We start from the raw sequence: 72,089 nt of genomic DNA, 5'->3' as shown, positions 1-72,089 counted from the left end.
ATCATTGCATGTATCTAGGGATGCTTTTGAAAACTGTGTGTTAGACAAACTGGGCTTGGTTTGACCAGACCTTGGAGAACTGTCAAAGGTTACCAAGGTGCAGGCTGACCGGCCAATTCCTGAGCATGCCTATCACACCAGGCCAAGGTCAGAGCCTGACCCAGTCATTGAAGTGGACTTACAGTCTGCCAAATATGGCAGCAGATTCTTCTTCTGGAACTGGTGAAGGATGAAGCAATGCCACTGTTGCCTTTTTTTACCTGCTATAAATATGGCAATCAATAAAATTGCCCTTCTTTCCTTGGATATCAATATTGCTCCGAATCACCAGGTATCAAATGATACCACCACAAGGTTCAACCGGATATCGATCAAAGAGCCAAACACCAGTTAGTTAGTTCAAGATCAAGGGTACTTTATTTACACACACAATTAATCATGCAACATAGACACTACTAGTTAAACTACACCTATCAACTGTGACAACCTGTACTTAACTTCAGGCACACGGCTTAGGTCAGAGGAGAAGTAGCCGTTGTTCGAATCTGGATCTACTGGGTCTGGAGAAGTAACTGCTGCTCAGCTGGGCTCATCCGTCTGGTAGCGGGTGTTGAACTTGAACTTGCTTCTGGTGGTGCTGCAATTGGAGGTAGACATTGCCGGAGCGCCGGGTCCAAGAGAGATTGAACGCATGGCGGTTTCTCTCTTTATCCTTGGGGGGTTTCGCGCTCTTTTGAGCGGTCCTTCGGTTTGGACCCCATTAATTGGGTAATTCTTGATCACTGTATTTGATTTGAGCCAATAAAGGGGCGGGTGCCTTGATAGCCGGGCGTGTCCAAAGCTGTCATTGACCCAGTTAGTGATGCTTCCTGAGTACAGGGAGTGGCGCCGAAATGTCTGGGATTGTATCGGTTGCTCAAGTATCAGTCCTTTGCCTTACGGAGATGGGCCATCAAATGCTAATCGGTTGGTCTGGATTCTTTGCTCACAAATATACATTCAGGCTCTGAGCCTGCCTGAACCATTTTCCCGTTATGCTTTGCGACCATCCATGTTTCTTATTGTAAGTGGCTATCCCAGATGGCTACAGTCCGTCCTCTTGATCCTCAATGCGAAGCGTGAAGGATCACACTACTGAATCTTCTCCTGTTCTCTGATATGCCGGGTACCCTCAAACAAGGACAGGTTCTAACCTACTCTGTCCTTTGGGTCAAAATATTTACCTAAGTTTTCCCTAATACAACACATATCTCTAAAATTGCTAAGGGGGCACTATAACATTCGAACATACATTTCAGTTTCTTTACACAAAAGGGGAACCTCTAACTGTCCTTAACTAAACTAAACTCATGCTGCTCTCTAATAACCAAATAACTTATTTTACAGTACAAAATAAACAATAGCAGCATCACATTCCTACTTAACACTAATGTCAATTTACAGAGAAAGTAACTTTATTAAAAAACCACCGCGGAATCTATTGGGGAGAAAAGTTCAGAAAGAGTGTGGGGTTTGCTGAAGTCTGAGAAAGGGGGCTCTGAGTGTGTATACTGGAGGGCGGGAAGCTTTCCTTCGCCATTTCTGAAGTCTGATCATCTGGATGACACTGCAAAGTATAGCTATAATCAATAGTGCTTCTACTGTGTACGAAAGGGAATACCACTTTATGATATTGTCACACCATGTGGGGGTATCAGTGGCTGTGTCTGTGTGGTATAGTGTCCGGGCTAGGGGTATCATGTTGGGTGGTCATGCTTAGGGCCTGTGTGGTGAGGGGTGTAGGGGCGGGTAATGCACGCAACTGTATTGATCCAACGGCGATCATGATGCAGATCATCAGGTCCATCTTCATCTTGCCTGTGTCTTCCTCTGTCTTCTGGTATATCCGTATCTTCCCGGGGGTACAAGCATAATATCTGTTAATATCTTGTTGTTTAATATCTCGTTTGTCTGTCTGTTTCTCCTTAACGTCAATTTCCCATTTAGAATCGCCACCATATGTGACTACCTCATTTTTCTTTTTAAACCAACCATTTGGGAGACAAGACATCCGGGAAAAAAAAGTTCTGTCAGAGTGCGAGCACTCTCGCAACCTGTATTTGATGGGCTGAGTGGGCAGACAATTTCTCCGTCCAGTGCAAAATCGTTTCAACCAAGTGTTTCAACATGCAAATAACAGGTGGGGGATGGCAACCGAAGGGTCACCGGAAAGGAAACAAAAGTTGTGACAAAGTGCAATCGTTAAACCACATTTTAAAAGAACAGCAAAAGAGTTTCAAAAATAATTTTCCGAATGGGATGCGTATGAGCCTCGGCAGGGCAAGAATGGGTAGAATCCCCGGGTAGGGCGGTGATCAGTGCCGTTGCTCCATTACCCGAGCTTGGCTGACCAAATACATAGGGGGTCCTCAGGCAGGGCGGGAATAAGTGCCGTTACTCCACTGCCTAAGTGACCTTACAAGAATGGTAAGAATTTGAATATTTATGGACTTTCAGCAAACTTGTGCCTTTAACCGCCATGTGGCGTCAGAGGAGTAGTCATAACTGTGTCAAGAAATTTTCGTGAGATCGACAAACAAAGTCGTACAGAGAGAGAACATTCAACATTACAACTAAAGAAAAAAGCGATCAGGTTCCATCAGGGAATAGGACACAGTAAATCTCAATCGGTTCCTTTCTCTCATCATCATCCTAACCTCAGGGTTCCATTCCAAAAAGGGTCTCAAAGGGGTTAGCATGGTGGGAGTCGGACTCTGAGTCATCACCATCTCCCGGTTGCCAAACTCGTGCCTGGAGTTTCAGAACCAGATTATTTGCCACGCGGTGTCGAGTGTGACAGGATACACCCCCCATACCCTCATGGCCGGACGACCCATGAAGGGTACCGAGTATTTATTTGGACTTGATTTGGCCAGCCCCGCAGTCACCGCCCTTACCCATGAAAAAGTGATCTAAAACATAATGGAGAATATTAAAGCAGCACAGCTCGCTGCAGCTGTTCGACTAGGCACTAGGAAAAAGCAGAGTAAGGCCTGCTTTGATAAACAGTACGTCCGATAGAATATACAGTCAGAGAGCAAGTCATGATCCCCCTGTACAATCCTAGTTCATTCCCCTCCCCCAAATTTGCAGGACCCTACTCAATTTCCGACACCGTAAGCCCCTCAGTTTATAAGATTACATATCCTAATGGAAAATCAGGATGGTTCCATATAAACCAGCTTAAGGTGTATGGAACGCAGTGCAGCCACTCACACCACATTTCACTGGCAATGACAGACAACAAAGACCCGCCCACTGACCACCCAATCCAGCCCTCCCCAGCCAGGACAGCACGTCCACAGACACAACCTTAACTCCGCCCTCAGAGACGAATTTCGCACCAACACTGGATTCGGCCGCAAGCGATAGCGACAGCGAAAGTGCAACGGACGCCCTTGATACTCCTGACCAATGAAAAACAGACCAGGCCCCAGTCACTACAGCCCTAGTGACACCGACCACGATATGTTCGGCCCCTCAGACACCATTTATTTGCCGTTACCAGAACCTGACCCACCACCCGACGATAGCGACACCCCCCTTGCCCCTACTGCCCTACAGGATAAGAAACAATGGCACCGCGACAATTCTTATCGACTGATAAGAAACGATGAGATGGATCCCACATCGGCCCATGCTGCATTGGCACTGAAACCCATGTCGTATTATGCTGCTGTATCATCTTCCTAAGTGTTGCCTTTAGGGTTCGATTTATCCATTCAACAATGCCGCTGGACTGTGGGTGATAGGCGATGTGAAACTTCTGTTTTATTCCGAAAATCGTCAGGATGTTTTTTATTACTGTGCCTATGAAGTGCAAACCTTGGTCGGACACAATACTACGGGGAAGTCCCCATCTAGTAAAAATGTGCACGGTTAAAATTTTTGCTGTGGCTTTGGCCGTGTTTGTTCTTGAGGGCAATGCTTCTACCCATTTTGTGACAGTGTCGATGACAACCAACACATATTTAAATCCATTTCTGCAGGGGGGGAGGGGACCAATATAGTCTAACTGCAAATTCGTCCATGGGCTATGAACAGGGCGGGTGTGTCTTAGCTGACCTTTCTTTGCATATCTGTCCGGGTTGTTCTGGGTGCAAATCAAACAATTCTCAATGTAATGGGTTACGTCGGTTTTTAAATCGGGCCATCAGCAGAGAGGTCTGAGGTGGGCAAGGGTGAATCCTATCCCTTGGTGTCCGTGTCCGTCATTGAATTGGCAAATAATCTGGTTCCTGTCCTGGATGGGGACCGCATAAATACCAGCCTTTAAAACGATTCCCGCATGAATCGTTAACGTGTCTTTAAACTTATCATAGGGAGCTGGGAAGTCTCCTTTTAAAATTTCCTTAGCGTATCATCTTCTTTTTGTGCCTGGGCCAAATCTTGAATATTGGTCTGTGAGACCTGGACCGCATGTATTGGGGCACTCTCGGGGGGGTTGCCAGAAGTGGCCATGTTGTGAGCCTGCTTTTGCTAGGGCGTCTGCTTTCACGTTACCGGGTGGGGAGGAACGACGGTGGCTTCTAACTTTTATGATTCCGTATTTTCTACTTTTCGTTGTCTGGAGTGATGTGTTGGGTGTTCTGGATCACAAACAGGTCACCAACACTGGAAGTGGTGCAACTCTATTTTATTATAAGGTTAACTATATTAACATACGTGAACTGTGGGTAAATGCAATACCAGCTTTAACTGTTGACCTTTGCCTAGTCCTAACCAGGTGGTACACTCAGCACATGGTGAATGTTTGTGTTGCAGGCTGTGAGCTCTGTGTTCCGAGCTGGCTGCTACTAGAATGAGCGGGAACTCTCCTGTCCCCTGTCTTTATAGTGCGTGTGCTCTCACTGGTGATTGGCTGCGGTGTTGTGTATGCTGATTGGTCCCACTGCATGTCCATCAGTGTGTGTGTGTGTGTCTGCACCATAATACAATGGTGTATATTATGACATGGAGAATGTGTTTGAATAATGGCGCTGAGGGTAGGGGTTTTCCGTCGGCGGATATAAATCCTCTAGATTCCCACAGGGGCAGGAATTCTGTCAAGCTGTTTCAGACATACAAACTGTCCGAATATATGTTTGCTGGGGCCGGGAACGAATCTGGGTGCTGCACAATTAAAGCAATGGCTACTAACTCGGCTGCCTAGGTACCAAAATGTCCAGGCAACTTTAAGGAGATTTCCTCTATCGCACGTCCCTGTGCGTCCTCTACATAAATTCCACATCCTGTGATCCTTTTTCCATCTAGAACTGTGGCGGAGCCATCTACATAAATTTTTAGAGCTTTGTCCGTGGGCTGGGTCGTCTGTGGTCGGATGCCTGTCTTTTTCGGCACCGATTTGGGAACAAAGGGGCCTGTGCTGGGCTTGGTTGCAATGATCTCGCCCTCATGTGGGGTTCCTGCATAGTAAATTGTTGGCCAGAAACGTGTGCGTCTTTGTCCTCTTAACGGAATGTCGCGTCCTTGTAGGAGTAGGGTCCAGCGCGCTGCTCGAATTTGGTTTACTGTGCCGTCTTTTAGCCTACCGTCTAATCGTCGCTGTGTCGGGGTGTGCTCGGTCAAATTGGTTACGGGGTTGAGTCCTGTTATGTATGAGAAGTATTGTACAGCCCAAAAAACTGCGAGCAAGTGCCTTTTGCAGGCTGAAAATCCCTGCTCTACGGGATCTAAAACTCGTGAGGCATAGGCTACGGGTCCTGAACGATCGTGCCTTTCCTGTAGGAGTACGGCCGAAAGGGTTCGGTCCGTGGTCGCTACCTCTATCGCGTATGGGGAGTGTGGGTCTGGCTGCAAAGTGGGAGCTGTGCTTAGGGCGCGTTTCAATGTATCTACGGCACCCGTGTGCTGTGGAAGCCATTTCTATGGGGCCTGTTTCTTAAGGAGCTCCGAAAGTGGGGCTGCATTTGTGGCGAAACCGTCTATGTGGTTCCTGCAGTAACCGACCAGTCCTAAAAATGACCGGAGTGCTGTAACATTTTGGGGCAAGGGCAATTTTACAATCAAATCTATCCGTTTCTGTTCTATCTCATGCTTACCATGCGTGATGACCGTACCTAAATAAGTGACCTTTTCCTGGAGAATTTGGGCCTTTTTGGGGTTAATTTTACATCCAATTTCTTTCCGGAGCCCTAATAGTTCCGAAAGAAGTGAAATGTGCTCTTCCTTGGTGTCAGTCTGTAGGAGCAAGTCGTCCACATACTGAACGAGGCATTCAGGTCGGGAAAATGTTGCTAATCCGTTCGCCAATTGTGTGTGTAAAATGGAGGGGGAGTTGTGGAAGCCTTGTGGAAGGCACGTCCACGTGTAATGCTGTCCCTGGAAAGTGAACGCAAATTTGTACTGGCACGTTTTGTCAAATGGAATGGACCAAAAGCCATTGCTAATGTCCAAAACCGTGAAAAACTTAGACTGAAGTCCCTGTTTTAACATGATCTCGGGACTCGTGGCAACGGTGGGGGCTGCTAATGGAGTTTCATTGTTTAATTCCCTATAATCGATGGTCAGTCGCCATGAACCATTTGGTTTTCTTACGGGCCAAATTGGGGTATTGTTCGTTGAGGCTATGGGCCGAATTACTCCTTGGTCCAATAAACTCTGGATTACTTTGGCTATCTCTCCCTTGGCGTGCTGTGGAAAACCGTATTGTTTCTGGGGCTTAGGATCGGGACCTGTAATGTTGACCATTCCTGGAATTTTACCGCAATCGTGCTTGTGCAGGGCAAATAATGCTTTATGTCTCTTCAGGACTTTTCTAACTGTTTTTTAAGTGGTAATGGTTTGTGGATCAAACAGTACTCTCCCACTGAGCTAATCCTGTGTGCGTAGTCCCCTACAGTGAGCGTGGCGGGAGCTCGTGCTGCTCTAGTCATTTTCCACACACATTTATTTCCGGGGTCGAAAGAAAGGTTGTGTGAGCTCATAAAATCTATCCCAAAGATGTGCTCTGCTGTCTGGGGTAAATCTACCAAAGCAACTGAGTGCTTAGTTTTAATGTTACCGATCTGGATATCCACAGGGGCTGTAATGTGTCCTTGCTCGAGGTGCCCTGTAAAGCCACTAAGAGTGATGGTGTCTGTAGTGGGCCATATATCTCGCTGGTACATCGTAGAGGAGTTTAACGTGGTTCGGGACCCTCCTGTGTCCCAAAGGAACTATACTGGGTGACCCCGGACTGTGCCTGCAACTACCGGCCTTCCGGACTTATCTCAAAGTGTGTCGCAGACCCAAGTTGGGGAGTCCGAGCAGCGTCAATCGGTGCCATTTATGGCCAAATTATCTGATCGGGCGCTAACGCTGTGGATAGGTCTGGCCTTGTTCCTAGGGGGGGCATTTGTGGGCTAATTCCGTTGTTGTTTCGGGGGGCATTGCATTCTCAGGCGTAATTGTCCCTCGTGTCCGCAATTGTAGCACTGCCTTCATTTACCCATGCGGGGTCTTGGTGTGCCCTTACTGGATTCATGTTGGCGTGTACTCTTTCCTGCTCTGTCTTTTTCTGTAGTGACTATTCCCAAGCTCTAGATAGTCGCTTCAGTACCCACACTTCATTGTGTGCCGGGTCTGAGGGGTCGTAATTCGCACATGCCTTTTTTCCTGTCTCCGTGGCGTGGGAGACTAGAAAACGGGTCCATTTGGCCGTACTGTCTACAGATAAATGGGCGCGTGTTAAATCACCGAATACTGCGGTGAAGTGGATCCAGAGGCATCCAGCAAATGCTGTTGGATGCTCTCCTTTATTCTGTCTACACCGGTTGAGTCCTTCTACTGGATCTCTATTGTAGCCAATGGCATCTAAGATGGCTGTTTTCATATCTTGGAGGCTACCTCCTCCTACATTTTGTGGGTCGGGAAGGGCTGAACTAACAGATGGGTCAAGGCTCATTACAATGAGTTTTACTTCTTCCTGCTCGTCCAGACCGTACATGACGGTCTGTTGCCTAACTCGTTCAAAAAAGTGGTGTGGGTCTGACGTGGGGTTAAAAGTTTCAATTTTATCGCAGGCATCTCTTAACTGGGTGATGGTTAGTGGGGTGGTGCGCACAAAATCGGGTTGGTCTTCAGTTGTTACTCTACACTGCGTGGTGATGGGATTCATTGGGTTGGGTGCTGCCTGTGCAGTCGGTGGTGGGGGTGCTTTCCTTTTCGGGGCCTGGGGGGCTCTATTCTGACTTTCTGTCTCGTTCACATATCGATGGGCCGTTACATTAAGTTCCTGCCAATTGGAGCCATCTTCCTGATCTAACTGTGGGCCAAAGGTATCTCTGAACCCATTCTGGACGGATAGCAGGGATTGCAATCTTGCAATTTGTTGCCTGCACTTGGCATGGTCCACCGACCTCTGCCTCTGTTCCGTGGTGGAACTGTGGAGTGCTCGTAGGGCTGCTTTTAAGTCCTCACATTGTTTTCTCTACTGTTCTGCTTGGTGTTCAGTTTCCTCTCTTACCAAAACCGCACGTTGCGTGTCCTGGTAGGCCTTATCAAATTGAATCTGAAAGCTACTTAGGTAAGCGAGACAAGATTGGTGTGCCCGTTTGACATCAGCCATCTCCTTGTCCTTTGCCGCTAGTTGCTCTTGGAGTTGCTCATTTACTCTTTCACACTCGCTAACATTTCCCTCTCTACTCTTCTCTTTCTCCTCAAGCTGTCTACGGAGCGTCCTCACGACCTCCTCTGTGCCTCGCAATTGTGCCAAGCAGGACACGATTGCCATCGGCTTACAAACTCTACTCAAATTCTTCTTGTGGATCTCGGTCATGTTGTCCCACCAAGTTTGTCCTTTGCTACCAGGACCTGTTTCCTCATTCGCACAAAACTCAGACCATAGGGGCCATCCTTTCCCCTTTAGGTACTTTCTAATCTCTTCTTCCCATATGGGACACTGTTCTGCTCTGTTGGTCGCTGCGACCTCTGGTTCTTGTGGATGCATAAGGCGTTCCATTGCCTTCATTGCCATCTCTACGATTATCTCTGTTTCTACCGGGAATTTGGGACAAGGGGGAATAAAGCGGTGGTGCAAACACGGGTACGGCTCAAGCTATTTTCCGGTTTACGCAACTCCCGAAAGTTTCACGCAACAAAATCTATCGAGGTTACCTTATGTCCCTTGTTAGTACGCATGCAAATTACACACTTCCGAATATGGAGGTTTGATCGATACTGGTCTTACGCTTGTGTTTTCTTTTACTTTGCCAATTTGGATTCTAATTCAAACGTTTTGTGGGTTCTCTCGGAGTGACACAGTCACTTCTGGGTCGAATCCCGTCAGATGTCGCCAATAACTGTTGCCTTTTTTTACCTGCTATAAATATGGCAATCAATAAGGTTGCCCTTCTTTCCTTGGATATCAATATTATATTGCTCAGAGTCGCCAGGTATCAAATGATACCACCACAAGGTTCAACCGGATATCAATCAAAGAGCAAAACACCAGTTAGTTATTTCAAATCAAGGGTACTTTATTTACACACACAATTAATCATGCAACATAGACACTACTAGTTAAACTACACCTATCAACTGTGACAACCTGTACTTAACTTCAGGCACCCGGCTTAGGTCAGAGGAGAAGTAGCCGTTGTTCGAATCTGGATCTATCGGGTCTGTAGAGTAACTGCTGATCAGCTGGGCTCATCCGTCTGATAGCGGGTGTTGAACTTGAACTTGCTTCTGGGGGTGCTGCAATTGGAGGTCGACGTTGCCGGAGCGCCAGGTCCAAGAGAGATCGAACGCATGGCGGTTTCTCTCTTTATCCTTGGGGAGTTTTGGGCTCTTTTGGGCAGTCCTTCGGTTTGGACCCCATTAATTGGGTCATTCTTGATCACTGTGTTCGATTTCAGCCAATAAAGGGGCGGGTGTCTTGATGGCCGGGCATGTCCTAAGTGGTCATTGACCCAGTTAGTGATGTTTCCTGAGTACAGGGAGTGGTGCCGAAATGTCTGGGGGTTTCGATACTGTCTGGATTCTTCGCTCACAAATATACATTCAGGCTCTGAGCCTGCCTGAACCTTACATTGTCCATTTTTCCCGTTATGCTTTGTGACCGTCCATGTTTCTTATTGTAAGTGGCCATCCCAGATGGCTACACCATGCACTCAGAGACTGAAGAATATAAATAATTTGTTTGCGATTGCACCATGCCAAGTGGGTGTTTAAAAATACCTGGAGCCAGTTGTACCACAGATGTCATTATTATAGATGCATACAAATACTGTTTTGGAGCACAATGGTTAACCCTTTGGGAGCTGAGCCACCAAGCAACGAACAACAAAGCTTACACCCGCCTCACTATGTTGGTGCCCCTAACGCAAGATGAGAGGGTAGAGGCGCTCAGACGTGGGAGGGGGTGGCAAGGGATGACCCAGAAAATCCCGGGCAAGGCTGAATTGCATTGCAAGGAGGAGGGGGGCCAGCCGCTGGTGCCACTATCGGGCTGCCAGCTCAAACTAGTCTTCCGATAGTAGGATTTCTTAGCGAATCTCTCAGAATCCTTGCCTTGCATAAATTTGGCTATGGGTTGCGAATCGCTTCCTGATTTGTGCTCCCAGCGTGAGCGCAAATCAGGTACAATTTAGCTCCTGTGGGAAAAATAGCCTATTTTGCTGCTATGTCTGGAAGAAGCATCTGGTCTTACCACCAAAACGTCGGCGCTGCCGCCGCACAGATGCTCCGCCCAGTGGGGGGCTAGCAGCCGCACCAAGTACCTGTAGATACGGACGGAGAATAGCCGGGTCCGTGGCCGCTCACGCGCACGGCGGCGACCTGCAGCGGTTGCACCATACAACATAGCGCCAGTTGCGCCGTACAACATAGCGCCGACCGTGCGTGGACCCGGCCTGCCAGACAGTGCCCCCCTGTAAGCCCCCTTGCAACCTGTTGCTCTTTTTAGCCTTAGTTTATTAGCTCTGATTATGTCACCTTTGCTCACGAGTCGCCAGGTATCTTTCTGATACCGCCACGTGGTTCAAGCTCGAGTTATGATTAATAAGTCAGCACACCGCTTAGTAAAATTGAAATCAACGGTCATTTATTATATACAACAATTAATGCTTACACAATAATCCTACTATCTATATCGAAACCTACCACTACTGGCCAATACTTAACTTTAGGAAGGGCCCACCAGGTCAGGGAAACGAATGGCTTATCGAATCGGATCTGGCCCGCAGGATTCAAAAGGCTGATACGGGTCGATGGCTAGGAGTTTTTATTGGGTAACGATCGTTGGAGTCAAACTTACAGTTTCTGGTCGATGTTCTTGCAAAGGCCTCGAGCAGGAGAAGAAGGGAGAGAGAGAGAGATCTGAACTTGGCCCCTCACTTTATAGGGCCCAGGGGCTTCCCGCCTCTCGGGGCGGCCATTGACCCTGAGTCCCAAGTGATTGGACTTGTTCACAATCACTGGGTTCAATACGTCCAATAACGGGGCGATTACTCGATCGGGGGGTGGTCGTTCACCTGTCTTTGTTTCTTTTTATTTTTGTTTGTTTGTTTTTTTTTACTTCCCCAGAGCCGAATACGCTATTCTGTCTGCAGCTGTCCGTTTGTGTCCTGTTGGCTGCTTTTCCCATCAGCCTTTTCAGTTAGCCATTTTAAATCGGGTTTTGGCCAAATTAATAGGGAATCAGCCATTTTAGGTGGCTACAAACCCCCAGTCAACCCTCCACCAGTCCCCCCAGCCCCCGCCGAAGCCCCCCTGGCCAGCAGAACGGCTCCCTCCATAACTGTGGCGGCGCTGGACACAGTCTGCAGCCGCCACGCAAGGTCCCCGAAAACTGAGAGGATATGCGACCGATGCCATCAGGAAGTCGGCCCATCAGGGGCAGAAGCAACGGGGAAGGGCCTCAGGTGACGTCCTGAGGCCGTCCCGACGGCGTGCGGTATACTCAGCGATCATGTCGTTTTTGAGGGGGCGGAGCATCTGAAAAATGGCACCGCCCCAATTTTGGCGTAAACACGGATTCACCAACCAATCGACGAACGTGATTTCGGCATCGGCAATCGGAGAATTGTCTCCCAAATGCAGAATTCCGGCCTTGATCTGTGATGAGTCTGAACTTTCCATCAGCCTGCCCATGTCCTCTTGAGGTCAATCACACTCCTCACAGTTCACGATTTTGTATCATTTGCAAAAATCTTGGTTATTCATATATATCAGGAAAAGCAGTAATCCTATTACAGACCCGGCCAGATTAAAAAATAATTGCTCACCACTGATCTCTATTTTCTGTCAATTAGTCAACTTCGTGTTCATGCTGCCATTGTCCCTTTTATTTCATTGGGCTTTGACTTTGCTGACTAGCCTATTATGTGCCGCATTATCAAGTGAATTTTGGAAGTCCATGTACAGCACATCAAACACATTCCCTTCATCAGTCTCTTAGTTCCTTCATCAAAAAACTCAATCAAGTTTGTTTCGCAGTTGGGGGGCCCAGTAAAAATGAGGAGGGCGGGATTCCCCGTGAGCCGACGGCGAAAGTGGGAAAAACGATTGGCCGGAGAATAGCTTCCGATCCCAAAATTGCAGCAGGCGCCGATTTGACGGCAAATCGTGATTCTCCGTCACTTTGTAAATGGCGTAAATGCGTTTCACTCCGCACTAACAGTTTGCATATCATTAGCGGGCACGGCCTGGTACTCTCCAGGGCCTCTGCCATTCTCCGTCTCTGATGGGCCAAGTTACTGACGGCGTGGTTCACTTGTGCTTTGAAAATCATGAAATTGGCGTGGCGGCTGGTGAGAGAGAGAGGGGGTACGGAAGGTGTGCAACATCGCTGACAGTTGTGCCGCTGGCCGGGGGGGTTCTGCCAGGGTTGGGTGGAGTGGAGTAGTGGAGGGTGGCCAGTAGTTGGGTTGTGGGGTCGGGGTGGATGGACACGGAGCACCATTGCTGCAGCCTTCTAGGCAGCCATGCAGCTGCGCACACTGCTAACAGCCACTTTAAACCTGGTTCCACGGGCCATATATATGTCCCCCCAGGGCACCCCCCTGGGTGCCCACTGGCCCCCCCAGACAACCAATCAGCTGTATGGGTGCACTTCAGTACAACCAGTGCCATCTTTTTGGCTGGGATAAGTGTGTGTGGGGAGTGTAATATGTATGTGCGGCTGCAGCTTGTCAGCCTCCTGAGTGTCAATCACGGACGCAGTGAATCCTGCACCATTTTTCATTAGAATCGATTGTGTTCCATGCGGCACTGTGCTCGCCCCTTAATAGTAGCAGAATCGGTGCAGGCAGTCGCCGATATTTCTGTTGTGAATGTCCATGGATTCTCCGTTGGCATCAACACTTGGTCTCAGAAATGGTGAATCCCGTTCTGAGATTGTTCACTCAGTTAAAGAATCTGAGAGTTGATGTAGTGTTTTTGCAAGAGACTCATTTGCGGGTGAGGGGTCAGACCAGACTGCAAAAGGGGTGGCTGAGCCAGATCTTTCTCTCAGGCTTCAACAGCAGGGCTAGGGGGAGCTGCAATTTTAATCAATGAACGGGTTCTTTTTTCAGCGGACATGGTTGTGTCAGACCCATTCGGTAGGTACATGATGGTCACTGGATCATTGGCAGGTAGGTTGGTGGTATTGGCTAATGTATATGCCCTGAACTGGGATGGCACAGCATTTAGTAGCAGGCTGTTGGCTTCCATTTTGGATTTGGATACACACATCTGGTTTTTGGAGATTATTTTAATTGCTGGATCCAAAGTTGGATCGTTCTAGGCCGAAATTGTTGTTGCACTCAGGGGTGACGAAGATGCTGTTAGTGTTTATGGAACGGGTGAGGGGGGGGGGGGGTGGGGGGGGTTAGTTCCGTGGCAGTTTATGCACTTGGGGGTAAAGAATTCTCATTCTTCTCACCGGTACATAACGTGTACTCCAGGATCGACGTTTTTCTGGTGGGTAAGTCTCTTCTCCCTTGGGTGAGGAAGGCAGAATACTCAGCCATTGTCATCTCGGATCAGGCCCACACCTGATGGATTTGGTTTTGGAGTCGGGCCCTGCCCAGTGCCCACCAAGGAGTTTAGATGTTGAGTTATTGGCGGATATGGGGTTCTGCAAGTCTAAAACCATTGATGAGTATGCAGAATTTAATAGGAATGAGTCTGTCTCGCCCTTCACGCTTTGGGAAGCCTTGAAAGCGGTGATTAAGGGAGAGATTATATTGCATAAGGTGCATATGGATAGGGAGGTAAGGGTGGAATGAGAGAGATTGGTGGGTGATATCCTGGAGGTGGATTGCAGGTACTCGTGCGATCCTACCGCAGTGCTCCCGGCGAGCAGGAAGACGCTGCAAGCACAGTTTGGTCTGTTGTCCACAGGCAGGGTGGTGAGCCAGTTGTGATGGTTGAGGGGGGTCTTTAATGAGTACGGGGAGATGGCCTGCCATCTGTTCGCTCATCGGCTGAGGCAGCAGGCAGCCTCCTGGGAGATTATTCAGGTTAAGGACTCCAGTGGCAGCTTGGTTTCCAACCCAGATAAAGTTAATGCTGCGTTTGAGGCCTTCTAAAAGAGTCTTTATAGGTCAGAGCCCTCGGTGTGGCGGGGGGGTGGGGCATTTCAACATTTTTAAATGGGTTGGAGTTTACAGTGGTGGGGGTGAGAGACGGGAAGAGTTGGAGGTCCCGTTAGACCCTGAGGAGATGTTGACTGGTATTGGGCGGATGCAAACAGGTAAAGCTCCCTTGCCTGATGGGTTTCCTGTGGAATTCTGCAAGAAGTTTGCGGTTCAGTTGGTCCGATTGCTGGTTGACATGTTCAATGATTCTTTATCATGTGGATCTCAACCCACTGCACGCTCACAGGCTTCTATTTCCCTTTTGTTGAAGGAGGATAAGTACTGGTCGGCATGGTGGCGCAGTAGTTAGCACTGCTGCCTCACGTCACAGAGGGCCCGGTTTCGATCTGGCCCCGGGTCACTTCTGTGTGGAATTTGTACATTCTCCATGGGTCTGCCTAGGTCTCACACCCACAATCCAAAGATGCGCAGGGTAGGTGGATTGGACACGCTAAATGGCCCTTAATTGGCAAAAGTTTTAAAAGGATAAGGATCCCACAGAGTGTGGTTCATACTGGCATCTTTCACTGTTGAATGTGGATGCCAAGATATTGGCTGAAGTTTTGGCATTCGGACAAGAGCCCTATTTCCCTGAGGTGATTGTACAGGATCAGACAGGCTTTATTTGGTGGCTGTTGAATGTTGTTCTATTCCCGACTGGTGGGCCCTGATTTGTTATGTTTTTGGTGTAACATAAGCGGCTTCCTTGTGGTGCACTTGACAAAGGAAGGTTCAGACGTGGAGATAACTTCAACATGTTTATTAAACTATTTACACTTCTATTACTCGGGTTCGACACTACTGCTGATCCTACTATAGCTACCCAGACTGACTAACCAGTTGCTGCAATCCACGTGTGGGAGTGATATTGAATCAACCCTGTGTCTGTACTCACTGACTGTCTCCTCTGGAAAGAGGCAGATCATGTGTATGGTGTCCTTTATATATGGGTTGGTGTAATGCCCTCCTGTGATGGTGTCATCTCTGTGTGTATCGTGAATGTCCATTAGTCATGTCCTATCTATCTGATCTATTGGTTGAGTGTGTGTGTGTGATGTTTCTGGTGCTCCCTCTAGTGTCTAGCTAGCCTACATGCATTTACATTGATGCACATCACCACAGGCCCGAGCCGAGGTAATTGTATCTTTGGATGCTGAGAAGGCATTTGACAGGGTAGAGTGGAAGTACCTTTTCGAAGTTCTGGAGAGGTTTGGTATAGAGCCAAAATTAATTTTGTGGGCACGAGTACTGTATAGGGCACCCGTAGCTAGTATTCGCACCAACGCTTTGAGCTTGGGGTACTTCCAGTTAAATAGGGGGACAAGTCGTAAATCAGCCAGTGTAAAATCACGTTGCAGTTCACCCAATTGCGGGTCTACCGCTGGTTGATGGCGTGAATTTCATTTGCATTCATTTGCACCTCATGCATGCTTATTAAAGCAGCTGCTCGCCAGCATCCTATCAGGCCTTCCAATACTGATAAAATAACGTTGGTGTTAAATTTGGTTGATAAAGAGTGTTGTACCAAGCCATCCTCAGTTCTCCAGAGACTTTGAGGTGAGTGAACCAAACGTTCCCTGCCGCTGTGCTGCTCCTGATGTGCTGAACACCACTCTGCCAGGGCAGACCAATTCCTGCTTTCCACCTCCATGTCGAGCTGGTTTGAGGTGGAGTGGGTGGGGGAGGGTGGCAGTGTGGCATGACAAAGACAAGCAAAGACGAGGAGGGCAATGTGGAAGAAGGACTGTGCAAAGAGGGGGGTTGGGTAATGGTGAGGGTTCACATTGGCAGGTCGAGAGGCAAGGGGTGGATGAGGTGGTCGAACAATGGAAGGCAGAGGGAAAACTGAGGGGAGGGAAGCCAGACCCTCAGAATTCTGCATGAAATGCAGACAAACAAGGGGGTCAAATGGATCGTACATGTATTATTGGAAGTGGATGCACGGAGTCTGCTCTTTATGAGGTGTGGGTCTGTTCGTAGAGCACATTCGGGAAGGTTTGCACAAGCATTGAACAGGTTGGGCTGCAGTGGTTTGTGAAGGTTACTTTCATCCACAGTCCTCTTTGGAAATGGAAACAATGTTCAGGCTCCCATTGACAGAAGTCACAGAATACAGACACTCCTGTTGCAAAATGGAAAAGGGTCACAGATGATAGGCTGTCCAGGAGATATGTGGATCTCACAGTCAGAAGTCAGACGTGTGGGAGGACTGCTAAACTGCGCACTTGGGGACACATACTTGCTCCTTTGTGCTGCTCCAGTAGAGAGGGTCCAGGTCAATTACACAGCACGTACACCCCATTGCCCTGGAAGCAAAACTAAGCCAGATTTCTAAATTGGTGTTTTTAAAGGGAAACACTCAACTAAATAGACTCACATCAAAATTTGAAAAGCTACATAGTGGAAGACAATAATGTAACCTTGGAGATTGAGGGCTATGGTGAAGGGGCACAGCTGCTTCAGTTCTGCCCTGCTATCAGTGAAGGAGAGTCACAGGTTAACAATTAATACCTTTCATCAGTGACCAAATGGATTCCATTCTTTCATCACGAGCAAACACAGTGCTCACAGTTATGCCAAGTCAATGAGTGGATGTCAGAGACACATTGGTTCAATGAGGTAATTCATAAGTTCTCACATGTGAAATGGAATGCTGCTCACCTCTATGTGTGTGCTAGAGTCCCAGGGTAAGGTCGCATGAGGAACAACACAATCTAAGCTGCCAAAGCTTAGCAGCCCAACCTTTCCCATACGTCTGTTGTTCACATCTTTGTACTCAGCACCCTTTACCCATTCTGATCTTCAATATTTATTTTCAGAGACAAGGCAAATGTGCGAATGAATCCAGTGGTCCAGGATGCTTCTATACAATACCTCATTCAAGGCAGGAGGTGAATGAAAGAAAGGTGTCTGCATACACAGCTCCAGCAGGAGGCACTGCATGTGGGACAATGCCAAGGGGAGCATGAGCATGAAAGGTAGGCTGAGGAGCAGAGACCCAGACTGCGGAGATGAATGGCAACACCAAGGGTCCATCATCCATGAGTCTCATTTTTACAAATGAGTGAGAGGCAGTGCAGCACGAGGCTGCAATTGCCCAGAGGTCTAGCCTGCCACACATTCCACATGCCAGTTGCCATAAAGCTGGTGGAAGCACTCAATTTCTTTCCCTCTGGATCTTTCCAGAGAGGAACTGGGGACCTGTGCAGCATTTCACAGTCAGCAGCACACTCCGGGCATTCAAGAGGAGACCAATTCCCTTTCTAGAAGAGCCCATCATTATGTGAACTTCGCTCTGCATGAGGACAATTAGGTTCAGAGATTCAGAGGTTTCCCAACTATCTCTGGGTTCCCTATAGTGCAGAGAGCAATATACTGCACCCATGTGGCAAAACAAACTCCCTGGCAGCAGCCCCGGAGGTTCATCAACTGCAGAGGCTTCCATTCTCTCAACATGCAGTTTGTGTATGACCATCAAAAGCCCATCCTGCACATTTGTGCATGGTTCCCTGGGAGTTTCCATGACTCCTACATCCTCAGTCGCTCTCATGTGCCTGGGATATTTGAGGCCCCACTACGTCAGCATTAAACATTGGTGACCACAGTGCATCACCGTCATACTCCAGCCAGGAAAGGTACAACACCACTCATGCCACCACACGTTCCCTCATAGAGCAGACCATAGGATGGCGGAAGATGTGATTCAGATGGCTGGAGAGCTATAGGGCTGGGTAGCTGGCTATAGTCTGATTGTACCTACAAATGGTTTGATAGCGGAGGGAGCTGAGAGAGGCTGAGATCATTTCATCTGCTTCCTGCACTTGATGTCTCTTCATGGGCGGGTGACAGCAGCATTACCCCATGGGCAATGGCCTCCGAAGGTGGAGAGGTGAGGTTGGTGGGCTTCTTTGAGGGGGAGAGGACATGCCAGTGGCCCAGACTCACTGAATGAGGGCCTCAGGGGCCGTGCTGCCTTCATCTTGAGGTTTTTCACATTTTCCCTTTGGGTTCCTGATATCTTGAATGGCCTGCTGAAGTCAGGTGGGCTGGAGAGAGTGATATGAGTGTGCTGGACTGGTATCAAAATATGGCGCTGGGACCTTTGAACCCTTCAGCTGAGGGTGTGGGGATGAATCAGTTGGCCCATGAGGAGAATCAGAGGGGAACTTACCTGTGCATAATTAATGAGGTTAAAGTGCTGAATCTGATGTGGGACTTCGTATTCTGGTCAAATGGACAGGCGCCACCGGAGTCGCCCACCACTATACTTAGGGCGGAATTCTGCCGTTTTGAGACGATGTATGAGAACACTGGCTGACAGCAATGAGACCATTCAAGTTTTTAAAAATTCATTTATGGGATGTGGGTGTCCCTGACTCGACAAGCACCTTGAGAAGGTGGTGGTGATCTGCCTTCTAGAACCGTCGCAGTCCCTGAGGTGTAGCTACACCCATAGTGCTGTTAGGGAGGGAGTTCCTGGATTTTGACCCAGCGACATTGAAGAAAAGGTAATATATTTCCAAGAGAGAAAGATAAGTGACTCGGAGGGGATCTTCCAGGTGGTGGTGTTCCCATATATCTGCTGCCCTTGACCTTCTAGATGGTAGTGATCGTGTGTGTGTAAGATGCTGCCGAAGGAGCCTTGGTGAGTTCCTGGCGTGCAGATGGTACACACTGCTGTCACTGTTTGTCGGTGCTGGAGGGATTGAATCTTTATGGAAAGGGTAGCAATCAAGCAGGTTGTTTTGTCCAGGATGGTACTGAACTGCTTGAGTGTCGTTGTAGCTGCAACAGGGTTCCAGCTCAATCCTTAAAGATTAAAGGTTACACAGGCACCACATCTCTTGGTGAATACATTTCACCACACTGGACCCGCACAGATGTCCACAAACATTCTAGGCTGCTGGAATGCTCTCAAATCCCTCCATGGAATGTTGATTGTGAAATATCAAACTTTCTTTTCATGCAAACATGGAGAAATTTGAAATCTTGGATTCCGGATCTGAGGACTCCTTGAGGTGGTTTGCTATCTGTCATCTGTAGATTCTGCCTGTACCATCTTCACTTTCTCCTTGTCACTTGTGCTCTGTGATGCATCAGGTGTTTCCTCCCGCAATCACTAACTGAACACTCTTCCAACCACCCCCTTCACCTCCTCCTTCACTTTCCAAAAGAGTGGATATGCCTGTGAAGCCGTTTTCTGGGGTTAGAGTGAGAGAGGTTGGCTGGAATGAGATGGTATCAAATGGGTGAACAGCGGCTACACTGGGGAATTTATTTTCCTTTTGGGGACAGAAAACAGAAGCTAAAATTATTTTCAGGTGCCAACCGTTAAATGGTGGAAACAGTCACTCATTGTGATTACTTTGGGGATAGCCCCTAAATTGGCATGGAGGCAAGTTTGCCACCCAATTAAGGATAGTGGATGGGCTCTTAATACTGGAGGGCCAATCAGAGGCCATCCAGCTGGAAAGGAACAGCATACTTGAAGGTAAGTAATGATACACCATCAATAATACATGACGAGTTGATAAAGTTAACTGGGACTTTGATACACTAAACAGCAAGCCTCCAGCCTCTGAACCTGAACTGGGACCGGAGGCGGAGACTTGCCACTTTTATACAGAAGCCCCGAGGGGAGGAGCCACAGGCGGAGACAACCTGGACAAGCCCAGGGATATATGATACAGTACAAACCAGACAATACAGTCACATGGTTTACCACATTCACCCCCTGTTTAAAAAAAGTACGGCGGGGATGGAGTGGGCTTAAAGGTCCAGTCTGTCGGGGGCCTTGACCTTCCGCCGTGATCGCCTCAGTCCTGGCTGTGATGTTGGCGCCGGCATCGAGGCCTGCGCGTCCAGGAGCATGTTGTCATCAGCTTCTTCACCCAGATGTTGAGTCGGCGAAGGAGGGGGCAGTGTAGGGGCGGAGGTGGTGGTATTTGTCGCCAGTGGGCCTGCGGGTGTCAGTTCACGAGGTCAGGTGGGCAGGGGTGGTGGAAGACGGTGTAGAGTGAGGGGTGGTGGTGATGGTCTCCGGGGAGCCTGCAGGAGCCAAATCCCGAAGGGAGACTGTGTCCTGCCACCTGTCCTGGTGTGTCACGTAGGCGTATTGGGGGTTTGCTGGAGCAGCTGGACCTTGTCGATGAGAGGGTCGGTTTTATGGCTCCTCGCATGCTGCCGGAGAAGGAGGGCCCCTGGGACTGTAAGCCAGGACGGGAGCGAGACCCCGGCGGTGGACTTCCTGGGGAAGGCAAACAGACGTTCATGAGGGGTCATGTTAGTAGCTATACATAGGAGCGACCGGATGGAGTGGTGCGCATTGAGGAGGACCTCCTGCCAGCGGGAGACTGGGAGACTCTTCGACCGTAGGGCCAGAAGGACAGCCTTCCAGACAGTTGCGTTCTCCCTCTCCACCTGTCCGTTTCCCTGGGGGTTGTAGCTGGTCGTCCTGCTGGAGACGATGCCTTTGCTGAGCAGGAACTGACGCAACTCGTCGTTCATAAAGGAGGAACCCCGATCGCTGTGGATATAGGCGGGGTACCCGAACAGGGTGAAAAGGCTGTGCAGGGCCTTGATGACGGTGGCAGAGGTCATGTCGGAGCAAGGGATGGCGAAGGGGAATCTGGAGTACTCATCAACGATGTTGAGGAAGTACACGTTACGATCAGTGGAGGGGAGGAGACCTTTGACTACCATGCTGATGTGCTCTAAGGGGCAGGGGGCCTTTACCAGGTGTGCTCAATCTGGCCGATAAAAGTGTGGTTTGCACTCCGCGCAGACCTGGCAGTCCCTGGTCACGGACCTGACCTCCTCAATGGAGTAAGGCCGGTTGCGAGCCTTGATGAAATGGAAAAAGCGGGTGACCCCCGGGTGACAGAGTTCGTTGTGGAGGGCCCGGAGTCGGTCTACTTGTGCGCTGGCACATGTACCGCGGGAGAGGGCATCTGGGGGCTCATTGAGCTTCCCAGGACGATACAAGGTATCGTAATTGTAGGTGGAGAGCTCGATCCTCCACCTCAGAATCATGTTGTTCTTGATCTTACCCCGCTGTGTGTTGTTAAACATGAAGGCAACCGACCGTTGGTCAGTGAGGAGAGTGAATCGCCTGCCGGTCTGGTAATGCCTCCAGTGTCTCACAGCTTTGATGATGGCTTGGGCCTCCTTTTCGACAGAGGAGTGTCGATTTTCGGAGGCATGGAGGGTATGGGAGAAGAAAGCCACGGGCCTGCCCGCCTGGTTGAGAGTGGCGGCCAGAGCAAAGTCCGACGCATCGCTTTCCATCTGGAACTGAATGGACTCGTCCACAGCGTGCATCGCGGCTTTGGCAATGTCTGCTTTAATGCAGTTGAAGGCCAGTCGGGCCTCAGCTGTCAGGGGAAAAGTGGTAGATTTGATCAGTGGGCGGGCCTTGTTCGCATAGTAGGAGAAGAACCCCAAGCATCTCTTCAGGGTCTTGGGGCAGTGGGGGAGGGGGAGTTCCAGGAGGGGGCGCATGCGGTCGGGGTCGGGCCCTAGGACTCCATGTCCCACGACGTAACCAAGGATGGCCGGGCGCATCGTGTGAAAAACGCTTTTCTATTATAAGTGAGATTCAGGAGTTTTGCGATGTGGAGGAAGCGCCGGAGGTTCTCGTCATGGTCCTGCTGGTCACGGCTGCAGATGGTGACGTTATCCAGGTACTGGAACGTGGCCCGCAGCTCGTACTGGTGAACCATTCGGTCCATTTCCCTTAGGAAGACCGAGACCCCATTGGTGACGCCGAAGGGAACCCTGAGGAAGTGGTAGAGGTGGCCATCTGCCTCGAAGGCAGTGTATTGGCGGTCCTCCGGGCGGATAGGGAGCTGGTACGCGGACTTCAAGTCGACTGTAGAGAAGACTCGATACTGCGCAATCAGATTGACCATGTCAGATATGTGGGGGAGGGGGTACGCATCGAGCTGCATGTACCAGTTGATGGTCTGGCTGTAATCGATGACCATCCGGTGCTTCTTCCCAGTCTTGACGACCATTACTTGGGCTCTCCAGGGGCTGTTACTAGCGTCAATAATCCCCTCTCGCAGGAGTCGCTGGACTTCCGACCTGATGAAGGCACTGGCCTGGGCACTTTAGCGTCTGCTTCTGGTAGCAACGTGCTTACAGTCCGGGGTGAGGTTTGCGAAGAGGGAGGGAGGGCCGACCTGGCCACAGACGGTGCAGGGGGGGCAGGGTCCATTGAACTTCAAGGTGAGACTCTGGAGGTGGCATTGGAAGTTGAGCCCCAGTAATAGGGCAGTGCAGAGGTGGGGGAGGACGTAGAGCCTAAAGTTGGTGTACTCTACGCCCTGCACAGTGAGGGTCTCGACACAGTACCCCCGGATTTCCACAGCATGGGATCCGGAAGCAAGGGAGATTTTCTGGGTCGCGGGGAGGATGGGGAGGGAGCAACACCTTACCATATCCGGGTGTACGAAGTTGTGTGTGCTGCCGGAGTCGAAGAGGCAGGCCGTCTCGTACCCGTTGATGCGGACTTCGCGAGGTGGTGCGGCCAGGACTGGTCCAGTGTGACCGAGGCGAGTGTCGGAAGACGGTTGGCGGGCCGGTCGGCGGTAGCAGCGGCCAGCGTACGGTCGGGAGAGCTGGGTTCTAGGGATGCAGCTGTAGCCACCTGGGTTGGCCAATTCCCGACGTAAAATGGAGAACAGCAAAGGCTGAAGGGAAATTCAGCCAACACAGGCAGAAACTAGCAGGTGCAAGTTTACATAACATAAGAACATAAGAACTAGGAGCAGGAGTAGGCCATCTGGCCCCTCGAGCCTGCTCCACCATTCAATGAGATCATGGCTGATCTTTTGTGAACTCAGCTCCACTTTCCGGCCTGAACACCACAACCCTTCATCCCTTTATTCTTCAACAAACTATCTATCTTTATCTTAAAAACATTTAATGAAGAAGCCTCTACTGCTTCACTGGGCAAGGAATTCCATAGATTCACAACCCTTTGGGTGAAGAAGTTCCTCCTAAACTCAGTCCTAAATCTACTTCCCCTTATTTTGAGGCTATGCCCCCTAGTTCTGCTATCACCCGCCAGTGGAAACAGCCTGCCCGCATCTATCCTATCTATTCCCTTCATAATCTTATATGTTTCTATAAGATCCCCCCCTCATCCTTCTAAATTCCAACGAGTACAGTCCCAGTGTACTCAACCTCTCCTCGTAATCCAACCCCTTGAGGTCTGGGATTAACCTAGTGAAGCAATTTCCCTATTTTGACAGGCCAACAATAGCCGTATTTTCTGTAGTTTTTCTCTATCTTCTTTATGCTGTTGCTCTATTAATGCACTGTGTTCCTTTTCTTCAGCTTCCTCAGTTCCTGCTACACCCTTAAGACTTTTGATAACCTGTTGCAATCGAGCCATTTCTTCCCTGCAATGATTCCCAAATTTCAGCTCCTGGTCCTTTAGGCCTTCATTCATGGTGACCAATGACCTCAACTTCTCCAGTATGCTGGAATCAGCTTGGGATTCTGCAGCTTCAACAGTAGACAGCTCTTTATCCAATTTCTGCCCATAATTCACAACCTCCACCAGCTTCTTCTTTGCTTCCTCACATGTAGCTTGAATCCCACCATATTTAACTTGAAGCTCTTCCAACTGCTTTGACTTTTGCAAGATTTGCTTGTTCAGAGATGCAACCTGTCTTCGATATTGCTGAGCGGCTCCAAGTCGTTCAGGGCGCTCCTTGGCTGAAAACTCAGATTGCTTTTCGGCATATTCTGATGCAAACTGCTTAATTTCTTCTGACTGTAATCCTACAATGTGACCCACTGTACTAGCAGTCAGTTTTCCCTCCTCAGTTGCCATCACAGCCATTCCAGTCATCAGTTTTTTAATGCAAAGCTCTTTAACAGCCTGCAGATCATCTTCCTCAGATATGTCAGTCGCAACAGTTGTCAGTCCTGTTCCCAGGGCCCCTTTTTTGTCTTCGCTCTTTTCAGTGTTTGACTGTTTGCTGTAACCGTACTTAATGAAGGAATCAGGAAAGCGGCCAAATTCCAACAGGGTAGAGTGGACTCTGGATTCTTCATCCACCAATTCTCCTGCTGCAACCAATCGTTTGTACTTGCGCTGCGGTTTATAAACATCAGAAACTTCTACAATTGCATTCATAGCTTTGTCTTTCCGTTGCTTGAAATCATCATCATTTTTTGACCAATTGTAGAATTTTCTTGAAAAAGTAAATCAACATCAATATCAAAGTTGCATGTTGTAATACACCAGGTCATGCCACCCACTACCTTGTCAAATGGTGATAATCCCTTAATTCTTGCTCTGAAGTATCCAGCAGCAACTAGAAATTCCAAAATTTCTGTCAATTTAATACTTTGTTCCTCATCTTCACGAGTTTCAACCTATATCGTGAACAAAAGCCCAACGCAGAGTACCATCAGATTGCCTTAATGTGACATTAACCCAGCAGGAACCCGGCTTCATTCAACTAGCTAGCTGAGTGGCAGGCAGGGAAGCACCAGGCTCAAAATAACCACCAACACCGCCTCATGTGGGGCTAAAAACTGTGAACGGGTATCAGGTCACATTCAAAAAGCAGCAGCCTCAGCCCTTCCTGTTCGGGCAAACTGTGTATTAGACTCTGCAAAAGCCCAGACAGCATCAATACCAGCAACCATTGGCATAATAATGTAGCAGCCATCTACATACTAATGAGCGATCCCCGAGAACAATCGAAACATTTAAGGTAAACAAGGCCAAGCCAGATTCCTCGGCGCCAGCAGGAGCCAACACAAAAGAGGTTAACGGACACTTAAAGACCGCCCAACGATCAGGGAACAGCTCCCGTATTGGAGAAACCGAACCAAGCGATTGGGACGAAGTCCAATCACTTGAAACCAGGTACGGGGTCCGCCCCGAAAGGCGGGAAGCCCCTGGGGCCTATAAAGTAAAGCCCCCAAGTTCAAATCGTCCTTCTTGACAGGGTCACTCAGCAACGCGAACCAACGCTTGACAATGACCTGTCCAGCTGCCTCCAAAGAACGTAAGTCTCAAGTCAACGCTCGCTACGAGATAGGCGCTCCTAGCTCCCAGTCCATACCAGCTTTTGAATCCCACAGACTCAGAACCCGAATGAAAGGCCATTTGTTCCCCTGACCTGGTGGGCCAGTCCGAAGCTAAGTATAGGCCTGTTAGTTATAGAAAAAGCTTAGAAGGTAGAGTTTATGCATGAGTAGTGATTTACTGTGTATAATAAATGTGCTTTGATTTGAATCTTACTAATTGGTGTATTGAGTTATTGATCATTACTTGAACTTGAACCTCGTGGCGGTATCATAAAGATACCTGGCGACTCTAGAGCAAAGGTTATAAAACAGAGCCAATTGAACCAACCAAAAGTTAACAACACAGCGGCGAGGTGCAAGATGGCATCCAAGATGGCGGCCCCCATGGATCGCACATGGCGGGTGAGGTGCAGGATGGCGTCCAAGATGGCGGCCCCCATGGGTCGCACGTGTCGACTGAGATTAAAGATGGCGGCACCCACGGGTCGCACATGGCGGGTGGTGCGGCAGCTGGGGGTGACCCCGACAGGCAGTAGGCAGCGCTGCTGGACCTAGAAGGTTTGTGGGGGGGTTCGTACCTGGCAGGCTGTTGCGAAGTGGCCCTACTTCCCACAGCCATTACAAGTCGCGTTCCATGCCAGAAAGCGTTGTCGGGGGTGATTATTATGGCCGCAGAAGTAGCACCTTCGGCCTCCGGCGTTGGCGGGCCGCTGCGTGGTGCAGGCTTGCGTTGCGCCCAGATCGGCTGATGGCTGCGCCCACAAGGCCCACGAGGGAGCCGCGCGGTCGGTGGTGTAGGCCCCCGTGTTCTGGGAGGCCACCTCCAGTGAGTTGGAGAGCTGGACTGTCTCTGGGAGGCCAAGTGTCCCCCCTTCTAATAAACGCTGGCAGATGTAGTCCGAGTGCATGCCTGCGACATAGGCGTCCCTGATCAGCAGCTTCGCCTGCTGGGTAGCCGATATCGCCCGGCAGTCACAGTTTCGACAGAGGCGCGTGGGAATTCCGCGAGTGATTCCCCAGGGCGTTGGCGTCTCATGGCGAGGAGGTGCCAAGCATGTACCTGGTTGACGGATTTCACATAGTGTCCTTTAAGCAACGTTGTCGCCTCTGCGTACGATGGGGTGTCCCTGATGAGGTTAAAGACTCTTGGGCTCAGCCGTGCGTGGAGGACCTACTTCTTCTGGAGGTCCGTGAAGTCCTCGTTGAAGGACGCGAGGTAGGCCTCTAACAAGCTTAGCCAGTGTTCAAAAGTCTCTGTAGCATCAGCTGCTTGTGGGTCCAGTTCCAGGCGATCGGGCTTGAGTGAGGAATTCATCTTGAGTGAAGCGTCCATCTTAGAAGTTTAGTGTATTAAATTGATACACCATCAATAATACACGACGAGTTGAGAAAGTTAACTGTGGCTTCAATACACTAAACAGCAAGCCTCCAGCCTCTGGACCCGAACTGGGGCCGGAGGCGGAGATTGCCACTCTAATACAGAAGCCCCGAGGGGAGGAGCCACAGGCGGAGCCAACCTGGACAAGCCCAGGCATGTATGATACAGTACAGACCAGACAATACAGTCACGTGGTTTACCACCAGTAAAAGACTGGTTGCTTCAAACTGGAGGTGCCCCCTCTCTAATTAAAAATAGCTTTTGGAATCAGGTCACCATTGTGTAGAATGGGCAGCCTGTGGTTGCTGCAGCATCCAAGCAGGCCTGGAAGGCTTCACGGCCTGCGTGCAGCGCTGGTCCTTGGTCTGCCACTGAGAGGCCACCTCAGACCACCTAAACTAGGTCCCTGTGCCTATGTGAACCTGAAGGCCTCCCAGGTCTGGAAAATTCCCATTTAGGTTCTAAATGAGCCTGATAGGCAAACCTGCTGACCCTTGATCCCACCTGTAATGTCCCACAGGGCCTACGGGGTGGGAATGCTTGTCTCCCCCCTGGTTCTTGTGGAGTACAAGCTCTCTGGCCAAGGGCGTGGTATCTCCATTACCTGGAGTATATAAGATCAGTCAGTAAGGCACCAGCCAGAGAAATATCCAGTAGGGGTCTACCGGGGAGTGTAAATATTCTGTTTGTAAATAAAACTTTGTTCTTATTTTAACTTGGTTTGGACTCCCGCATCCTTATCAAATCACCTCTGCAAAATGGCCCGGAAGCAGAATGGGTCCAGGAAACTGGCACACTGGCCAGTAGAGAATGTTTTTCAGAACCCACCCACCTATTATCCAGGCCCCAGCAATCCAGCAGTAGCTTTTCCACATTGGCATAAGGAGATGAAACGAAAAATGCATTTTCCAACGCCAGGAAGCTCTGACTATATAATAGAGCTAATTTGGAATCCCTGTGATCTTACCAGGGAATGGCACTCTCAAGGAACACATGGTGGTAAATCACGGGTACACAGCCTGTGATCTTACATCTATTAATGTTAATGAATAGAAATAAACAAGCTGTGCACTCATGATTTACTACAATGTATTTAGGGTGAGTGCTGCTCCCTGCTGGAAGTGCAGGAGTCAGCCATATTATATGTTCTTTTGCTGTGGTGCTGTCCGCCATTAAATGAGGAATAGAGTAATTGAGCCTGGTGGAGAGAAGCTTGAAGAGGAAATAGTGGTATTATCATGAACTTGGGTTAGCCTCCGATATTTCTCTCTTTTGTTTATTCTATTGTTTTAGTCTTAAGGTTTGCTGGGCCTATTCCTCTGAATAGCTTTCTCATTGGCTTAAGCATGTTTTTTATCTGATTGTCACTCCTTGAGGTACCATGGGACATTTGCCAAGGTTAGCGGCACTATATAATTGAAAATTGTTGTTAGAAATATCAAAAATACTGTTGAGTTAAATTCATTACATTTAACAGCACATAAAAATTTGAAAAGATTTGATAAACGATTTTAATAATAAAAGACTAATTGTAATAAAAATGAGAAGATGGATTACTTAAAAGGTGGCAGCATTCAAAGTTGAAATGTTGCCTAGTCCAAATGAGGGTTGTCCTATGGTGTTATGGAATATGAGCTTCCATGTTTAGGGGGTGGGGCTTCCCCTTAACAAGGGAAGCCCGGTGGATATAAAAACCCCAACCTGGATGTGGGTCGGAATGGGAGAGCCCTTTGGAGAGTGGAGTTTGTATTGTGTGATTAAACCTTTTTATTTTGCCCCCACCGTCGCTTCCTTGTGGTCGCTCTGCCTGGATTCAACGCTGGGTTAATAAAAATGAGGCAGTCGAGGCTTGATCCACAATCTTCCAATCCTCCTTAGAAATAGGAGTGGTGCCTGAGGACTGGTGGTTTGCATATGTTACCCTCCTGTTCAAAAGTGGGGAGTGTGACAGCTGCTGCAACGACAGGCCAGTCAGCTTCATGTATGTGAAAGGGAAAGTTTCAGAGACAATTATCCCCCCAAAAAACTAAATGTCACTTGGAAAAATGTGGATTAATAAATGACAGCCAGTATGGGAAAATTATGTTTGATTATCTTGATTAAATTCTTTGATGGAGAGGTTTGATGAATGCACTTGCATAACCCTCTGGAGAAAGTGCAGACGAGATTTGCAAGAATGTTGCTAGTGCAAGAAAATTGCAGATATGGGGAAAGATCGGTTAGGCTTGGATTGTTTTCTTTAGAGCAGAGGAGACTCAGTGGTGACCTATTTGAAGTGTACAATGTTATGAAGGACCTAGTTAAGCTGAGGAGTCAATTACCAGGTGGCATAGATTTCAGGTGATCGTTAGAAGAATTAGAGGAGACATAAGGAAAAATGTTTCACTCAGAGGGCAGTGAGCATCTGGAATTGGCTCGAAACGCTCAACTCAATTAAAACAGGGATTTTCAAATCCTGGGTCATGATCCGCGGGTGAGTCACGGGCAGGGTTCGGGAGGGTCGCGGGAGGAACGCCCGATGGCTGCGGCCGACTTTTAAGAATGCCAGCCTCAACGGACTTTTGAGGTTGCCGATCTTCCCACACCTGCGTGCCGGATCAAGCAGTGCGCAGGCCCGAAGCCACTGCGCCACCGTGCCACCCCTGAAGTGCTGTAACCTGCGATGTGACGGACAAGTGCTGGAAAGTGGATTGTGGCGACTAGGGGATTTTCACAGTAATTTCATTGCAATGTTAATGTGAGCCTACTTGTGACAATAATAAAAGATTGTAGATTATAAATTATAGGAATGAGCGACTAGTTTATTTTTTCTCTTTTTTGGTCGGCACCTACACGATGGGCTGAATGGCCTCTTTCTGTACTGTAACCTCTCTATGGGTCTATGGTACTGCAGCTGGGGTTGTGTATATGGACTTTCAAAAGGTGTTTGATTAAACATCTCACACTTGTTAGCAGAATTAAAGCTCATGGACATAAAGTGGCAGCATGGATACAATATTGGCCAAGAGACAGAAAATAAAGAGTAGTTTTTAAAGTTATTTTATGGGATGTGGGGGTCATTGACTAGGTCAGTATTTATTGTCCATCCCTAATTGCCCATGGGAAGGTGAGCCACCTTCTTGAACCTCTGCAGTCCACATGGTGTCGGCACACCCACAGTTCTGCTCCGGAGAGAGTTCCTGAGAAAATGGTTGTTTTTCAGATTGGAGGGAAGTATACAATGGTACCTATGAGCAATTAGTATTAGAAACCACATTTTGATATTTATTAATGATCTACCCTTGATCATAGAGGACATCATTTCAATATTTATAGATGATACAAGATGCAAACAGTGAGGAGGATAATAGACTCAGGAGGACACAAACAGATTGGTGAAATGGGAAGAAACTTGCAAGATGCAATTTATCGCAAAGAACTGTGATACATTTTGACATGAAGAATGAGACGAAGCAATATAAACCAAATGGAAAGGGAGTGCAAGGAATAGAGTCACCGAGGGGTGTATGTATGCAACTGTTTGAAAGTGGCAGGACAAGTTGAGAGGACTCATAAAAAACATACAAAGTCCAGGATTCACTGTTTGAGAGACTAACGACTCAATTCAACAGAATGAAATGCCTGGTTTTGGGCATGTTTAGCGGGGTGATTCTTGAAACTGCTGCGCCAAGAAACACGCAGCTAGTCAATGGCACTTCGCCATTTTATTTTGGCCACAGGAAGTTTCTCTGCGTCAAGGCCGCACCTGAGCAATTTCCTGCTGGTGAGCTCAGCAGGAAAGTCTTCTTGAAGATCGGGGCGCCATTTTATCTGGCTTCCGCTATCATTTCCCCCCCCTCCCCTTTCAGTCTCCCACCCCATCTTCAACCCTCTCCTTCCCTCCCCAACCTCGGGGAGGTCCCCAGGAACACCCCCTCATCCCCCTCTACCTGGTAAGACCCCCCGGGCCGGATCCCTGGCAGTGCCACATTTATGGAAACCATAATAAATGGGCACTGGTAGAATCCCGCAAATGCATATTTGAATGAGCCCAATGGTTCATGTAAACATGCAGATTTGGATCAGGTCTAGTGAGGGCGAGATCCAGATCGAGACTTGTCACGAGGGTTCGTTAAATCCTGGGAGGCATATCGAGCGTTGCAAATCTTGCGAGAGTACTCTTATGAGATTCAACAGCCTCGTCCCGACACCAAGTCAGGTGCGACGAGGCTGCTCAATCGCGCCCAAAGTGTTGCCATCGGGACTAAATTGTATGAGGCTTGCGTTCCCGTTGGGGGTGCTATTCGGGAAGTGAGTCAGGACATGCAACTGGTCCAGCACTCTACCCATGTGAATCTAGAACAATTCCCATTCCCAGTGGTGTCTGATTCACTGGGTTGCGGGCATTTGGAGGGCTGCCTAATCCCAGGAAACAGCTGTAGTCCAGACAGGTGTTGTGTTTCTGGAAAGTATGATCCCATCACTGATACAGACGCAGACACAGAGGCAGGATTTTAAATTTTTAAAAAAATAATCTTTATTGTCACAAGTAGGCTTACATTAACACTACAATGAAGTTACCGTGATAAGCCCCTGATCGCCACATTATGGCGCCTGTTCGGGTACACAGAAGGAGAATTCAGAATGCCCAAACTACCTAACAGCGTGTCTTTCGAGGCTTGTGGGAGGACACCGGAGCACCCGGAGGAAACCCACGCAGACACAGGGAGAACGTGCAAACTCCACACAGACAGTGACCCAAGCTGGGAATCGAGCCTGGGACCCTGGAGCTGTGAAACAACAGTGCTAACTACTGTGCTACCGTGCTGCCCATAATTTACAGGAGGGCTGTCAGAAACATTCCAGTGTCTACAGGTGCAGCTGGAGGAGTCCAACCACCTTCAGACGCAGGAGATGGTGCTGGCAATCTGTGCTTCCGAGGCTAACACCAAGGCTTGGGGTGCATTCTATGGTTGATGGGTGAGATGCAGGACAGAGGAGTCACAGGTAGACATGCCCTGGGTCCAAATGAACATTGCTGTGGCACTGCAGAGCTTGGCCCAGCACAAAGCACCATGGCAGAGGTCTTCGTGAGCATTGGGTGGGCACTGACTGCCCTTGGCCAGTCATAGAGGGACATGTCACAGGCACAGAGGGACATGGCATGGTGCCAAAGGGACATGCCCAAGGCAGTGAGGGACATCTCTCACTTGCTGTGGGATGTGTCCCAGTCTCAATGGTTCATGGTCGAGGACATCAAGACCATGGCTCAGACGAGAGTGGGCCTCCAGGACTGGCACCGTCAGATAACGGTGGAGCCCCTGGAGCTCACTCCATCCTACCTCCATCGCATGGAGTAGCCCAGGGGTCATCGATCATACCGAGAGGGGAGGAGATGAAGGGGCCCATGCCGGTGCCTCCCGCAGAGGAGGTGCTGGAACACCTCAGTGGAATTGAATCCCTCCCCACCTGACACTGGCACATCTGATGGGCAACAGACAGAACACAGCGGCATATCATCACCTGTGACATCCGTGGGTCAGCTGGGCCCAACCAGGCCCAGGTCCTGGGGCTGCCTCCGGAGATCAGGATGGTGGCTGCCCGCAACACTGAGCCCTGGAACACCACAGTAGTGGGATGGGGGAGCATCTGCAGGTGAAACTTCCTGCAGGGTGTCCCCTTTCGGCCTCAGAATATTCCTGGAGATCCACCTTCTTTCGTCAATAGGGGGTCGGTGATGTTCCACGCCTTTTCAATATGGCGTCTGGCTAGGAAAGCATACTACATGCCACAGAATATGGCATGAAACATCCTGATGCATAATCAATGAGGTCAAGGTTGGAAGATTTGATGTATTCTCTCCCCCCTCTGGCCTCCACAGCGGGAAATACTACACGTTCTTGCCCCCGCCATGGGTGTTAGTCCTCAGATAGAAGAATTCTGCTGATGAAGCTGTTTGGTCTTGCTATTAGCTTTAACAATTGTACAGCTTCAGGTAAATCATAGAATGCCTACAGTGCAGAAGGAGGCCATTCAGCCCATAGAGTCTGCACCGGCCCTTTGAAAGATTGCCCTACCGATGCCCAATACCCCACCCTATTCCTGCAACTCCTCCTTACGGGGCAATTTAGCATGGCCAATCAACCTAACCTGCACATCTTTGGGACTGTGGGAGGAAACAGGGGCACCCGGAGGAATTCCTTGCAGACATGGGGAGACTGCAAACTCTGCACAGTCACCCAAGGCCGGAATTGAACCCAGGTCCCTGGTGCTGTGAGACAGCAGTGCTAACCACTGTGTCACTGTCATGCTCCTAAAGACCCAAGATTCTGTTTACTCTCTGGAGGGAAGCACTGGCAATGTGGGCGAGTTGGTTATTAGTATTTCCAGGGGGGGTAGGTGAGAGAGATAATATGCAGGTGAGGTGGTTTGCACCCTCATTGTCAACTTATTTTATTATTTGCAGCGAGCTGTTGGAGCCTACACCTCTTTGTTAATTTATTAAGTTTGCCATTCTGCTTACTAATTCCGCTTTAGATCCCTCACCAGACCCTGATTTTAACTCCCGTATCCTCTCCCCCCACCCCAGCCGCCACCCCATACCTGGCAGAAACCAGGTAGGGAAGCAGTTAAAATAAAGGGCTGGTTTCTCCGGTCCCCCCCTAGACGTGTGTTTCTCTGCCACACACCGTTCGCTGGCGGCAGTATTCTACCTTCCCGCCACTTATCAATGGGATTTTCCCATTGTAACCACCTCACACTGCCGGAAAAACCACGGGCGGGGATACGCTGTCGGCAGGAAAAGTGAATCGCAATGACCAGTGAATTCCGCCCAAAGGTGGGGACTTAACCAATGTGGTTCTGGTGCATTCCCACTGTGATCCAATTCAAACCTGCTCCTTTGAGCCGCAAGTACCATCGGGACTCAACTGTAATCCCAGTCGGAGACCTGAGTGGGGGAGCAATGACAGCTTCTCTGTAAAGGAAAAATCAGCCAGGAAGGGAATTAGTGAACTCGATAGGCCAGCAACCACACCCCTGGATTCACTGGGTATACGTCAGCTTAAGGCTCATGCCCACCGAACCACCTCCCTTTAAAATAAAGTCTCTGTGCCTTGTATGAGTCTTTTATTTTTCTCATGATGCCTCCTAAGCATATCACTAAGCATGCCCTAATCTAATATACTGTTTTATATGTTAAATATATTTTCCTGCCTATATGGTCCCTATAATATGTATGTCCCCTCCCCCCCCCCCCCCACCACTTTGTTTTCTCTTGTTCTTTTCTTTCTTAAATATTATTCATCCATATAACATCATTCAGTTTTGACAAAGTGTCTCAGACCTGAAATATTAAACTGTTTCTTATTTTCTCAATGGATGCAGTCTGCTCTGCTAAATATCCCCAGCAATTTCTGATTTTCTGCCTTCTGTAGAAATATAGAAAATAAAATTGCTCAAACCATAAAACAGAACTGTTGAGGGAGAATTTCCAACTCCAATATGGTTACATCAGTCACATTCTTCAGTAAATTAGCAGAGACTCTTTCAGAATAGCTTTCTCGAAGGTCACCACAATGGAAATGTCGGCAGAATGGGGACGGCTGAAATAAAATAATTTACAGTCTATATGTATCGCTTATATTTTGGGGACATCTTCATTTCCCTTTTTGTCTTTTATACTCATTGTGTATTGGAGAACAGCTCCAAAAAAAGGCTTGCAGTCCAGCCTGAACATGTCAGTGCTGTAGTATCTGTCCCTTTTATTTTGCAGACCTTTTGTTTCTGAGTACAGAAGCAAGAGGAAAATAACTGCAATTATTTGTAATTTCACTTTCACAATTGTAACTGTTTTTTATATTGCTATGCTATTGCTGCCAGCTCCTAACCTGTGTGTCCCATGCACCCAGAGACAGCTCTATTTGCTATGGCTGAATAGTTTAAAAAATGGTTGTTCCCGACTATCAGCCTCATTGAATGCGTTTTAATTCTGCCAATATGAGGATAAATCACTGTTGATGGCTGTCTTGCCTCTGAATTAAAAGTTTGGGTTCAAACCCTATTTTACAACAAGAACATATTATCGACCAGCATTTATATTGGAATTTGTTTAAGTTTGGTTCTGGAGAATAGGCGAACATGAGCTAGCTGCCTCAATTTGTGCCATTAAATCAGTCTCTTGGACTCTACTCTCAGAATACCTTCTGTAGTTTATGATCATGTTTTCAAGGGAGCATATCACTTAAGGAAAACAAAGGTAGTTTTAAGGTATTTACATTTGCATTCGTAAACATTAGAAATAAGGTAGAGTTTAAAGTGTGTTTAATTTATGTTTCTGCGACTGGAAGGGTAAAAACCTGGGGCGGGATTCTCCGACTCCCCACCGGGGCCAGTTGGCGCGGCGCCAACCCCTCTGGTGCCGGCCTAGCCCCCGGAACTGCGGAGGATTCCGCACATTCCAGTCTGCCCGACGCCGGAGTGGTTCGCGCCGCTCTTGGCGCCGGCGTCGGGCCATCTGGCCATTTGCGGGAGAATCCTGCCCCTGTAGTTCGATTCATGCTGGACAAAGATATTTCCATGTGTGGGGGTTGGTTTTAATTCCCACTGTGATTCTAATAATAATATTAGTGTCACAAGTAGGCTTAAATTACATTGTAGTGAAGTTACTGTGAAAATTCCCTAGTCGCCACACTACTGCACCACTTCGTGTACACTGAGGGAGAATTCAAAATTCGCCGGCCACGACGCAACATGGCGCAGGGCTATAGGGGCCAGCGCGAAAGAAAGGAGGCGCCCAGCCAGAGAGGCCGGCCCGCCGATTGATGGGCCCTGATCACGGGCCAGGCCACATCGGAGGCCCCACCCCCCGGGGTCAGATCCCCCCCCTTCCCCACAGGCCGCCCCCCGGCCCTTCCACGCCGAGTTCCCGCCGGCTGATAGTAGGAGTGGATGGCGCCGGCGGGACTCGGCTTTTTTACGACGGCCACTCGGGCCATCCTGGGCCGAGAATCGGTTGGCCAGCCGCGTAGAGCGGCCCCCAACCGGCGCCGCGCCAACCACGCCGGCGCCAATTCTCCGCTCTGCAGAGAATCGCGTGCCAACGTCGGGGTGGCGTGGCGCAATTCACGCCGGTCGCAGGGATTCTCCGGCTCAGCCCCGGGCTGAGAGAATCCTGCCCAATGTGTGGAATGATGATCACTCTGCAAAGTGCTTGATGTTGGGGAGTTGTTGCGTCTTGTGGTTATATGTAAAATATCCTCATAACTAATCTTTTTGCGAATTCTTTCTGTATTTTGTTGATTATTTTAGGGTTGAAAATCGTTCACTGGATCCTGCTAAAGTACAGGCAGGTCTTATATCTCAGAAAAATATGCCATAATGTGATATTGATGCCTCTGATATGTTTGGTGTTGGGGAATATACATTTTGGTGCACACCCGAAAATCTTATCCTATATTTTTGTTGGCTATAGGAGCATTCGCTACATATCAAGGTGTGCGCCATTTTACCATGTTTCCATGGCCTTATCCTCTTCTCCCTCATTCTTTAGCTTACCCATTGGCGCGTATGGAGACACCAAGTTTAATGATTAAGCTGAACCAACTGTATTATTTTTCTCCTTTTCTTTTGTATTCAATTGTAAGGCAATTGTGGTGTGCTGTACCAATCCTGATAATTTTTTGCAATATTTATAAAAAGTGGAAAAATTCTAATGACAATATATATTTTTAAAAGTGTCATTTGGAAACCTGGTCTGAATTTCGGAATGCAAGCTGCTAAGGGAAGGCATAATTATGAGAGAAGACTTTAAGCATATTTTTTGGGCGCGGAGTTTGGAAACTCTCACGTGGCAATCATCTGGGGGATTCTGAGGAGACATCCACAAACATTCACTTGTGGTTCAGAAGGGAGAGTGCATTTTCCAACTGTCAGATTATGTGCTTAAAAGTGGCTTTGTGTTAATCAGACCATTGTAGATTAAGATGGACTTTGTAATGATGTTAATCCTAAAATTTGTGTGTAATTGTTAAGGTGGGGAGGGGGTGGGTGGGTAAAGGCATATTGTACCATAATAAAAAATTTCAATTTTTAATAAATGTTTTTTTTGTTGTTAAAAATAAATAGCGGTCCTGTGGCTTTGTTCTTCCACGTTTCATTAAAAAGAAGGGTCCTTTGAGCCAGGGTTTCATTCTGGGATCTTCCCATCCAGTTATAACATCAACTGGGTTCGTAACATCATTGAATTTCATTATGTTAGTGAAGGCGATCAAAGAGTACTTTCAACATGGCACAGGGAAAATATATTGAATCCATTGTAGTTTTTAAAAATGTATTTTTATATTTTTTTGAGACTGCATCAAGAATGAGGTGTTCATAAAAGAAATATATAAATGAAGAAGCCACTTTAGAAATTGTATGAAACTATGGCTTAATATAAAATTATCGTGGGCTCAATCTGTCTGCCACTGTCTAAGATATTACACAACTGACTGCTTTCACAGCGGGAACATCATTGCATAATGACATTTTCTAAATAGAAATGCAGTTTCTAAAAAAAAAAAAAAAATTCTTACACCATGGGAATTATTAAACATACAAAAGTGTCTAGATTGAAGATGAGCAACAAAAAAAATGACAATCTGAATTGGTTTGATTTATTTATTTCCTCTTCTTTAAATAACCATTTGGACCATGGTTAGATTGTACTTCAGTTCAAATGTAACTGGTCCCTTTAATATAAGCTACCAAGTGGATTTAGGTTTTAACCTACAGTTCTCCATATGGTCAGCAATGGATCAAAGAAGAGCGGATGGGTGTAGATCACACATTTACCCCCAGGGAGGTAGGGAATCTGTGGCAGTGGTAATGATAATATTTTCACTCTAGGACATCTGAGATTATTATTTTATACAATATTGCAATTTTTACAGTGTTTTTATTAAGCCTCAGATCCAATTTTATCTCGGCAGCAGATGTCAGGGTCAATGCTGATTTGTCAGATGGCTGCACATCCTGGATATAAAATGATGCTTATGCAGAAGGATTAACAATTGTGATCATTACTGCAAATTTACCAAGAAATTCTTTAAATAAGTATGTGCTACATGATGTTCCCTGAACTGCAAGGAAGGCATTATCAATGTGCAATTGACAGTTAGGAAAACAAGTGTACATCTTACAATACAGCTAACAAAAGCCAATAAAATTGGCTGTCTGTGACATAAAATGTACTGAAATAACCATCCTTCAGCTGCGGAGTGAGCAATCTTATTCCTGTGATAATGTGTATGCTACTGGTATTTCACACAGACACAAAACAAATAAGGTTTATAAACAGGCAGTATTTCTGTGATATGTGTGTAGTCTTATAGTTAGATCATCCCACATCATTTTTAAAGAGTATTGATGGTGGTTTTGAGCTGCATAATGGTGATGAAGACAGGAACAGTATTGCATACTATTAATCCTGTGCTGTCACTTGGCAACATATGTCAGTTCTAAGAAATGGTAAGGAAAATTGGAACACTGTTAATAACATGACTATAACATCACTAAGATGATCTTCGGCACAGATGTGGAGTATCATGACCTGCAAATGCCATAAACCTCTAAAATTTACATTCTTCATTAGCATTTCTGACAACATTATAGCACTGTAAAGCTGATTTAACTCACTTTGTTCCATCCTTGTGATTTGTAGGGCAGATTTTGTTTGAAAATTGCAACAGATTTGCATGGAAATGTCCTCAGAGACTTTTTCTATGATTTCTTCTGTGCAAAATGTTTGTGCGCATTAAGGTAAATGATGTTGGTGCTAGGGAAGGGACCACTTTCTAATTAAGGTAGTGCTATATCAAGTAATCCAGGGTCAGGCACAACAAGATGTAGGTCGAACCATGACCCCCAAATTGTGCCTCCATATTAGCCTCAGAAGAGGATTTCTCCGTACACTATTCTGATGCTTTTTAACATTTCCCACTCTTGCCATTCAGTTTATTCTGACTGTGATGACAAATTTAGGGACAATTAATACCAAATTAAGGAGTTTTGTACTGTGGCCACAAGTCCATTAGAAATTGGATTGAGAGTGCCCACACTTATTTTACACAGGGGTTTTATGGTCAGCTGACCGAGAAGGGCAGACAACCCATATGTTTCAAGAAACCTATGTCACATTTGACGATGAAATGTCTGTGGAAAAAATACTTTTCATATTGGATATGCTGATACTATAGCAACAAATGCTATGCTGCTGGGATAGAATAAGCCTGAGCATCCCAATAGCTTGCAGATTATGTCCTTACCTATGTTAGATAAGGAGAACACTCATTTGGGTTCAGTTTCTGATCTTTCCTGAGTTGGATTATCACACATTTTGCCAATACTAAGGAAAAGGCAGAGGGTTGGGACTAAGTGAGATGGGACACGATTGAACGGAATAGTCTTCTTTGCTGTTAAATTCAATAACTGTGATTATTCTAAAGCCTTCTGAATTTACAAAAAAATGTACTTGACCCCTTTGCCCTTGCAAACTTACCATCCCATCTCCAATCTCTTTGTCCTCTTCAAGGTACTTGAGCAAGTTGCTGCTTCCAAAATCCAAGCCAACCTTTCCCGTAACTCCATGTTTGAGTCCTGCCAATCAGATATTTGTCCCTGCCTCAACATTAAAATGGCCCCTATCAAAATAACAAATGGTATCCTCTGTGACCATGACCATGTTAAACTATCCCTTCTCACCTTTCTCATCCTGCCGTTGGCATATTTGACCCCTGCTCTTGCCTGGTTCCATTCTAGCGTGGTAGTACAAGTGGATAGCACCGTGGCTTCACAGCACCAGGGTCCCAGGTTTGATTCCCCGCTGGGTCACTGTCTGTGCGGAGTCTGCACGTTCTCCCCGTGTCTGTGTGGGTGTCCTCCAGGTGCTCCGGTTTCCTCCCACAGTCCAAAGACGTTAGGTGGATTGGCCATGCTAAATTGCCTTTAGTGACCAAAATAAGGTTAGGAGGGGTTATCGGGTTACAGGGATAGGGTTGAAGTGAGGGCTTAAGTGGGTTGGTGTAGACTTGATGGGCCGAATGGTCTCTTTCTGCACTGTATGTTCTATGTTTTGTATCCAGAAAATTATCTGCTATGGCTCATCATCCTGCTCCTGCACCATTGCCTCTGGTCCCCAAAGATCTTTCATTGATCTTCTCTTATTTCTCATCTACGTGTTACCCCTTGACAACATTGTTTGAAAACAGAGGGCAGAATTCTCCCATTTTGAGACTAAGTGTAGTGGCGGGTGGCTTTGATGGTCTCTATCTGCTGACTAATGTGATAGGATCCTGTGCCAGATTCAGTGCTTGAAAGCTCATTAATTATGATCAGGTGCGTTCCCCTCTGAATCTCCTGCTGGGCCAGCAGATGATTCGCCTGCCCGCCCTCAGCTGGTGGGTTCAAAGGTCTCGGCGCTATATTTAAATGCCACCAGTCCAGTACAGTACACTCATACCACTTTCTCCAGCCTTCTGTCTTTACCGAGCCATACAAGATGTGTGGAACCAAGTGCGAAAAGGCTAGCAGCTTCAAGAAGAAGGCCGCAGCAGCGTTCAGCATCAGGGAACTCAAGACCCTTATTCAGGGAGCCCTGTCCATTAGTATGTCCTCCATCCCAGGGACAGCAGAAAGAAGCACACTAACCTCACCTCTCTGGCCTAGAAGGCCATTGCCCAAGAGGTCAACACGGCGGTCACCCACTCACGAAGCGCCATCCAGTGGAGGAAGCAGAGGAATGATCTCATCCCGTCCGTCAGGGTGAGTGCTCTCTCAGTTCCCTCCACTATCAAATTGTCAGCATGGCATCATGTCCTCAAATAAGAACATAAGAAGAACATAAGAACTAGGAGCAGGAGTAGGCCATCTGGCACCTCGAGCCTGCTCCACCATTCAATGAGATCATGGCTGATCTTTTGTGGACTCAGCTCCACTTTCCGGCCCGAACACCATAACCCTTAATCCCTTTATTCTTCAAAAAACTATCTATCTTAAATAGATCATCAAGTACTCTCTTCACGGATCTCACACGTCAATTACCGGAGGGGATACATATCAACACTCACTTTCTCAACAAGACTTTCACAACACCACCATCTGTCTTGTTGCTTGAACTCCAATCTCTGTCCCATCTTGGTAGAGAACAGCACACAGAGGAGACATGCATTTCACCCAACCTCTACTCCATCCCCTCTGATCACATTTCTTTCTTTTGTCCCCCGTGGTCGAACGGCCAACTAAGTTGGTGTCCTGCAACGTATGCTGGGAGAATTGGCCAAGTATAAGGACAAGCAGACTGCAGTTTAAATAAACATTGATGAGCAGGCTCCAGAGAAGACATAGCAATACACAGGAAAAAGGCCATCTCCAGGCCACCCCAGGGACAATAGAAACACATTGTCAATCACAAATATCTGCCAGACACAACAACACCTATATTCCTAATTTGGAAGGGCCTATGTGCCCCAACACCTACAGACATGGCCGGTGTGCACACTCCGAAATTGATGTGGCAGCCCCTGATTGGACTTGAACAATCAGGGTGATCGAACCCTGATCAATTGATTGGTAATGACCCAGGGACTGCCCAAAAGGACGAGAAATTTAGGAAGGTTAAAAGGTGCCGCACCACCTTAGAATCTCTCTCTTCAGCAGCCAGCAACAGCAACGGAACAACGGTGATCTTCACCAGCCACCACAAGGAAGACCACCACACCAACATAAGAAAGACCAGAGCCAGAGCATCAGACCAGACCGAGGACCAAGTATCAAGGACTACAGGAGTCAGCACATAGATAAAGGCCAATAGCTGTCTGGGTACTTGCTTGTCACTCAAAAGTTTAAGTTTAGGTCTCGTATGAACTTTTAGTACTCTGTAGAATAACTTGTGTTGATGGAGTGATGGATTAACTGTAACATTGTGTGAGTGTGAACAAACTATTTGATTGCACAAAGTTGTCTCGCAGTCATTTGTCCACCGCTTTCGGCTTAAAGACACCACACTGTGTGTGCAACAATTGGCGACTCTGATGGGACATTGACAAGAAGTAACTTTGTTGCTCCCATATCAATTCCCACAAAAGCTAATATTCCTGGAGATTTAGCCTGAGCCTAAATTAAGACAGCAGATGTGACGGCCAGGATTTCAAGTAAATCGAAGGGAGTAGAAGGTCTCTACTGAAATATTATTTAAAAATCAGAACCCACAGGTGTATATTCCATATTGGTCAAATAACTGATTTTTCAGGAAATTGTGTATTAATTGCATGTGTTACTAACAAGGAGGATAGGGTAAACTCCATAAGTTTACATTAGAACTTGGAGGGATTATGACCAGAACATAGTCCAAATCCGTACCTACAGTCCGATCAACTCCCTATCCCTTGTCCTTGAGAATGACAGGAGATGACTTCCGGGTGCGGCTATGCAGATCTAGGTCGCATGTTCGGTCGTTCCCGCTTGGAACGGACTTTTGGGCTCTTTACAGGGCTCCCACGGCATTTGTTTGACATTTCCCGGTGTGGGAAGAACACTGCAACATTCCCCCGACAGTGTCCCCCAGGAATGGTATGTCTCTTGGTTACCAGACCAGGCAGAAACAGTAAAAGATGTGGCTGTAACTGCAGGATAAACAGAGCCTCTTCCAGCATGCAGGTGAGGGAAGGGCAAGCTTAAAGCTGCAAGCTGACTTGAGGGCCTTTATTGAAGGTGAATTCTAGCAGCAGAGGGAACAACTGGGAAAAGATCTACCAAGGCCACTGAAGAAGCGGGGATGGGGCTTCCGGTGGCGGCCATGGAGGAGTAGGTCGCGCATTCGGCAGCTCCCATCTGGAACGGACTCTCAGACCTTTTTCAGTTGTTTCCACAGACTTTTTGGGGCAGATTGGTGAAGCGAACGCTGCCAAAAGGATTCCCTCTCGAGACTTCCGGTTGCAGATATGCGGAGCTAAGTCGCACATTCGGCGGCTCCCGCAAAAACGGACTTTTGGGCTCTTTTCTGGGCCCCCAAGGGCACTTTTTTGAAGTTTCCCGGTGTGGGAAGGAGTTAATAACAGCTCCCCGTCAGTATATGGCTTTAACTAGGAGCGGGGTGACAGAAAAGGTGGTGGTGGACCAGAAGAAGGGAGGGAAGAAGGACAAAATGGCGGCGGGCGGAGACCAGGCAGCGTGGAGGCAGTGGGCGGAGGAGCAACAGGAGGGTATCCAGCGCTGCCTCAGAGAGATTAAAACGGACCTGCTAGAGCCGATGAAGGCTTCCATTGATAAGCTGCTGGAGACACAGACGGCCCAGGGGGTGGCGATCCGAGAGGCTCGACAAAAGATCTCTGACAATGAGGATGAGATCTTAGGCCTGGCGGTAAAGGTGGAGGCGCACGAGGCGCTCCACAAGAAATGGCAGGAGCGGTTCAAGGAGATGGAGAATCGGTCGAGGCGGAAGAATCTGCGGATTCTGGGCCTCTCGGAGGGGCTGGAGGGGCCGGACGTGGGGGCCTATGTGGTCAGCATGTTGAACTCGCTGATGGGAGCGGGGTCCTTCCAGGGGCCCCTGGAGCTGGAAGGGGCCCAGAGAGTGTTGGCGAGGAGGCCCAAGGCGAACGAGCCTCCGCGGGCGGTGCTGGTGCGGTTCCATCGGTTCGTTGATCGGGAGTGTGTGCTCAGGTGGGCCAAGAAGGATAGGAACAGCAGGTGGGAGACCGCGGAGGTTCGGATATATCAGGACTGGAGTGCAGAGGTGGCGAAGAGGAGGGCCGGGTACAATCGAACGAAGGCGGTGCTGCACAGGAAGGGGGTAAAATTTGGCATGTTGCAGCCGGCGCGACTGTGGGTTACCTACAAGGACCGGCACCATTATTTTGAGTCTCCGGAGGAGGCGTGGGCCTTTGTTCAGGCCGAGAAGCTGGACACAGACTGAGGGTCGGGATGGGCGATTGGGGACTTCGGTGTATATGTTATGCCTATTTTTGGTTCGGTGTGGGGGGGGCCTTTGCATTGTTTTGGGTTTCTTTTTCTCTGTGTTTTTCTCTTTCGGGTTGGGGAGGGTGGATGGGGCGGGTTGGGCACTGTTTTGGTTGGTGGCGGGGCCTGGTAGGTGGAGAGCGCGGGCTTTTTTCCCGCGCCGAAGACTGTGGGGGGTGGGGCCAGGGCGGGGAAGCGAGGATTGTTTCCCGCGCTTAGAACGGAGGGGGGAGGGGGAGAGCTTGTGGATGGGGAGTGGGAGAGGAGGGTGTGCCACACAATGGGAGGAGTCGAAGGGGAGGCGGAAGTGGCCAGGGTCAGCAGGAGTCAGCTGACTTGCGGAAGTGCAATGGGGGGAGTAAATCGGCTAGGATGGGTCCTAGAGGGGGGGTGGGTGGGTGGTGGGGGGGAATCGAGTTGCTGCTGCTAAGGTCACGGAGGAGCTGGAGCGACTGGTGGGAGTCAAGACGGGGGGTATGCCGCTGTGGGGAACGGGCCGGGTGTGGGGTGCGGGCGCGTGGCTGGCCGAGCAGGGGTCATGCCTAGTTGGCGGGGGAGAGGGGTGGGTAGCCCCCTGATCTGGCTGATAACCTGGAATGTAAGGGGACTGAATGGGCCGGTTAAGCGGGCCCGCGTGTTCACGCACCTGAAGGGGCTCAAGGCGGATGTGGTTATGCTCCAGGAGACACACCTGAAGGTGGCAGACCAGGTAAGACTGAGGAAAGGGTGGGTCAGGTGTTTCATTCGAGGCTAGATGCCAAAAATCGAGGGGTGGCGATCTTGGCGGGAAAGAATGTGTCATTCGAGGCGTCGAGCATTGTGGCAGATAATGGCGGTAGGTACATAATGGTAAGTGGTAAGTTGCAGGGAGAGAGGGTGGTACTGGTCAATGTGTATGCTCCGAACTGAGACGATGCGGGTTTTATGCGGCGTACGTTGGGTCGGATCCCAGACTTGGAAGTGGGGGGCCTGATAATGGGGGGAGACTTTAACACGGTGTTGGATCCGGCACTGGATCGCTCCAGGTCTAGGACGGGTAGGAAGCTGGCGGTGGCTAGAGTGTTGAGGGGATTTATGGACCAAATGTGAGGGGTGGACCCTTGGAGATTTGCACGGCTGGGGGCTAGGGAATTTTCATTCTTCTCACATGTCCATAAGGCTTATTCTCGAATTGACTTTTTCATTTTGAGTAGGGCGCTGATAGCGAGAGTAGAGGATACCGAGTATTCGGCAATAGCCATTTCGGACCACGCCCCGCATTGGGTGGACTTGGAGATAGGGGAGGAGAGGGACCAGCGCCCGCTATGGCGCTGTTGGTGGACGAGGAGGTGAGCAAGCGGGTCCGAGGAAGTATAGAGAGGTACTTAGAGACCAACGGCAACGGGGAGGTCCTAGTGGGGATGGTATGGGAGGCACTGAAGGCGGTGGTGAGGGGAGAGCTGATCTCCATTAGGGCCCACAAGGAGCGGAGGGAGCGGGGGGAGAGGGAGAGGTTGGTGGGGGAGATGGTGAGGGTAGACAGGAGGTATGCGGAAAAGCCTGAGGAAGGATTGTTGAGGAAGAGGCGAAGCCTCCAGGCCGAATTCGACCTGGTGACCACCAGGAAGGCGGAGGTGCAGTGGAGGAAGGCCCAGGGGGCGGTCTACGAGTATGGGGAAAAGGAAAGCCGGATGCTGGCGCATCAGCTTCGGAAGCAGGATGCAGCTAGGGAGGTCGGGGGAGTTAAGGACAGGGGAGGGAACGTGGTGCGGAGTGGAGTTGGCATCAATGGGGTCTTCAGGGACTTCTACGAGGAATTGTACCGATCCGAGCCCCCACGGGAGGAGGGAGGGATGGGCCATTTCCTGGTCCAATTGAGGTTTCCAAAGTTGGAAGAGGGACTGGTGGCGGGATTGGGGGCCCCGATTGGGCTGGAGGAGCTGTTCAAAGGGATAGGAAGCATGCAGGCGGGGTAGGCACCGGGGCCGGACGGTTTCCCGGTCGAGTTCTAGAAAAAAATATATGGACCTGTTGGGCCCGCTGTTAGTTAGGACCTTTAATGAGGCAAGGGAGGGGGGGGCTTTACCCCCGATGATGTCCCGGGCACTGATCTCCTTGATCCCGAAGCGGGACAAGGATCCCCTGCAATGTGGGTCTTACAGACCGATTTCCTTGCTAAATGTAGATGCCGAGGTGCTGGCGAAGGTCTTAGCCACGAGGTTTGAGGATTGTGTGCCACAGATCATCCATGAAGACCAGACGGGGTTTGTGAAGGGGAGACGGTTGAACGCGAATGTGCGGAGGCTTTTGAACGTTATCATGATGCCGGCGAGGGAGGGGGAGGCGGAGATAGTGGTGGCGATGGACGCTGAGAAAGCCTTCGATAGGGAAGAGTGGGGGTTACTGTGGGAGGTGCTGAAGAGGTTCGGGTTTGGGGAGGGGTTTGTCAGGTGGGTTAGGCTGTTGTATGAGGTCCCGATGGCGAATGTGGCCACAAATAGGAGGAGGTCCGAGTACTTTTGGTTGCACCGAGGGATGAGACAGGGATGTCCCCGTCCCCCCTGCTCTTCGCACTGGCGATTGAACCCCTGGCTATGGCACTGAGAGAGTCGAGGAACTGGAGGGGGTTGGTGCGGGGTGGGGAGGAGCATAGGGTGTCGCTTTATGCGGACGACCTGCTGCTATATGTGGCAGACCCGGTGGGGGGAATGCCGGAGGTAATGAGGAATTCGGCGACTTTTCGGGGTACAAGCTCAATATGGGGAAGAATGAGCTGTTCGTAGTTCAGCTAGGGGACCAGGAGAGGGGGATTGGTGAGCTCCCACTAAAAAGGGCGGAGAGGAGCTTCAGATATTTGGGGGTCCAGGTGGACAGGAGCTGGGGGGCCCTGCATAGGCTTAACTTTACAAGGCTGGTGGAGCAAATGGAGGAGGAGTTCAAGAGGTGGGACGCGTTGCCGCTGTCCTTGGTGGGTAGGGTGCAGTCAATCAAGATGATGGTGCTCCCAAGGTTTGTGCTCTTGTTCCAGTGCCTCCCCGTGTTTATACCAAAGGCTTTTTTCAGGCGGGTTAACAGGAGTATAATGGGGTTTGTGTGGGCGTGAGCGACTCCGAGGGTGAGAAGGGTGTTCCTGGAGCGGAGTAGAGATAGGGGGGAGCTGGAGCTGCCCAACCTCTGTGGGTACTACTGGGCCGCCAATGCGACAATGGTGCGCAAGTGGGTGATGGAGGGGGAGGGGGCTGCATGGAAAAGGCTGGAGACGGCGTCCTGTGTGGGTACGGGTCTGGGGGCGCTGGCAACGGCGCCGCTTCCGCTCCCTCCAAGGAGGTATACCACGAGCCCGGTGGTGGTGGCCCTCAAAATTTGGGGGCAGTGGAGGCGGCATAGGGGGGAAGTTGGGGCCTCGGTGTGGACCCCATTACGGGGGAACCACCGGTTCGCCCCAGGAAGAACAGGTGGAGGGTTTTCGGGGTGGCATAGGGCAGGGATACGAAAGTTGGGGGACCTGTTTGTGGACGGGAAGTTCGCGAGCTTAGGTGAGCTGGAGGAGAAGTACGGGCTTCCCCCGGGGAACACCTTCAGGTACTTACAGGTAAGGGCGTTTGCCAGATGGCAGGTGGTGAAATTCCCGCGGCTACTGCCACACACAGTACAGGACAGGGTGCTCTCGGGGGGGTGGGTGGGAGTGGGGAAGATCTCGGAAACTTAACAGGTGATGCAGGAGGAGGAGGAGGCCTCAGTGGTGGAGTTGAAAGGTAAGTGGAAGGAGGAGTTGGGAGAGGAGATCGAAGAGGGGACGTGGGCAGATGCCCTAGGGAGGGTTAATTCTTCCTCTTCGTGCGCGAGGCTCAGCCTCATACAGTTTAAGATGCTGCACAGGGCACACATGACCGGGACAAGGATGCGCCAGTTCTTTGAGGGTGAGGACAGGTGTGTTAGGTGCTCAGGGAGCCCAGCAAATCACACCCATATGTTCTGGGCATGCCCAGCGCTGGAGGAATTTTGGAAGGGCGTAGCGAGGATGGTGTCGAGGGTGGTAGGATCCAGGGTCAGATCGGGCTGGGGGCTCGCAATATTTGGGGTGGCAGAGGAGCCGGGAGTGCAGGAGGCGAAAGAGGCCAGAATTCTGGCCTTTGCATCCCTGGTAGCCCGGCGAAGGATTCTCCTTCAGTGGAAAGATGCGAGGCCCCCAAGCGTGGAATCCTGGATCAGCGATATGGCAGGGTTCATTAAATTGGAGAGGGTGAAATTTGCCTTGAGAGGGTTGGTACAAGGGTTCTTTAGGCAGTGGCAACCGTTCTTAGACTTTAGAACGATAGACGTTGGTCAATGGCAGCAGCAGCTCGGGGGGGGGGGGGGGGGTTTACTTTATTTTTGTTTATGTTATTTACACTGGAGGGTCTGAGGGGGTGTATATACCTGTTGTGTTAAGTCGGGGTGTTAATGTTAATTTATTATTTATGTACGGGGAGGGGGGGGGTTTGGGGGATTGCTTTTTTAGATTGTGTTTTGTACTTAACCCTGTTGGGTTCTTTTTTATTTCTCATTTTGTTATTGATATTTTATGAAAACCTTTAATAAAAATTATTTATTAAAAAAAAAGAGAATGACAGGAGATAGAACGCAAGTAGAGAATTATCCCATATGGGAAGAGAAAATATGAGAATACATAAAGAAGAAAGGATGGCCCCTATGGGCAGAATTTTGTGCAAATACTGAAACAGAACCCGGAGCCTTAGGACAGAAGTTCTGGGATGATTTGATGAAGGCTCAGGGAAAGTGAGCAGCCAAAAACGAGAAGGCGATGGCCATAGTGAGCTGCTTAGCACAATTAGTAGGAACTGAACGGGTTTTAAAAAACGTTCGTGAGGAATTAGAAAAAGCAAAGCAGTTGCAGGAGGAGAAGGAGGAAGAAACTATAAAATTAAAGAAGGAACAGGAGGAAGAGATTAAAAAGTTAAAATAAAAAAGGAGGAAGGCATTAAAAAGCTAGAGGAGGAAAAGGAGAAAGAAATAAAGAAGCTCAAAGAGGAAAGGGAGGAAGAGGTTAAGAAATTAAAGGAGGGAAAAGAAGAGGAGATTAAAGGAACAGCAGCAGGAGAGGATGGAGCAAACAAAGCAGACAAGGACAGAAATAAATGAATTAAAATGAGCAAATCAGGCTAGTTTAGTACATCTGGGTAGTTTTAAAAAATAAATTTAGAGTACTCAATTCATTTTTTCCAATTAAGAGGCAATTTAGCGTGGCCAATCCACCTACCCTGCACATCTTTTGGGTTGTGGGGGCGAAACCCACGCAAACACGGGGAGAATGTGCAAACTCCACGTGGACAGTGACCCAGAGCCGGAATCGAACCTGGGACCTCGGCGCCGCGAGGCAGCAATGCTAACCACTGAGCCACCGTGCTGCCCATATCTGGGTAGTTTTCAGACCCTGTGTGAGAAAGCCTACTAAGACATCCAACGCGCTGTCTTGGCCAGCGATGAAGCCGAGCACACGGTGACATGGTTAGAAACCAAGTGCACCATTCTGCAGGCGTCAATAAAAGTGTTCTATTAAGCCAGTAAAGAACAGAGACAAGCAAACGCTGATAATCCCTAGGACAAGTATGATTGCTGCTGAATAAAACAGGCCGCCCTGATTTTGCAGGCCAGTTTAAATGTAATTGGGCTGCTCAGACCAAGAAAAAGAGACAGGCTGCCGTGATTTTGCAGGCCAGTTTCCATGTAATTGCTGCTCAGACAAAGAAAAAAGAGACAGGCAGTCCTGATTTTGCTGGCCAGTTTAAATATGGTCATTTCCGACCACTCTAAGCCTTGTGGCTTCTCAAAAAAAAGGGGGGGGGGTCACGCATACAGTAAATATAGATACATCAAATATTGAACAGAATAAGAACAGAAATTATGATTGATCTCCTCGGGACAACAATGGACAACGGCGAAGATGCAGCCTACAATTGACCCCATTGCATTCATCATCGGGATCAACACACAGGGCACCCCAAACAATATGAACCTTTTCGACAAAACTAGGACCCCTGCTCAAAGCGCAGTCCCCTTTAATTCTGTAAAGAAAAGAAACCCACCGAGATTGATATTTGCTCTCATGTACCGCTAATACCCCTATACCTCAGACCAGCAAATGTTTACTATATTACCTGTAATATTTGTATGAACATCAGTAGAACATTTTGTGTTTGTAATTTTACAGTTAGTATTAGAATGTTTGTAAATAATGTTATGTAAATGCACTGGGCCTTACTTGACAGCTGAGTGACTGGGGAATGCCCGGAAAATATTGGTCCTGAGTCTGTGATCCACCATGTTTCGTGTTCAGGATCAAGAGGAGGGATATGTGGCTGAACGGCCACCTAAGAGGGCATCCTGCAAAGGATGTTGGAAGAATTGGTGGCCAAGTATAAGGACAAGCAGGCTGCAGTTTAAATAAACATTGTTGAGCAAACTGCAGCCTATCCATCGCAATACGCAGGAAAAAGGCCATCTCCAGGCCATCCCAGGGACAACAGAAACACACTGCCAATCACAAATGTCTGCCAGAAACGGTACCTATATTCCTAATTTGGAAGGGGCTACGTGCCCCTAATACCTAAAGATATGGCCAGTGACTGCACACCCCAAAATTGGTGTGGTAGCCCCTGACTGGACTTGATTGATCGAACCCTGATCAATTGATTGATAATGACCCAGGGGCTGCCCAAAAGGGCGCTAAATCTAGGAAGATTAAAAGGTGCCGCACCACCTTAGAATCTCTCTCTGCAGCAGCCAACAGCAGTAATAGAACAACGGTGATCTTCACCGGCCACCACGAGGAGGACCATCACGCCACCAAACAGGAAGACATAATTGGCCTCACTGCGATCAAAGAGGCTGCTGCAGAGATCGCTGGTGAGGTGCGGGTTAACTCTTGTGGCGACACAGAGCTTGGCTTCCTGCAACAACAAGTACAGGTCTCAGCTCCATCACTTCGCCCAATCCTGCAATTCAAAGTGAGTGCAATGTGCTTTGAATTAGCTTTTGCTCATCCACTAAAACTGTCTTTTTATCTTTTGCAGGTGCAAGAAGGCCATAGATAGCAAGCCAGCCGAGCAGCTCTGCGAGCTCCAGGAGCACATCTGAGGATGAGGGAGCTCAGGAAGAACTGTTATAGTGCTCACTCGCACTGTCCATCAGTGTAGAGGCGCACATCTTGGTGGTGCATAACTCAAGATTAGACTTGGGGTTACTTTCTACCTCAAAGACATGTTCCTGCAGCAGTCAGAGTTAAGGACAGCCCAGGCCTCCATCACTCAGCGGGTTACTGAAGATCAGCCACCTGCTCAGTCCCAGTGATATGATTAACCTCTAGAAGCAGCTGTCAGTTCACTGGGGAAATGCAAAGGCTGGCAGTGGATCATTAGACAGAACTTCAACAATCACTCCTCAGAGTAGAGTGCATGATGGAGGAGTTCCTTCTTAGTCTGTCTGATGTTGTGACTCCGACATGTGAGTGCCTTGAGGTCACCATGGGAAGGTTGGTAACCACCTTAGAAACATAGTTCTAGCAGGTCCTGCCAGCCTTGCATTCAGCCACATTCTGGTGGGGGCCATCAGGATGTAGACAACATGGGGGTCAAGGCACCTTGACCTCCCTCAAGGTACCATATCGCCTCCAGCTGGAAACCCCAAGGGCCTCCATTCAGGACACTCCAAGGATGTGCAGTCACTCAGAATCCCCTCAGTCTCTTCCACACGAACCCAAGCTGTGTAAGCCGCTAAGGGTTCTTCTGCCCTTGAGCAGGAGATCCGTATGAGGCCGGGCCCCTCCAGGATTCAGGCCACCAGAGAATATCCACCAAGGCCATCACAGGCATCAAGACGTAGCAGTCATCAGCTGCTTCCGCCCCTGCTGCGGATGTTAGGGATGCACCAAGGTTTAATGGTAGGGTTGGGAAAATTTAAATGATCTGAGTACTCAACCATTGGTCCTCAATGGATGACTATGATTAGCTGTAACTAATGAGAACTCATCAGATATGTGACTCTTTTCATATATGGAATTCCAAATTGATAGTGTCCCTTTCATGATATGGGAAATGTCGAGCCTCAACTCACATCACTGCTCTTCCTAGCTGGACTTTAGTTGAGAGAGGGAGGACACTGCTGACTACAGTTAAGATCTGATCCTCGTGAGTACTTAAGGCCCAAATGTGAATGTAGCGATGGTTTGGCTATTTCTTCAGAAGTCATGAAATGGCATGGAGGGCTTGAGGAGATGTAATCTGATGATCTGACTTAGTTTTACTCCTCTTGGAACCTTGCAGCCATTAGGGTATCACAGGCATGCCTCCCATGTCTCCCCTCCTCCATGACGTCACAACACTCACATTGTTCCTCAACACCCCCCTGGGCTTCCTGCACCTCCTCATGTCCGTCTTCAGAGGAAAGTTCCTCTTCCTTCAGTTCACCCTCTGGCAGGGCCTTACCTCTCTGCATGCCCAGATTGTGAAGGACACAGCAAACTGATCATGTGGCAAACCCTCTCCGGTGCATATTGCAGAGAGCCACCTGAGCGGTATAGGCATCTGAATCAATTCTTCAGCCATCCTATGCTCTTTGAGGGAGTGTGTGGTAGTGTGAGCAGCATTGTACCTTTCCTTGACTGGTGCCTGAGGGCGATCTACGGACTCATGAGCCAGTGTTTAAGTGGGTAACCCTTATACCCCAACAACCATCCCTGCAGACTTCTCTCAAAGATCTCAGGCACTTGAGAGCGACTGAGAATGTAGGAATCATGGCACCTCCCAGGAAACCATGCACAATCATGCTGGATGTGCTTTTGATGCTCAGACACCTCCAGCACGGAATGGAAGCCCTTGCGGTGAACTTCAAAGGCTGCTGCCAGGGAGCCCATTTAGCCACATGGATGCAGTCTATTTCTCCCTGCACTCTAAGGAACACAGAGATAGCTATCAAGCCCATGAGAATCTGAGCCTGGCTATTCTCATCCAAAACAAAGTTCACATAATGATGGACCCTCCTGCAAAATCCATTGAGATCCTCTTCAATGCGCTGATGTGTTGCCGACTGTGAATGCCGCACTTGCTCACTGGCAAAGAAACAGTGCTGCCATCACCTTCATAGCCAATGGCAGGGGGAAGTCATAGAATCATCGAATTTACAGTGCAGAAGGAGTCTGCACCGGCGCTTGGAAAGAGCACCCTACTTAAGCACACATCGCCACACTATGCCCGTAACCCAGTAACTCCACATAACCTTTTTGGACACTAAGGGCAATTTAGCATGGCCAATCCACCTAACCTGTACATCTCCACAAGTCTCCAAACCCACACGGCGTCAGGTCTTCTTGGAGCTGTACCATATGTGGCAGTCTAGATCTCTGGACGGGTGCAGCCTTGCCATGTGCTGCCTCTCACTCATTTGTAGAGACTCATGGATGATAGACCCTTGGTGTTGCCAGTCGTCTCCATTGTTTGGGTCTCTGCTCCTCAGCCTCCGGTTGATGCTGATGCTCCCGCTGGCCTTGTTCCACATGAAGTGCCTCCTGCTGAAGCTGCACACACCAACATCTTTGCCTCCTTCACCTCCTGCCTTGAAGGAGGATTGATAGAAAAGCTCCCTGGACCACTGGATCCATTCTCACTTTTGACTCCTCTCTGAAAAGAGATATTGAAGATCAGAATGAGTAAAGGATGCTGAGTATAAAGGTGCAAATGGAATGAGGGAGCTATGGGAGGAGTTGGGCAGCTAATTTTTGACACCTTAGGTTCCGTTGTTTCTCATGCTCCCTTACCCCTGGACTCTAGCACACACAGAGAGGTGAGCAGCACTCCATTTCACAGCTATTACATCTGGAGCCCTGTGTGGGTGAAAACTTATGAATTACATAATTGAACCGATGTGGCTCTGAACTCTACTCTCTGACTTGGCAGAACTACGAGCTTTTGGTTGCTCGTGGTGAGTGAATGGAATCTGCTTGACCATTGATGAAAGGCAGTAATTGTTAACCCATGATGCCCCTTCACTGATGGGGTGGTAGAATTGACACAGCTGTGCCCCCTTCTCTATAGCCTTCACTCCCCATGGCTGCATTACTGTCTTCCACTATGTAGATTTTCCAAATTTGACGTGAGTTTATTGAGTTGCGCCGATCTCATTTAAAACGCTAAATTAGAAATCTGGCTTGCTCTTGCTTCCTGGATAATGAATTCTGAGTCCTGTGTAAGTGACATGGACATCCACTGTAGAGGCACCAACAAGTGATTATGCATTGCAAGAAGGAGGCCCAGAGGCTAGCCCAGCTTAGCGGTCCTCCCACACCTCATCACGCCCCTCCCAGACAGAACCGACCTTCCTTTCGATTGGATTACACCATTTTACCTGAGCATCGGGATAGTGGTGCTACACCTTTATTACAGGACAGAGATCGACCCTTCCTGCCTCATTGTTGGCGTGCCTCTGATTTACCTGCAGCCTCATGATATGCCGGTAGAGATAACACCTATTAGTCTTCACCTTCCACAATAATACTAGATCCTGTCGTGGTGATGGACATTGACTCCTCCTGAGCCCATCATTCTGTGAGCCCACCACACCCAAGGATATCAACTGGAGAACAACTCTGCACACCAAGCTGTGCATTTTCCCTTTGAAGTACACTCTCTTCAGCTGGAGTACACCATGCTTCCAGTGATGCTCCTTCTGCAAGGCCACTGCTTTTTGCACTTCTCCTATCTCTGATTTTGACTTAGGTCCACATTGCCCCCTTGTGCCCCCTTGACTGAAGCCTTCATTTCCCAAGGCTGCATTATTGTCTTCCACTATAGCTTTTACAATTTTAACGCAAGGCTATTTAGTTTTGTCTATCGCATTAAAAGTACAAATTTAGAAATTTGGCTTGCTGACCCTTCCAGGGCAACAGGGTGTGAGTCATGTGTCATCCACATGGACCCTGTTTAATGTGGGTATCTGTCCCTAGAAGGAGCTCCAGAGCCCAGTTTAGCGGTCCTCCCATACATCTGACTATGAGGTCCGCATAGCCCCTGGAGAGCCGATCATTTCTTTCCACTCCTTTCCATTTCGTAGCAGGAATCACTGCAGTAGCCCTTGAACTTAAACTGGAAGCATTACATAATTCTCGTTCCCAAAGAGGATTATGGATAACAGTGACATTCACAAGGCACAGTAGCCCCGACCTGTTTAGTGTTTGTGCGAACCATCCCTAATATGCCACCCAACAGGCTCCCATCCCATAATCTGCAGTCTTTGCATCCCTTCCAGTAATACATGTGTTAGCCTTAGTCCCCCTGTTTGTCTGCATGTCATACAGTGGGTCGGAAGTCAGGCTTCCGGTGCATTTGAATATATTGGACTGGAAATTGGACAGACTAAGTTAGGGGCAACTTTATGTCAGCAATCTTATTTGGAAAGCATCAGCCCAATAGCAATTAGTCGTGGCTGGGTTTCACAAAAAGATGCAATGGTTTCAAAGATGGAAAAAGAGCAACTGCGAAGTTTAATTGGGCAACTGAATTGGTTAGGTAGACAGACTAGACCGGATGTGAGTTTTGATGTCTTAGAGTTGAGTACAAAAATGAATGATCCCAAAGTGGAATACCTAATAAGAGTAAATAAAGCGTTTGGCCAAACTAAAAATGCAACATCGTGGGCCGAAGGGCCTGTACTGCGCTGTATTGTTCTATGTTCTATGTTCTATGAGTGTGTTTTGAGGTTCCCGGTTTTAGGTGACCTTTGGCACTTGAAACTCATAGTTTATAATGATGCGTCCTATGCAAATTTATGTGATGGGGTTTCAAGCACAGGAGGTTTTATAATTTTCCTCTTGGGGAAAAATGGTAAATGTTGCCCTCTTGTGTGGGAAACAAAGAAAATAAGGAAAGTGGTCAAAAGCACTTTGGCTGCTGAAACGTTAAGCTTTGTAGAGGCGGTGGATATGGCCTTTTATGTAAGTCAGATATTGACAGACATTTAACTTTTGGATATTGTTAATGAAGGGCGCCTGTTTCTTCCAAAAAAAAAAAAGAAGGGGGGAAATTGCATGTGTATTGCGTGTGTGTTTTTGAGTTTCTTGAAATTTTGTTTTCACCTAATTATTTTTTTTCTTCAAGGAAGGGGAGACTGGTAAGTAATGGGTTAAGAGTTAAGTAATGCATTAAGAGACATTGCAATTAGTTGTCTCATTTATGTTAAGTATCGAATGATTGACACTGATATGTAAAGGGGCTTCAGGTGGTCCTTGTGTCAGGTAATGTTTTGTGCAGAGGCTGTGGAAGTGAAATAAATGGTGTTTGGTGAAAAGGAACAGGACTTTTGACTCTTCATACAACGGTAGCTAAAACGTCTAACATACTGGGCTCCAACTTCCCTCCGCTCGGTCATCCCTCTCCTTGCTCAGCCCTCCTTCCACTTTACCACCTAGTGTTTGCCCTTCACTCACTACTCCCCTTGCACAGTCCTCCTTGCAAATTGCCCCCTTGTGTTTGTAAGCCCACCCCCACATACCACCATCACCTTGCAATCCACCCTCAGTCAAACTTTAGACCTTTGTTGTGATTGCATGACTCTTGCAGCACATTGCTGTCCAAATAGAGACTGGTGTGTGGAACCAAGGGATGGAGACCCCTTTACTCCCCAACCTCAGGCAATGTATTTATCACAGGACGGTCCATGGGTCCAACAGCACAGTGCTGTCCATGAAGTCCAATTTGGCGTGGGCGTGGAGGGCAGGAGGTGGCCTACCCCAGCAGGCTTGTGTGCAGTGCATCAGGAGCAGTGCAGGACTAGGGAAGATAGGCTTTGCATGTTGCACTCACCTCAAAATCTGTGACAAACTGAGGACCTTCTTTTGCATACCACTTTTTAGCAAACGGGATTGACGCTGATGCAATTTCCTGGTGGCGCGATGCAAGATATGTGCTGGCATGATGGAATCCTGGTGAGTGGCTGTTTTAATGAGCATTCATGAGATGCAAACGTATGCAAATGGTGCTTGCACCACCTGCCAGCAGGAAGACCGACCCGCCATTAACCTGCCATTGGGAGAATTGCAACACGATTTTATGCCGTTGGGTTTCTGACATTTTTGGGTGCGATTCAACCAAAAACTTTCTAAGTGTCATTTTGGGGGTGTTAGGTGGGATTTTTCCCGTTGGCTTTTTGGGTGAAATCCAGACCTGGGTTCACCTCATTTTCAACATTTTCATCAAATAAGCAACAAAAGAAAACAAACAAAAACAAATACAATATCAATCCCCCAAACAGCATCCCATTCAGTATACAGACCAAAACATCACCCCTACATTCCAAGTAAAAAAGAAAGAAAATTAACAATCGATCAGAAAACAGTGTGCTTAAGAACAACAGTAACCCCGACCACCCCCCCTTCCCCCTAATGTTTAATGGCAACCAATTCTTGAAAGTGCATAATAAAGACTCCCCATGAATTGTAGAACCCTTCCTTCATCCCCTTCAGCTCAAACTTCACCTTCTCGAGAGTCAGAAATTCCAGTTGATCCCCCCGCCAAGCCGAGGCACAGGGCGGAGAAGCAGACCTCCACCCCAACAGGATCTGCCTTCGGGCAATCAGCGAGGTGAAGGCTAAAACATCTGCCCCCGTACCCGCCTGCAGCTCGGGCCGGTCCGAAAATGCCTTCTCGGGGCTCTGGTTCCAAGTTCACGTGCACTATCCCAGGATGACACTGAAAACCTCCCTCCAAATACGTCTCCAGCCTCAGACAGGACCAAAACATGTGAACATGGTTAGCGGGGCTCCTCCCACATCGCTCACATACATCCTCCACTCCCTCTAAGAGATGGCTCATCCTCGCCCTAGTGATATGAGCATTATACATGACCTTCAACTGTATCAGCCCCAACCTCGCACTACAAACCGTCTTCCATAACCTTCCCCAACTCTTCCTTCCTGGCTTTGATTTCCTCCATGGACACCCCATCCTGCCCCAAAATCCTCCAGTAGATCGCCAACACCACCCCCTTCCCATTCCCACTGCTGTCGATACCTCTTCCAGCAATGACGGGGCCAGCGCTATGGAGAAGCTCTGAACCTCCTTCCTAGCAAAGTCCCGTAGCTGCAGGTACCTAAACCCTTTCCCTTGCCTTGTTCATATTTCTCCCCCAACACTTCCAACCTTGCAAAATGTCCCCCGAGGAACAGGTCTTTTAATGCCCTGATGCTCCCCTCTCCTCCCATCTCCGAAACATCCCGTTTAGCTTTCCTGGTTCAAGCCTATGGTTCCCCCTCATCGGCATCTCCCCCTGAACCCGCCCCCAGCTTAAGGTGCTGCCTCAACTGCCTACAACTCTTCAGCGTTGCCATCAGCATCAGACTCCCAGAATATTTACCCGTGACCATCGGGAACAGCGCAGTTGCCAACGCCCTCAACCCTGACCCCCTGCACAGACCCTCCTCCATTCTATCCCACTGGGACTGTCCACGCCCCCCCACCCCCACCACACCCCCGCCACACCACTCCCAACCCAACTCCTCACCTTTTTGTCAATTAATTCGGAAAGCCCGAACCTACCTTATGCAGGACCACATTCCTAACCCTGGCCACCTTCCTCCCCCCTCCCCCAAATAAACTAGGTGATCAGGTTATCCACTTCCTTAAAAAAAGCCTTTGGCAAAATGACCAGCAGGCACTGGAATAAAAACAGAAATCGCAGCAGCACATTCGTTTTAATCACCTGCACCCGAACTGCCAGTGACAGAGGAAGGTTATCCCACCTTGCTATATCCGCTTTCACCCTCTCCACCAAGCTAGTAAAATTGTACCTACTGTGGATATGTGCATCAATGTAAATACATGTAGGCTAGCTAGACACTAGATGGAGCACCAGAGACATCACACACACACACTCAACCAATAGATCAGTTAGATAGAACACGACCAATGGACATTCACGATACACGCAGAGTTGACACCACCATAGGAGGGCATTACACCAACCCATATATAAAGGACACCACACACATGATCTGCCTCTTTCCAGTGGAGACAGTCAGTGAGTAGAGACACAGGGCTGATTCAATATTACACCCACCACGTGGATTGCAGCAACTGGTTAGTCAGTCTGGGTAGCTATAGTAGGATTAGCAGTAGTGTCGAACCCGAGTAATAGAAGTGTAAATAGTTTAATAAACGTGTTAAAGTTATCTCCATGTGTGAACCTTCCTTTGTCATGTGCACCACAAGAAGCCGCTTATGTTACACCTAGAACATAACAAATCATGGTACCAGGACTGAACTGTTTCAATCCATATAGCCATACCTCAGCGTACAGTGACAACCAGCAACGATACCCAGGCAAGATGTTCGAGATCCGGGTTCCACAGCAGCTCCAGTGCCACGGCGATCTCCGCGAAAACTGGCGAGCATTCCGGCAAATGTTTGAAATCTTCCTGGTAGCAGCCGAACTAGAAGACGTGGCCGATGCTGAAAAGACAGAGCTTCTCCTCACCATTGCCGGTGCCAGAGCAGAAGAAATCTTTTAAAAATTCAAGTTCTTCAAGGGGCAAAACAGGAGTGACTTCCAGGCAGTCCTGGACAAATTCGGCAATTACTGTGAGGAAAACACACTCCAACCAGCAAGAAAAGGTAAGAGAAGCGCCAGTACTCACCACGAGGCCGAGATCCCGGAGCAGAGAACAATTTTGATCGGCGGCCATTTTTCTAAAGGGACTGCACTTGCACAGTTGCGCGAGAAGCGCATAGAACGGGAAGGACCGCCTGCGCATGCGCGAGAAGCCACGCATGCGCAAATAAGAACAAGGCCCAAAGTAAAGGAACAGCGATCTGCGCATGCGCAATCGTTTCCTACGCGCTACGTCACGCGCGTCATGACGTCAGAGTCTCCGGGCCATGCCCATTTAAAGGGAAACGTCCCAAATCAAAGAAAAAAATCTTTTAAAGCCGTAAAACAACCTTCCTTCACCTGGAATGACAGCACAATGCCTCAAATTGAACCAGGAAATGAAATTAACCTTCGAAGAACCCTGCAACAAGCAGTTACTTATGCCCAAACCGATGATTCCGACCTTGAATTCTTCGAAACTGACCTTTACATTTTCTCTGGACCTCGCGAGCCCAATGCCAGCTCCGATGCAAACAGTGATGATATGGTCCTTGAAGACAACGACTCAGACGAACCTTTCACCTTGGGAGGCTACCCCAGTACCAAATCCAATCTGCAACTAGACGTGTTGCACATTGACGACCCCGACGATGAGTTCTTTGGATTTGAGGATCTTCAGCACAGCAGATATGACATCCCGACTCGTGAGTGCAGGATTATGCTACGGCCTGAAACAAAGAGACAGAGAGCGGTACAAGCCCACAGAGAGCGGTACAAGCCACACAGAACGTGGTCCACGCACCGCTCAGGGTTCCCGACTCTACGAAAGAAGATACGCAAGACTGCACACCGCAGTCCTTGCATGAACAAGAAGTTACTCCAGTGTCACAAGCCTCCACAGTGAGCTCGTGGACAGCCTCCACGGTAGAAGCAATGCAAGACTCCGACGCGCAGTCCTTGCAGGGACAAGACCATGAGGGTCTAGCAACCTCTTCTGACCAACTAGCGGCAGATGATGCAAGTCTGCCATGCTCAAGTAAATAGCAAGAAGACTATGACAGTCTACCACGCTCCAGTGCACAGCAGGACGACCATGACGGTCTATCATGCTACAGTGAAGAACAAAGCGGCGATGACAGTGCAAGCCCAAATGAAGGACAACAGCAAGACAATGACAGTCCACCCACATTGTTTGCACCACCAGATGAAGACTCTGACAATTTATCCAACCCAAGTGAACAACAAGCAGCTACTGAGGCTCTACCCACGTATGTGAGACGAGTGACGACAGCATCCCACTTCCCATGCAAGATGTGCAAAGTGACAGACCTCAGCTAGTGTGTACAGAGGCACTCGACGATCACTGTGAGACCACTGGTGACTCAGGTGACACCATGATACTTCCACCCTCATTCACTCAAACCTCTCCACAAGTCAATGTATTCCTGCATGTTCCGACTCCAGACGTGCAGCTTCAAGAAATCTCAGCTGACTCAAGTGAACTTGCAAAGACTCCGGACGGGGAGCATCAACGCACCAACACTGACTCAGTTAAAACAGACCAGACTCCAGATGGGGAGCAACCAAACGCCGACTCTGATTCACGTAAGCTGGACTTTACTCCAGACAGGGAGTGCCGCAACCTCAGTGATGGCACGCTCAGGGTGACAGCAGATGTCCCAACGACAGGAGATGGATCACTTAACAATTACACTGAGTCAGTAATAACAAGCAGCGGCTACAGTCCAAGAAGAATACACCAATATTCACCACAGCTATATCCACACATTCAGGTATACAGCAGCCAGCAGTCTATGCAGCATATTCTCAATTAGGACAGCACTACGGATTGCCCACGAATGGAATCAAGACCGAAGGAGGACTACCGCAAGCGCAATCTGCACTACAGGCTGGATGCCTTAGTTACAGCCCAGGATTTGCTGCACCCCAGCCTGGCCAGACGGCATATTCCTATCAGATGCAAGGTTCTAGTTTCACACCATCACCAGGTATTTATGCGAACAGCAATTCTGTTTCCAATTCGACAAGCTTCAACGGTTCTCAGCAGGATCACCCTTCCTGCACAGCACGTGGCCAGAACCAGTATGTACAGTCTTATCCAACTTCAACATATGGCACATCCATGACCTTGAATGATACTGTTGATGGTACCTCTTCAACGTTAACACCTTATCAGCTACAAGATGCCATCCGACAGCATCATCACAAACATCGAAAAAGAAAGGGACTCCAAATCAGACAGCAAAGTGATTTGACCACTTCTTGGTTCCTGTGGCACAGGGACGTTGATGGCATTCATAACCAAGAGAGACATTTGACCATGATGATTGCTGGTTTTTGGACTCACACAAATGATTTGGACTTATTGTTTAATCAGTGCTCCCATGACTTGTATATACCTTAACCTATCTACCTGTTTTTTGTTCAATTTTCTCAAAGTGTGCAGAAAATATGTAACATATAAAAAAAGGGGGGGATGTGGTGATGTGCATCAATCTAAATGCATGCAGGCCAGCTAGACACTAGACGGAGCACCAGAGACATCACACACACACACTCAACCAATAGATCAGTTAGATAGGACACGACCAATGGACATTCACGATAGACACAGAGGTGACACCACCACAGGAGGGCATTACACCAACCCATATATCACCTGTAGCCACGTAAAATGGCTGCGTTCCGATTAATCTGGCCAAAACCCAGTTTAAAATGGCTAACCCGAAAGACTGCTGGGAAAAGCAGCTAAGAAGACACTAGCAGGCAGCTGCAGACAGTATCGCATATTCGGCTCTGGGGAAGTTAGCCCAGATCGATGCTCAGGGCTATCAACAGCCCTTCAACCCAGGTATTTGCAGTTGCATTCAGGACTGTTTGCAACCCATCTATCCAGACATCTGCAGTTAAATCGGCTATCCCCGGGAACAATTGCAACATATTAGCAATTGAATACCGGGCCAGACCTGTCGGCGCCTGCAGTGGCCGAAACAAAGACAGGTGAGCGACCACCCACGATCGAGGAATCGCCTCACCATTGGACACATCGACCCCAGAGATTGGGGACAGATCCAATCACTTGGGACTCAGGGTCAAGGGCCACCCCGGGAGGCGGGAAGCCCCTGGGCCCTATAAAAGTGGGGTCCAAGTTCAGATCTCTCACTCTCTCCTCTTCGCCTGAACAAAGAAATGTACAGCACAGGAACAGGCCCTTCGGCCCTCCAAGCCCGTGCCGACCATGCTGCCCGACTAAACTACAATCTTCTACACTTCCTGGGTCCGTACCCCTCTATTCCCATCCTATTCATGTATTTGTCAAGATGCCCCTTAAATGTCACTATCGTCCCTGCTTCCACCACCTCCTCCGGTAGCGAATTCCAGGCACCCACTACCCTCTGCGTAAAAAACTTGCCTCGTACATCTACTCTAAACCTTGCCCCTCTCACCTTAAACCTATGCCCCCTAGTAATTGACCCCTCTACCCTGGGGAAAAGCCTCTGACTATCCACTCTGTCTATGCCCCTCATAATTTTGTAGACCTCTATCAGGTCTCCCCTCAACCTCCTTCGTTCCAGTGAGAACAAACCGAGTTTATTCAACCGCTCCTCATAGCTAATGCCCTCCATACCAGGCAACATTCTGGTAAATCTCTTCTGCACCCTCTCTAAAGCCTCCACATCCTTCTGGTAGTCTGGCGACCAGAATTGAACACTGTACTCCAAGTGTGGCCTAACTAAGGTTCTATACAGCTGCAACATGACTTGCCAATTCTTATACTCAATGCCCCGGCCAATGAAGGCTAGCATGCCGTATGCCTTCTTGACTACCTTCTCCACCTGTGTTGCCCATTTCAATGACCTGTGGACCTGTACTCCTAGATCTCTTTGACTTTCAATACTCTTGAGGGTTCTACCATTCACTGTATATTCCCTACCTGCATTAGACCTTCCAAAATGCATTACCTCACATTTGTCCGGATTAAACTCCATCTGCCATCTCTCCGCCCAAGCCTCCAAACAATCTAAATCCTGCTGTATCCTCTGACAATCCTCATCGCTATCCGCAATTCCACCAACCTTTGTGTCGTCTGCAAACTTACTAATCAGACCAGTTACATTTTCCTCCAAATCATTTATATATACTACAAACAGCAAAGGTCCCAGCACTGATCCCTGTGGAACACCACTGGTCACAGCCCTCCAATTAGAAAAGCATCCTTCCATTGCTACTCACTGCCTTCTATGACCTAGCCAGTTCTGTATCCACCTTGCCAGCTCACCCCTGATCCCGTGTGACTTCACCTTTTGTACTAGTCTACCATGAGGGACCTTGTCAAAGGCCTTACTGAAGTCCATATAGACAACATCCACTGCCCTACCTGCATCAATCATCTTAGTGACCTCCTCGAAAAACTCTATCAAGTTAGTGAGACACGACCTCCCCTTCACAAAACCATGCTGCCTCCCACTAATACGTCCATTTGCTTCCAAATGGGAGTAGATCCTGTCTCGAAGAATTCTTTCCAGTAATTTCCCTACCACTGAAGTAAGGCTCACCGGCCTGTAGTTCCCTGGATTATCCTTGCTACCCTTCTTAAACAGAGGAACAACATTGGCTATTCTCCAGTCCTCCGGGACATCCCCTGAAGACAGTGAGGATCCAAAGATTTCTGTCAAGGCCTCAGCAATTTCCTCTCCAGCCTCCTTCAGTATTCTGGGGTAGATTCCATCAGCCCTGGGGACTTATCTACCTTAATATTTTTTTAATTTTTAAAATTTATTTATTTTTAATTTTTAATTTTTTTTATTTTTTAATATTTTTATTTGCTCGAGACCTTCGCAACCGGCAACAGTAAGTTTGAATCCAGCGATCGCTATCCGGTAGAGACTCCTAGCCACCGACCTGTAGCAGCCTTTTGAATCCTGCGAGCCAGATCTGTTTGGACAAGCCATTCGTTTCCCTGACCTGGTGGGCTCTTCCTAAGTTAAGTATTGGCCAGTAGTGATAGGTTTATTATATAGAAAATAGTATTAGGGTATTAATATTGCTTGTTGTATATAATAAATGACCGTTGTTTTAATCCTTACTAAGCGGTGTGCTGTATTATTAATCATAACTTGAACTTGTACCACGTGGCGGCATCATAAAATACCTGGCGACTCATGAGCAAAGGTGACGTAATCAGAGCAAATAGACTAAGGTTAAAAAGAGCAACATAATTGGCGACATCCTGACGGGACCCGACTTAGAAGTGGAAACCACTCCGGGAGAACCTCAACATTTTGAATTAGAATCCAATCGGAAACAAAAAAAAAAACCACAAGTGTTCAAGCGATTCTGGTTAATAATTCACAATTCATATGTGTATATGCATGCGTAACTAACAGGGTTATAAGGCAAAACTGATAGATTTTTTGTTGCGTCAAAACTATCGGCAGTTGGTATTTCGGAAATTAGCGCAAGCCGTACCCGCATCTACCACACCACCTTAGCCCCCTGTTCCAAATTCGAACGTAACGAGCAGATAAGAGAGAGCCATGCAGGCAATGCAAGCGATGCAGCGCCTCATGAACCCCGAAGATTTTGCTGTCGCACCAGTCAGCAGCGTAGGAGCGGGACAGTGTCCCGTTTGGGAAGTGGAAATCCGCAAATTTCTGCAGGGCAAAGGATGGCCCATGTGGAAGGATTTCTGCAATGACGACGACTCAGGTCCTGGAAGTATAGGGCATACTTGGTGGGAGAACCTGAGTGAGATCCACAGAAAGAGTTTAGCAAAAGCGCGCAAGCCGATGGCAATTGTGTCCTGTCTGGCACAATTGCGAGGCACAGAGGAGGTCATCAGGACGCTCCGCAAGGAAATAGAAGGCATACATCGGACGAGTAAAACCGATGTATGCGAAGTTGAGAAAGAGAACCTGGAGTTAAAAGGGAAATTAGCAGCAAAGGACGAAGAGGTGGCTGACGCCAAACGGGGTCACCAATCTTGTCTGGCGCACTTGAGTAGTTTCCAGTCACAATATGAAAAGGCTTATCAGGACCTGCAGCGTGCAGTCCTGGTAAAGAAAGAAACAGAAAACCAGTTAGAGACGCTCCAGAAACAATGCAGTGATCTCAAGGCAGCCTTGAGAGCGCTCCACGCCACAACCACGGAACAAAGGCAGAGTACTTTGGACCATGCAAAGTGCCGAAAGCAGATTGCAGACTTGAAAGCACTGCTTTCTGTCCAAAAGGGATTTCAAGAAACCTTTGGGGAAAGTTTACACCAGGAAGACGGCCCTGATTGGGAAGAATTGCAAGAGACAGCGCAGAGATATGTTCAGGGAGCATGTGCGCAGGGAAAACCCCAAAGGAGGAAAGCACCCTCACACAACAGATAATACAGGCTCCCATGAACCCTGTAACAACCCACCGCACCGCCACAGCAGACGAGGCGGAGGTCTTATATTCCACCCCCCTCACAGTGACCCAATTACGGGACGCGTGTGCCAAAATCACACCGTTCCTCCCCACTTCAGACCCACACCATTTCTTTGCCACTGTCAAACACCAGGCGACCATGTACGGCCTGGATGAGAAACAGCAGGTAAAGCTCACGGTCCTCAGCTTAGACCCATCGATCGCAGCAGCCCTTCCCGACCCACAGAATGTAGGAGGAGGCACCCTTGCAGAAATGCATGCCGCCATCCTGGATGCGATCGGGTACAACCGGGGCGACCCCGTAGACGGTCTGAATAAATGCAGACAGAAAAAGTCTGAACACCCCACAGCGTTCGCAGGACGCTTGTGGATTCATTTTGAAGCCGTTTTCGGCAACGTAGATCGTGCCCATTTGTCCCCAGACAATATGGCCAAGTGTTTTAAGTGCACCCTTATCTCCCATGCCACGGAAGCAGGACAGAAAGCCTGTACAAATTATGACCCCTCAGAGGAAACCCACAATGAGAAATGGGTTTTATAAAGATTGTCCCGCGCCTGGGAGCAGTCTGTACAAAGTAAATCCACAGTTAAAAATCCCGAAGAACAGCAGGCAGAAGCAGACAAACCCGCAGTTAGGGAACCCGAGGAAGAGCAGGCAGACATGCATCCAGTTAAAACGCACCAGAACCCCGCATGGGTAAACGAAGGAAGGAACAGCCCCCCACGGAAATCACCGGAATGTTACAATTGCGGACAATTAGGACATTACGCACGAGGATTACACCCCAGCCCAAGTGTGATTTACGATGTCCCGTATTCTGATGGAACCTGCAAAACGTTTTACGTTGTCTGTCTGTTTGTTAAATGTTTTATGTTGTCTGTCTGTTTGTTAAATGTTGTTCGTCCTACAGGAGAATTTTCTCACCGCCCCACACCTATTCACCTGAACTTTGTAGCTCTTTTCCAAACGGACAAGCCAGACGCTTGTTCAGCGGTACCAACTTGTCCACAGATACGTGGTCACCAGACCAGACGCCCGATCGTAGCTACTCTTCTGAGTTGATGGTAGAATCAGAACAGTAACCCCACTATGATGACTACATTTTTGTCAGTTCTTTGGTCGCTCAGGCAGTGGAGAAACGGCGTGAGACCCGCCCTGCCTGGGGACCCCCCCGTTGGTCAAAAACGCTCGGGTAGGGAAGATACGGTATTGGTAGCCGTCCTACCCGGGGAATCCACCCAAGTCTTACCCGTCGCGGCCCACACGCACCTCATTCGACCTTTTCTTTCAAAAACAGTTTATTTTATTAAGGCAACCTTTGGGTTGCTGCCACATGCTATTTACATCCTGGAACATTTGGATGATAAACCTAGCACTGGTCCACCATTGGGAAGTGTGCCGTGTCCAAACATTTGTTTTGAAAAAAAAATGGGGGGAGAGTCACATACTGTGACCAATTATAAGGGTTTAATTGGCCCCAAGAAGGACAGACACACTAACACACCAGATATTAAACCGAAGTATTTACACACACTACGCTTGTCTTACAGAACTCCAGAAGCTCCAAGTCCGGAGAAAACCAGCGAACACAGGAAAAGGAAGGAAAGAAGACAGCCATGAGGACTCCTTTCATCGTGCTCAACACTCGTTTGATGAACTTTTGGTGGCGCGGGAACGCGGACCCCATCACTCCAAACCGCTTTACTGTTAACACTTCACAAGCCTAGTAGTACCGAGGGCCCAGTCACCAACCACGCTACATTATCCTGGTGTGCCAAGTTCATAACTTGGTACTCCCTATCGTACATCATTGAGGCACTGTTGGCATTGGCTATACTCAGTTGTACAGTACAGACCATGCGCCTCCGCAAGTGGAAAAGGAGAGCGTACCGCGCTCGAACCCAGGTCTATCGGATCCAATCCCCGATATTCGGCTATGACCAGACCCCAGACCCCCGTGGCATATGAATAATAAAATATGCACTGGCGGTTTTTCCTGTAAATAAAAAGAAAATGTATGGAAATGTATGATCCTGAGCTTGACTGCCAAGCCAGGAAAGAATATATTAAATGTTGTGATTGTTATTGTATGTTTAGAGAGATACGATTGTATAATGCTTGAAAAATTGTTTAGGTAAAATTAGAGGTTCCCAGTTTATTTTTTTTTATAGATACATGCCCCTGCCTGACATAGCGCCCTCAAGAATTGTTTAGGTAATTTTTGTGCATAGCTAGGGTCAGAGTAGTGGCCATGTAGGAGGTGGCCCCCCCCTCCCCCCCCCGCCCCCCCCCCCCCCCCGGTCAGGGAACGAAGAGGACAAAATTTATGTGATCCTTCACGCTTCGCGTTAGGATCACAAGTCGGGAATGTAGCCACGTAAAATGGCTGCGTTCTGATTAATCTGGCCAAAACCCAATTTAAAATGGCTAACCCGAAAGACTGCTGGGAAAAGCAGCTAAGAAGACACAAGCAGGCAGCTGCAGACAGTATTGCATATTCGGCTCTGGGGAAGTTAGCCCAGATCGATACTCAGGGCTATCAACAGCCCATCAACCCAGGTATTTGCAGTTGCATTCAGGACTGTTTGCAACCAATCTATCCAGACATCTGCAGTTAAATCGGCTATCCCCGGGAACAATTGCAACATATTAGCAATTGAATACCGGGCCAGACCTGTCGGCGCCTGCAGTGGCCGAAACAAAGACAGGTGAGCGACCACCCCCCGATCGAGGAATCGCCTCACCATTGGACACATCGACCCCAGAGATTGGGGACAGATCCAATCACTTGGGACTCAGGGTCAAGGGCCGCCCCGGGAGTCGGGAAGCCCCTGGGCCCTATAATTGTGAGGGTCCAAGTTCAGCTCTCTCTCTCTCTCCTCTTCGCCTGCTCGAGACCTTCGCAAGAACAGCAACCGGCAACAGTAAGTTTGAATCCAGCGATCGCTATCCGGTAGAGACACCTAGCCACCGACCTGTAGCAGCCTTTTGAATCTCGCGGGCCAGATCTGATTGGACAAGCCATTCGTTTCCCTGACCTGGTGGGCTCTTCCTAAGTTAAGTATTGGCCAGTAGTGATAGGTTTATTATATAGAAAGTAGTATTAGGGTATTAATATTGCTTGTTGTATATAATAAATGACCGTTGTTTTAATCCTTACTAAGCGGTGTGCTGTATTATTAATCATAACCTGAACTTGAACCACGTGGCGGTATCATAAAGATACCTGGCGACTCATGAGCAAAGGTGACGTAATCAGAGCAAATAGACTAAGGTTAAAAAGAGCAACACACCACACATATGATCTGCCTCTTTCCAGTGGAGACAGTCAGTGAGTAGAGACACAGGGTTGATTCAATATTACACCCACCACGTGGATTGCAGCAGCTGGTTAGTCAGTCTGGGTAGCTATAGTAGGATTAGCAGTAGTGTCGAACCCGAGTAATAGAAGTGTAAATAGTTTAATCAACGTGTTAAAGTTATCTCCTCGTCTGAACCTTCCTTTGTCAAGTGCACCAGAAGGAAACCGCTTATGTTACACCTAGATCATAACAAATCACCTACAGAGCCCCGCCCCCAGTCCTATGCCACCTGCACCCCCAAATACCTAAAGTGGGTTGCCGCCCTGTGGAATGGCAGCCATCCCACCCCTGCCCCCACTGCCCCACAAACTATTCACTGTTTTCCAGGTTTAATTTATACCCAGAAAAGGACACAAACGTTCTGAGATGCTGCATTATGTTCCCCATCGATGCACCCTGCTCTGATATATATACAGCAGTAAATCGCCCGCGTACAGAGACACCCTATGCTCCCCCACCCCCCCCCCCCCCAAACCCCCGGACCCCATACTATTCCCTTCCACAATCCCGAGCTCCTAAGAGCGACGGCCAAGATCTCAATCACTAATGCAAATAACAGAGGGGACATAGGACACCCCAACCTGGTTCCCCCGGTGCAAAGCATAGTACCCCAAACCTATATTGTTTGTGCAGACACTCGCCCTCGGTTCCTTATATAATAGCCGTACCCACTCTGTGAATCTCGGCCCGATCCCAAACCATTCAAGAACGGCAGTCAAATACCCCCATTTTACTCAATCAATGCCTTTTCCGCATCCAGCGCAACCACACCTGTCTCCTTTCCCTCAGCCGGCATCACGATACATTTAATAACCTCCTAATATTTGAGAATAGCTGCCTTCCTTTCACGAACCCCTTCTGGTTCTCTCCTATCACAAAGAAGAAAGAACAATACAGCATAGGAACAGGCCCTTCAGTCCTCCAATCAAGATGTCGTGCAAATTTTCGTTTTGCAAGCATGATTACACAATTTGCTGATGAGCTAAATAATTGTGCTACCTCTGGATAATTTGAGTAATAATCTACCACTACCAAATATTCTTTACCATCAAGGTAGAATGAATAAGTCTACCCAACCTTTTGTCAAGGAACTCACACAATTTCACCTATTTTCATTGGTTCCTTTGCTTGTGCAACATACCTTCCTAAAGGAATCTGTGGGCCTGAGCAAGGCACTAGGAAAGTAGACTGTAGTTTTTTAGTCCAGATTGGGGAAAATAAAGGATGCTGTAGCCATGATCCATGTCAACTCGGATGCCCACCCGTAATATTTCAGAGCTGCCCGGTCCTTTATGTGTTGTTGGCACAATTGGAGACCGAGCTCAGCCGGCTTGAAGAATTTGAGATAATCCGACCTGTGCGCTTTGCAGATTGGGCAGTGCCGATTGGGCATTGAAAATCTTTAAGCTAAATTAGCAGCTGAACTCTCATTTACTAAACTTGAGTCATGCATATTTGCACTCGAATTGAACTTGGCCTCCCACCGTTAAGTCACGATCAATTCGCACCGCGGCCTGTATGAGTACACCCAGTTGCCCTTCGGCTTGTCGTCGGCCTATCCCACATTCCAGGGTATCCCAAGCTTGTTGTTGGGCAAAATTCAGAACAGGCCACATGATCCTATTCATTTCTCCATTTTATCCCAAATGAAAGAGACAGTGGAAAACTGTAACAATCTTATAGACTTTGTATTTGAAACAATTGGCAAATAACTCATTCCAGACTTCCAAAACCTCTCCACTATCTTGAAGGCAGAAGTCAGGAGTGTGATGGAATATTGTCCACCTGCCTGGATGAATCCAGCTCCAATACTCAAGAAGATTGATATGATCCATTACAAAGTAGCTCACTGTTCAGCACCCCATTCACCACCTTAAACAACCAATCCCTCCACCAATGGCACACAGTGGAGCTGTGAGTACCATCTACAAGAACCATTGCAGCAACTCAGCAAGGGTCCATTGACAGTACCTTAAAATCCCGCAGCCTCAGTCACCTAGAAGGACACGAGAAGCTGACGCATGGGAACACCACCAATTCCACGTTCCCCTCTACGTCACACACCATCCTAACCTGAAACCATATGCCAGTTATTTCATTGTCAGTGGGTCAAACACCTGGAGCACCCTTCTGAAAAGCACTGTGGGTGTATCTATATCACATGGACTGTTGCAGTTCAAGAAGATGGCTCACCAACAAACGTTGTCCTTGCCAGTGATACTCACATCCCATGAACAAATAATGAGAAACATCTTACTGCGTTTGAACTAGGTTCAGTGATAAACCCTCAACAAGAGGGCAATTTGGTTAACAGCCTTGTGTTGAATGATAACTTGAATTTATTTTTAGAGGAATTGTCATCAGACACACGCCTTAAACAGACAGGTTTAATATGTTCACTAATGCAACCTTTCAGTTGCATTCTGCTATTTTATATATGAATTTCACTCACTATTTGATCCATGGCAACATGTAATTTAGTGACATTGTCAATTAGAGGGCATTGCCTGTAAATTATTGCTCTCCCCATCATTTTGTGTTTTTAATTACATGTTTGATTTGTATACTGTTTTGCTTGGTTACTACATTGTATACTCAATTTACATGTACAGTTGCAAATTCCATTTTGAATGGAACTCTGAACCATGGCATTTACTTAAATTTTGGATTACCCTCATAAGAAT

At 48.4% G+C, this 72,089-nt stretch overlaps 1 protein-coding gene across 1 annotated transcript; it reads right to left on the bottom strand.

Annotated features, from left to right (window-relative positions):
• Nucleotides 1–23,808: 23,808 nt before the first annotated feature.
• On the bottom strand, nt 23,809–39,790 carry LOC140430133 (coiled-coil domain-containing protein 93-like). Its single transcript, XM_072517644.1, has 4 exons — nt 39,739–39,790; nt 39,536–39,633; nt 24,864–24,916; nt 23,809–24,793 (listed from the first exon to the last, which is right to left on the bottom strand). The coding sequence occupies exons 1-4, from the start codon at nt 39,788–39,790 to the stop codon at nt 23,809–23,811; spliced, it is 1,188 nt and encodes a 395-aa protein (XP_072373745.1).
• Nucleotides 39,791–72,089: the final 32,299 nt, after the last annotated feature.

This window comes from Scyliorhinus torazame, chromosome 9 (genome assembly GCF_047496885.1).
Source record: "Scyliorhinus torazame isolate Kashiwa2021f chromosome 9, sScyTor2.1, whole genome shotgun sequence".
NCBI lineage: Eukaryota > Metazoa > Chordata > Chondrichthyes > Carcharhiniformes > Scyliorhinidae > Scyliorhinus > Scyliorhinus torazame.
The sequence above is the reverse complement of the archived record's forward strand: the minus strand, read 5'-3'. Positions and strand labels throughout refer to the sequence as shown.

Coding starts and splice junctions, on each gene's coding strand:
- LOC140430133 (XM_072517644.1), bottom strand. CDS start 39,790: ATGGAACCAGGCAAGAGCAGGGGTCAAATATGCCAACGGCAGGATGAG. Junction 24,917..39,535: donor AAGAGATTGGAGATGGGATG/GTAAGTTTGCAA, acceptor TGGAATTTCTAG/TTGCTGCTGGATACTTCAGA. Junction 24,794..24,863: donor GATTATCACCATTTGACAAG/GTAGTGGGTGGC, acceptor TACTTTTTCAAG/AAAATTCTACAATTGGTCAA.